This window comes from Aristolochia californica, unplaced genomic scaffold (genome assembly GCF_029961685.1).
Source record: "Aristolochia californica isolate CCGP_79_NKW_82.1479 unplaced genomic scaffold, dmAriCali1.0.hap1 SCAF_4, whole genome shotgun sequence".
In the NCBI taxonomy this organism is placed as follows: Eukaryota; Viridiplantae; Streptophyta; class Magnoliopsida; order Piperales; family Aristolochiaceae; genus Aristolochia; species Aristolochia californica.
Window position 1 is genome coordinate 2870239 of NW_027182103.1, and position 67608 is coordinate 2937846.

At 38.3% G+C, this 67608-nt stretch overlaps 7 protein-coding genes across 9 annotated transcripts in view; 1 reads left to right on the top strand and 6 right to left on the bottom strand.

The window, feature by feature from the left end:
* The window catches only part of LOC137962616 (uncharacterized membrane protein At3g27390-like), a 4580-nt gene extending 372 nt beyond the window's left edge, over positions 1 to 4208 (top strand). The window contains exons 2-10 of one of the 3 annotated variants that reach the window (XM_068809595.1): positions 808 to 916; positions 1004 to 1196; positions 1372 to 1508; positions 1927 to 2215; positions 2297 to 2403; positions 2483 to 2630; positions 2730 to 2928; positions 3010 to 3250; positions 3328 to 4208. In XM_068809595.1, coding sequence (XP_068665696.1) covers positions 808 to 916; positions 1004 to 1196; positions 1372 to 1508; positions 1927 to 2215; positions 2297 to 2403; positions 2483 to 2630; positions 2730 to 2928; positions 3010 to 3250; positions 3328 to 3538 — 1634 coding nt within the window. In that variant the 3' untranslated portion in view covers positions 3539 to 4208. Of the gene's footprint in view, positions 1 to 807; positions 917 to 1003; positions 1197 to 1371; positions 1509 to 1926; positions 2404 to 2482; positions 2631 to 2729; positions 2929 to 3009; positions 3251 to 3327 lie in introns of all 3 variants that reach the window. The other 2 variants (XM_068809596.1, XM_068809594.1) reach the window with 2 other exon arrangements.
* A 4843-nt stretch (positions 4209 to 9051) lies between these two features.
* On the bottom strand, positions 9052 to 10107 carry LOC137962173 (F-box/LRR-repeat protein At3g48880-like). Its single transcript, XM_068808902.1, has 2 exons — positions 9767 to 10107; positions 9052 to 9580 (listed from the first exon to the last, which is right to left on the bottom strand). Exons 1-2 carry the CDS (start codon positions 10105 to 10107, stop codon positions 9052 to 9054), a joined length of 870 nt encoding a protein of 289 aa, XP_068665003.1.
* Positions 10108 to 24680: 14573 nt separating this feature from the next.
* Positions 24681 to 25512, bottom strand: LOC137962178 (F-box/LRR-repeat protein At3g48880-like). Its single transcript, XM_068808909.1, has 3 exons — positions 25172 to 25512; positions 25089 to 25101; positions 24681 to 24980 (listed from the first exon to the last, which is right to left on the bottom strand). The coding sequence occupies exons 1-3, from the start codon at positions 25510 to 25512 to the stop codon at positions 24681 to 24683; spliced, it is 654 nt and encodes a 217-aa protein (XP_068665010.1).
* A 5835-nt stretch (positions 25513 to 31347) lies between these two features.
* Positions 31348 to 32705, bottom strand: LOC137962179 (F-box/LRR-repeat protein At3g48880-like). The gene is made up of 3 exons (XM_068808910.1): positions 32365 to 32705; positions 31753 to 32179; positions 31348 to 31476 (listed from the first exon to the last, which is right to left on the bottom strand). The coding sequence occupies exons 1-3, from the start codon at positions 32703 to 32705 to the stop codon at positions 31348 to 31350; spliced, it is 897 nt and encodes a 298-aa protein (XP_068665011.1).
* Positions 32706 to 41279: 8574 nt separating this feature from the next.
* LOC137962181 (F-box/LRR-repeat protein At3g48880-like) lies at positions 41280 to 42337 on the bottom strand. The gene is made up of 2 exons (XM_068808911.1): positions 41997 to 42337; positions 41280 to 41808 (listed from the first exon to the last, which is right to left on the bottom strand). The coding sequence occupies exons 1-2, from the start codon at positions 42335 to 42337 to the stop codon at positions 41280 to 41282; spliced, it is 870 nt and encodes a 289-aa protein (XP_068665012.1).
* An 8748-nt stretch (positions 42338 to 51085) lies between these two features.
* On the bottom strand, positions 51086 to 52142 carry LOC137962182 (F-box/LRR-repeat protein At3g48880-like). Its single transcript, XM_068808912.1, has 2 exons — positions 51802 to 52142; positions 51086 to 51614 (listed from the first exon to the last, which is right to left on the bottom strand). The coding sequence occupies exons 1-2, from the start codon at positions 52140 to 52142 to the stop codon at positions 51086 to 51088; spliced, it is 870 nt and encodes a 289-aa protein (XP_068665013.1).
* A 7501-nt stretch (positions 52143 to 59643) lies between these two features.
* Positions 59644 to 60394, bottom strand: LOC137962183 (F-box/LRR-repeat protein At3g48880-like). Its single transcript, XM_068808914.1, has 2 exons — positions 60054 to 60394; positions 59644 to 59866 (listed from the first exon to the last, which is right to left on the bottom strand). Exons 1-2 carry the CDS (start codon positions 60392 to 60394, stop codon positions 59644 to 59646), a joined length of 564 nt encoding a protein of 187 aa, XP_068665015.1.
* Between the last annotated feature and the right edge of the window lie 7214 nt (positions 60395 to 67608).

Genomic DNA, 67608 nt, shown 5'->3' on the forward strand with positions numbered 1-67608 from the left:
AATCTGTGTTGAATGTGAAGGTTTCTCAAGGATTTTGAGCGGGTGTTTCTTTTTCCTTGTCTAGTGAAAGTAAATGTCAGGAATAAAATATTATTTGCTTTATCGATATTGATGTTAGATGATTCGTTTTAGACATGGGCATTTCATCCTACTCGACTGTTCAATCACTATTTGTGTCCTTTATAAATAAATTATCGGAGACTGTTTTTATGCATTATATACAGCTATCAAGTGGTCAATTACGTATTAGAAATTTCATGTTAAATTCTGATCATATACAAGATTCTTTTATGCCTAACCAGAACAGATGGTTTAAAAATTGAGAAGAATTAGAGTATCAGTTACTTTTGAGTTTCTGAAATGTGTATCCTTACTGTTTCAAACAAACAAAAAAAAAAAAATCCTTTCTCCTTCAATCTCGATCCATAGCATTTAAAAGAAAAAAAATATATGAAAAAGGTGTATCCATACCATTTTCTTAATTTTCTTGCATGGTAAGTCTCACTTATTGTTGGGTATTTTGATGTATAATGGCTAGACTTAACTTGATGGACTATGTTCTATGACTGAATTCAGACAAATTCTGAGTATCATCTATGATTAATCCTTAAGACATCCGTGATAACCCAGTTAACAACAATTGGCAGACACCACACAGCACATTGATTTTTTTATTGTTTGCATGAACCATGTTCATATTAATGTGAGTGTACATAAAAGTCGAATTAACGATTGTTTTTTCTGTGTTGAGTCAGTGATCCAGAAAAAAAAGTTGTTAAACAGGTTTTGTTCTTTTTAATGAATCAGGTGCAATTATCTCTCCTTTGGTATGGCTCATTATTGTTGTTGGGAATACTTCTCTCATTTTGGGTTTTTGGCCAGCACATATCATCTGGACATACTATTGCTTATTAAGGTACTGTTGTGATTCCTTCCTTGCTCATTGTATTTATTGTTTGCTTTTACTGTCAGTTTTATCATTGAGTTGATTTCTTTGCTGCAGAACGAAACTGCTGGGGCCTCTTCTGAAGTTGGTGATGTGTATTGTAGTATCTGTTCTATTGATTATATGGCCTTTATTTGGCATTACTGCAAGTATACTGGGAGGGGCAGCCTATGGCTTCTTTGCACCTCTTGTTGCAACATTTGATGCAGTTGGAGAAGGGAAGAGCAATGAATTTATTCATTGTATAAAGGTGTGTCTTAAATTGCTTATGTGGAAACCTTGTTCTGTTTTATTTCATGGATCACTTGTTTCATGAAATGGTTCTTTTACTGTCCAAGATGGTAACTGTGTCTAAGTTGAATATTTGCAACATTTATTCTGTTTGATTTTCTGATTCCCTTAGCAGAGTTCATTTTCTCATTCAGGATGGTATTTGGAATACAGTCAAAAGGAGTTGCACAGTGGTCCGGGACTTTAAGGATGTCTGTTTCAATACTTACTTTGCAATTATGGATGATCTCCGTTTTCAAGAACCTCCAAATGGAAAACCATATGAGATCAGGTCTGCTCATGCTCTTAGTTTTAAAAATCTATATCGTTCACAGCACAATATTGATTGATTTTTGCTTATAATTATGGATGATCTCTGTCTTCAAGAACCTCCAAATGGAAAACCATATGAAATCAGGTCTGCTCATGCTCTTAGTTTTAAAAATCTATATCGTTCTCAGCACAATATTGATTGGTTTTTGCTTTCAACTATGGATGATCTTCTTTTTTAAGAACTTCCAAATGGAAGACCATATGAGATCAGGTCTGCTCATGCTCTTAGTTTTAAAAATCTACATTGTTCTCAGCACAATATTGATTGATTTTTGCTCTACTAAACCAAAGAAACAGATGAATCATTTAACTGAATTTAACAAGCATTTAAAAAAATACATTTCAAGTAATCAGAACCATTTTGCTCTTTCCTGTAGATTGTTTCAGCTCCTGGGTGCTCTTTTTGTTGGTCTATTGGGCATCATGATTGACATGCCAGTAATCACATTTATTGCAATTTACAAAAGCCCATACATGCTTTTCAAGGGCTGGCAGAGGCTTATATATGATCTTGTAGGCCGTGAAGGACCATTTCTAGAGACTGCATGTATCCCCTTAGCAGGTTTAGCTATACTTTTGTGGCCCCTTCTCGTCCTTAGTGCACTACTGGCTTCAGTTCTATCAGGCTTCTTTTTGGGTGCATACGCAGCTGTTATCGTATATCAAGTAAGTTTTGTTTATTTTAGTTCAGTTTCAATTATTTATGATTCAAATACTTCTGTGAATATGGACCGTTTCATCTTTCAGGAGTCTTCAATTCAGATGGGACTGAATTACATTGTCTCTTCCCTATCCATCTTTGATGAGTATAGCAACGATGTTCTCTACATGAAAGAAGGCTCTTGCTTCCCTAGGTCTTGCCTTTCTTAACCTTATCAGTTTTTGTGCTTTTCACTGAGATATGTAACTAAATCTCTACTTGGCTATCAACAGGTATCAATATCAAAAGAAGAACCCACCTTCACCAGCAAGCTCCTTCTCAAGGCCCATCTCTTTCCAGAAAGATAAACTAGACGGAAAAGCCCCTCCTTCACGTTCATCTTCATTTGCCAATGCTATCGTTGAATTTAAGCTTCTTGATGTACAATTCTTTGCCTTATTTTATATTTTTGTGCTTTTATTAAGACATGATATATCATAGCATTCTCCAGTGACTGATATTGTCTCATGTTCTACACAGTTACTTGACAAGCTACTTCTAGAGTTTAAACAACAGGGTGAGGCTCTGGTGCAAGAAGGGCTGATAACATACAAAGATGTAGAAGAGCATAAATCTAGTAAAAGTGGGAATCACCTCCTAAGCATCGGATTACCAGCATATTGCATCCTTCAAGCACTAGTTGGTTCAGCCAATGCTAACTCAGATGGATTACTGTTAAGTGAGTTTAAGGCACCATATCTTTTACTTCTGGAGGCTTAATTTCTTTGTTTAGTCATGTCTATTGATACCCTCTGAACAGGTGACAATACAGAGATAACTACCAGGAACAGACCTAAGGATGCCATATTTGATTGGTTTTTTAACCCATTAATGATAATTAAGGATCAGATTAAATCTGCAAATCTTTCAGAACAAGAAGAGAATTTTCTTCGGAAATTGGTTCTGTTCAATAATTACCCTGATAGGTTGAAGAACTGGAATACTGGCATTCCTCCAGAAACTGAGAGACGGCGAGCTGAAGTCGATGCATTAGCCCGAAGGTAATGACCGAGATTTATACTTGTTCTGCACATATTTACAGGCTTTTCGTTCTGTAACACTTATGATCTATGTAAAGGTTGCAGGGGATAACTAAGTCGCTCTCTAGATATCCAACAATTAGGCGTCAATTGCAGAGACTTGTTGATCATCTCTCCAATGAGATTGCAAAGAAGACAGGTTCCCGAACTACTTCGAGGTCAAGAAGTGGTCTGGCAAGGATGTTTAGCCTAGGAAGCAGAACAAGTTCTAAAGGTCCTGATAAAGAGACTGAATTGGTTATCCCATGACTGGTTCTCATCCTTCAGACAATACGTGTAATAGAGTCATCCATCAACAAAGAATCACCTTAAGATGATCATCTCATAGCTATTCAGAACGAATCAAATCAGAGGGTTCATTCATAACAATTGCTAGCACTATCATAGCCTTGCCACTTCCATTGCAGGCGAAAGATGGGTGAATACAGCTACTGTTAATAGACTCTCAAGTCAAAATTGATAGAACAAGCTTACCTGCTGTACTCCCTCCCATACAACACGAATCTTCTGACTTTCGCCTTAGAAGGCATCCTTTAGACCAGCCAAAACAGAAATCTACCAATGACTATTGGGCAGGACAAAATTGTGGAACAGCTGAAACAGCAAAAAAGACCATCTTCCCTTCACGGGTTTGACAGGGCAACTGGTGAACCATGATCAGCCTGGCTATCTGGAATAAGTTCAAGTTGTTGGCTTTCCTCTTCTTCAAGTAGGGTCTGAGATGCTGTCACCTTGGCCTTTTTATAGTGTCTTGAACTTGTCAGGATTGCGTCAAGTGATTTCTTAGTGGCTGCAGACCTGCTTGTATGAAACTATTAATACCAAAGTACAGCAGGGAAAAACAAAGAAAAAATCACATGATAATTACTAGCTAAAAAGAGCCTCAAGAACTGGTAACAATTCAAGGCAGATGGGTCATATATTGGTTCCCAAAAGTGACAATGTCACACACAAGAATCACTGGATGAACGTAATGCTTTATAAACAGAAAAGGAACAAAAACAAGAACATCTTGATTTGAGGAACACAATATGATGATGAAGGGATTTCTCCCATAAGTTCATGTAACTTTCAAGTGCAAATGCAATGCTGTATAGAACACATATACATGCCAACAGCTAGACAAGAGAAATGCTTAATATTTAGTTAGAATTCTGTGTTCCCAAACCAAATGCCGCACATCTGAACTTTTCAACAAGAAAGCATCAAAGATAGACTCAAGGTGACAGCATCTAGTGAGAAGAATAGTAGTCAATCTTCACTAAAAAACAGAGAAGAGTAGTCAATCCAATAATATACTTGTGAAAAAGCTCTGATGCTAAAAAATCTGGGCAAGAAGATCATGACTGTTTTTTCATATTAATCCCTTTCTTTAAAATCTCTCTCTGCTGCCTAAGAAACACACTAAGACCATAATTCTAAAAGAATATCAAGTACAACCTCTGAGTTGAAAACTGACATTTCTTCTTTACAATGATGCTTTTCTGTGTATTCATTCATCAATTTTTCTTGGCAAGTAATCCTGAAAAGATACGCAGATTTTATGATTCTATTGGTGCTTGATAGAAAATGACAAAGCACATAGAGAACATAAGTATAAAGACTATGAAGAAGATATCCTCAGCTGCAATTTATTTTCTGTCGCCAACAAACAGTTAAGCAAAAGCCTGCTATCATACCTTATAGACAGATTCGCATCATGCAAATGTCGCTATTCTGTTCATAATTCATAGAACATGACCAAAAGTTGGATCCGAGTCCATCAGTAAATGACTAGCTGAAGTTCACAATAGGTCTTTTCCCAATGAATATTCACAGGATTTTGTCAGACTTTAATCTAATATTAGAATCATTTCCACTAACATTCCCCCCTCACTTCCAAGCGTAGACAAACATAAACAACATAAACAGATCACCAACTTAAAAAAGGGAACAAATTAAGCCCATAAAAAAGACGCCCTGCTCTGATTAAATTAGCATAACATAATGTTCGTTTCTCAATAACAAACTGATTATTGGAGTGAAGTTGTTATTGACTGACAGCTGCAGAGGAGGAATATCAGGGAAACTTAAGTTTCCAAGATAGATCATGCTAGAATCAGCTGGTTGAAAAAGATTATCATTTATCAGCAACAGCCGGATCCAAGGAACTGCCTAAATTTCTAGGCTCAAGCTCAGCAGATTCAGGTGATTGATTTAGACAGTCTTCCAAGGATGCCTCTTGGTTTCTTGTCAAAGATGTAAAGGTAGCATCCATGTAAAGAAACCAAGTTCCAATAAAACCACTGAATGCGCTTCTCACCAACATGGAGTTTGATAGATGATAAAACATTGACTTGCGTTTCACCTGCAAGAATCAAACTCCTCATAACTGTAAGACAAAGAATGTGAAGCAACACTCAATGCTAAAGTTAAAAAATTTACTTGAAGAAATGGAAAAATAGTGACTTTTTTTCCTACAGATTATCATTTTTTTAGAGAGAGAGAGAGAGAGATTAATCAGATAATCAGACTGAAATGATTATTGATTTTCAGAAAAAGAAAGAGAAACAGAAAGAGAGATTAATCAGACTGAAATGATAATTGATTTGGAGAAAAAGTTATAATGCAAATTCTTTTGAACAGGATAGAAAAGAATGGTGTTTACAATTATAACTTTAATATTATAGTGCCATCTATGAGATGAAAATTTCCAATGATCAGTTAGAATTCAAATCTTTTTCTTGAATGTTGACCACAAAAACAGAGCACCCCAAGTCCCATGTAACTTCAATGTCAGCACCCAAACAACAAACTGCCCCATTTGGTCATCGAGCCAGAGGTCCAATGAGGTAGATCTGATTAAGCTTAACAGTTAAAGACTAGAATTGAAATAACAAAAGAGATATGCACCATTTTCTTTCATGCACACTACAGATCATAAATTGACTCCATGTATTGCGTTGCCAAATACAATATAATAGATGCTTAATTAACATGTTTTTTCAAAAAAAGTATAAAATTAACAGTCATTATTTTTTTTTTAAAATGGCGACAAGAAGATTCATTAAGAGATAACATGTACAAGAGAAGCCCCAGAAGGAAACAACAAACGGAAATTAAAGAATGAAGTTTGTACTGGTTTGCTTTTATTCAGAATAAAGGGATGAAGTTTCCATCGAAGAGAGAGAGAGAGAGAGAGCAATGTTGCAGACTACAATTCAAACCCATGTCCAGTTGAATTTAGTATATAGCGTCTCACAGGCTCGGTGACAAACTTGTACATTTACAGTTTTTACAGGATTAACTGACAGCAATCTGCAACAAAGTGGTAGAAATATATTAACAGATGCACAAAAGAATAATAAAAAGACCCAATAAAATAACCAAGGGGCAGTCTTAAGTATTACTAATCGAGAAAAAGAAAAATCACGAAGTATTTTCTACTACATAGTCTGTTAGCGAGCTGAGCTCTAAATACAATTTGGAATAAACCCAAACGATGAAAACACGAAAAAAAATTTGGGCCAGGACTACATTTTCCTTCCGCTAATGCAAAATAACATGTCATCCGGAAGAAAAGGCACAATCACAGGTTAAAAGAAAAAAAAAATCAAAAAAAAGAAGGAAAAACAAGGGAACGGACACCAACTTTTGAAATCACCAACGATGTCGGCGTCCGAGACGCTCATCGCCATATGAGTATCCATGGTCGAGTTTACAAAAACCGTCCGCAGCTCGGAATCAGCGGCAACCCCGACTTCCGGCATTGGGAACGATTGAGAGCGAGGAGTCTTGCCGGGAAATGAAGCTGTCTGCATGAGCAAGAAAAAGGTTGAAAGGGCAGGGGCAGGCTGCACGGGCGTGAAACACTGTAGACCTCTGTGGGCTCATTTGAAGAGCTTATCAGAGCCGTTTAACAGTCGGATAATCGCTAATACTGTTTAATCCATCTGATTACTGTAATATAAACAAGTCAATTTTGACTGCCTTGTTGTAACACGATCTGCGGTAACGAGATGATTGTTTAAGGGAAGATGATTATTCTATGGTCATCTCCTTCGAAGAAAAGCATTAACACGTAGAAATTCATGACCGGCAGTAAACTAACAGTCATGACCTCCGGTGACTTTCCTGATAGGTGCCGCAAATATCGATTTGGTAATCGTAGGAGTTAAAAGGACTCTCAACTGCTTCCACTCTTTTACTGTGAATTGGACGTTAAATTAGACATGCCTATTAAACCGAGTGAGGAAAAGAGCAATGGAGAAGATACCGCCTTCCTGAAGCATTATAGAGTCGGAAACTGTAGATAATCCAGGGTGATTTTAGTTTTAACTTTCAAGAGCCACCTGGAGGAGATAACCTTAGATGGTTACCTCCACACTATTGAATATGAAGAATGAACCTTCGGAGAAAGATCGCGAACACGGAAGATTCAGTTGAGTAATTTATAATGTGAACAACCCATGAACGAAAACGAGTAATTGGAGTCAGTTAACAGACTTTAATACGAGGACGATTTCTATTTTCTGAAAATTACAAATGTGACGACCATCAGTTACTTTCCTAACAGGTGCTGCGAACATCAACTTAGTAATTGGTAATCATAGTAGTTTAAGGACTCTCAACCACTCTTTTACTGTAAGTAGGTTAAATAAGACATGCCTATTTAAACCGGGGAGAGAACGAGGGAGCGAAGAACATCCTTTTGTGAAAGCAAAGTTGTTCTGCTAACAGTCAGTCATGGCGTGCGTCTGTGACTTTTTCCTGCTCTCTCAGGGTGGCCAAGATTTCATGGCTATCGAGTGCGATTACTGCTCTAGTACTCGTCAACGTGGAGAAGAAAAAATGTTTGACATTGCCACGAAATCAAAAGCTCACAGTTCCGTTCGTCTGGCGACCGAGGCAGCACAGAGAGAGAGAGAGAGAGAGGAAGAAGCTCCAACAATGCAAGAGTGGGAGAATCAAGAAAGCAGAAACAGAAGAAAGGGCGACGGAATTACAAGTTGTAAGATAAGAGGGGATTGATTCGTTGCCAGAAGCTTCAACTGCAGTAGAATGTTATCCAAAGGGCTTTAGCTCTGCCACTTTGAAGTCGAAGATTACATGTACTTGGGAGGGTTTTAGGAAGGAACTGAAAAAGTTCAGAAGCAGTACTAGGTCTATTTTCATTACTTAGGCCATGATTTGTAGTTATATAGCTTTGATGCATCGGTTGTTTTGGTTCATATTTTCTTGTAAAAAGAGGTCTATCCATTTATCTGATTTGGTTACTGTTGAGGCCGTGTAGGCTATCTTCTTCCTTCCTGATAAAGAAAACAATGTAATAAAGAGGGAACTAATAGGGTTCAAGAGTGGATTACAAGATAGCACCGATACTAACTGATACTGATTTATAAACCTTCAAAAAAACCCTAGAAGTATCGGTAGTGATGCTATTTTTTTGTTGGATTTTTAGGTGCTCGATACAATACTCACTACCGGTGCATCAAACCTTGATATATGATGATAATGAGAGGGATACATGCCCTCGTTATATCTTAGATTTATGGATATCGGCTGTTTTCAGATCTTCAGGTGCCAGATACAAGTATGTTAAACCCACCCTGATTTAGAGAACTCAAACGAAACAATTTGAAAAGTATAAGACGATTTCTCTTCTTATTGCAATCCACAAACCAAAAACATGCAAAAACCTTTACCGAGGCTGAAGAAAATTAAAGATCAAAAGGCGCCATCTTGTAATACCAAGAACAAACCTTTACCGAGGCTGAAGAAAATCAAAGATCTAAAGGCTCCACCGGGTAAAACCAAGAACAATGATGACAAATATTCCCTCCACAGTGAAGGAATGTTTCAAGAGCAGCGAGTTTGTGACGAACCTCTGGCTTCAAATTCTTGGCTCCTCTTTCTTTTAAAACTTTCGTAGCGAGCTTCTTCATGTCCCTCTCATCTGCAAAAATGACATGTATGAGATTAATCCTTGTTAGATTTTTCGCCCCGTCGAGGATGATATCCAAAGCAGACTCGGTGAAGAAACAGGATCTGAAATCCAAACTTTGGATTTCTGGGAAACATGTGACGATGGCTTCAGCTTCCGGTTTCTCTATGATCCCATACAAACCCAGATGAGTGAGCTTCTTGCAGTACTGACCAACTAATCGGATGCAACTGACGGCAGTGGCTCTCGAGGTGATTGCTTCAAAAGATGTGAGATTGTTCCAGTATGGTAGAGTCTTTGTCAAGAGTGATGGTGGGAAACGGAACACAGAAATCTGGGGCAGGAACAGACTCTTCAGAGAAGTAGACCTGTTGATAAGAAAAAGAGTTAATAGATAGCATAGTTGGAAGAATCACCAATTTGGAATAAAAAAGCGATCAAAATAAATAAAATAATACCCAGTAAGATTGCCCCAGCAGCATCTCTGCACGAGATAATAAAAAAAAAAATCTTCTTGAAACTAAACTACAAATAATGAAAAATGACAGTATTACCTCTGTGCGATGGATATAGTAACATCTTCTGGAAGAATTACATCTTCAGGGAACTGCACATGATCCAGGTTGGTCTCGGTTTTCAGCGCCATCTTGAGTAGATTTATGTAAATAGCCGTCTCCTTCAGAGAGAAACTATCAAGACACAGAAGATTCAGTTGAGTTCCTGCTATGAAAAAACGGGTTCTAGAAGCAGCCATTCTCCACTCCTTGCATACGTGAGAAACTCCCAGGAGCAAGTCCGAGATGAGGAGTTTCTCGAATATGCAGATGAGGATGTTCGAGTCCATCTGACCCCATTCTCTCGATTGTGAGCTTCTCATTCTCTTTGCTTTCTCCATCTCGCAGCACGACCTGATGGTATCTGTAGTAACGGAACGAGAAGTTTGAAGAGAAGAGTGCAGCAAAAGGGTGAGACGGGAGACGTCTATTCATCAATTGGAGGCAGCTAACACGACCTCTGGTTAGAGTCTTTTTCCCTTTTCTGGCTCTCGAAACATGATGATACCCCATGGTATTTTGAGAAAGTCATAATGTTCAAAACGAAAATGACTTGGCAGATTCATGCTGTGAATCAGCTTCATGTCTCTGCTGTGAAAATAATTGTTGGGTTTCATTACAATGTTAATTCGGAAAACGAGAGAGACGTTAATGACTGCACCGGGCATTCGTCAGACGGAGACTGGAGACGAGTTCAGATTTGTATGTGTGTAGACAAGCCCTTAATCGTTAGAAACATGATCAAATTGCTAGGGTATTTGCACATACCTGAATGATAAAAGGAAGAAATAAAATTTCCGAGACGAATGAATGCACAACAGTGCGTTCTGTTCCATTCAGTCTGTCTAAAACAAAAATCAGGTACAGCATTTTTATTGACTACTGCCTTACATACACTGATCACTTAGTTTATAAGTCTGTTCTCCTCCCATAAATTGAGCATGCCATACAAAACTTTATTTGTTCGAAGTCTTCCCCTTCATCATCGAATGTAGGTTGAATGGATGCTTCTCCCTTTTGGATTGGACACTAAGACTTGTAGTGGTCGTACTACTTGCATAGGATATGAGACTTGTCCTCTCGTCCTCCTCCTTCTACATGTCTGCTTGGACTTTGGATTGTCCAGCCTTCTTTCTTTAGTTGGACCACTTGTTTATATCACCTTGCAACATTAGTTGACTCTTCAATGCCATCTCCACTATTGACTCAGCTTTTTACAAGAGTCTTTGATCATATACTTACAGGGAACTTAGCAGTTCATCAACAAAGAGCTGAGACAAATCCATCAACTCTGTGATGGTGGCCACCATGTATTTGAATTTGGTGGTGAGTACTCATAAGGATTTCTTTACGATATGTTGGTCATTAACCATCTCCCCATTGGCCTTCAACTAATTGACAATTGAAAAAGTAGTCTGGGCTCCAATTGCTCTGGCCACAAGAGGTTGAAATGTTGACAAGATTTTGAAGGCGGGATATCTTGAACCCTTTCCAAACTGTTGTAAACTTTGAGTCAGAGTATAAGGCAGTAGCTGAGGCTGCCAAGGAGGTTTTGTGGCTTACAGAGTTGGTCAAGGAGCTGGGTGTCCAACAAGGTAGAGTCATTTGTACTGTGACAGTCAGAGTGCCATTTATTTGGCAAAGAACCAGGTGTATCATGCGAGGATCAGGGAGTTGGTTTGATTTGTTGAAGTATGGCTTCAAAATGTACATACTTCTGAGAATGAAACAAACATGTTGACTAAGACTGTTACTACAGATAAGTTCAAGCAAATCTTGGACTTGATTAATGTCTCCAGCTGCTAGATGGGAGACGGCCACAACCTATTGTTGCAGGTGGAGTCATAGGTTATGATTTCTTTCTCTTAAGGGGTGGATATTCGCCAAGATGGAGATTGTTGAAGCATATGGCTCATACACTGAGGTTGGGGGGTATTTTTGGTACAAGGGTATTTGTGTTTTTTTATACTTTGTAGTCTGGGGTTAATATAAAATACACATTATGTGACCCTATTCTAATATAGTGAAATTGTGTCGTCACTCTGGTGGATGTAGGCATACTGCCGAACCACGTTAAAACCTATGTTCTTCGTACTTGCTTGAATCTTCTTTAATCGTGTTGTATAGATCATCATAATAGCCGCTCGTTTTACAACAGATACCTTCAGAAGAAACAAGCTCCCACGTCCCATTACGAGCAAAAACACCATTTCTTTAGACATAACTAGACACCAGTTATGATCTTCGAGAGCTTTTGTCTTGGAGGTAGGTTCAAGGTCGGGTTGGTATGGTAGGTGGGTGTGAACTTTGAGTTTTTTAATGGGTTTACTGATATTGTTTTTGGCCCGAGTGGTCATGCGATGTTGGGTGGTAGATTGGGTTTTGATGGACGAATGGCTAGTATTTGGTGATGGTTAGATGGATCGTAGTTCTTGCTCAGTTTATGTGGGATGTTTTGGTGACTCAGAGGTTTGTGAATTATCATCAGAAAGGGGCATGTCTTGAGGGCACCCTTGAGGTGGAGTGTGAGAAGTCGGTTGTGGTAACAAAGTTGATGAAATAGTATGCAATAGGGGATCCATGTTTCCATGGTGGTGGAGGTGGAATGTGATAGGTGATAATTGAGGGAGGTGTATGGGAAGACCGATTCTACAAACTTGACATGAGAAGAAACAAATATTTTTAAAGTAAATGGGTCAAAATACAAGTAAGCACTTTGAGTTAAAGAGTAGCCAAGAAATACGCATGGTTTAGACTAAGGGTGGCTTCGAACCGAGCCGGCTCACGAGCCGCTCGAGTTCGGCTCGGTTTCGGCTCGGTTCAAAACGTTATATTTCGAGCTCGAGCCGAGCTCGAACTTAGGGATGGGCTCGTTTACATTAATGAGTCGAACTCGAGCAGAGCCCGGTTCGGCTTGTCGGCTCACAAGCCGACTCATTAAAATAACGAGCGATTCGGGGATCGGGAGACCTCTCTTCGATTCGGGAAGCCTCTCTTCGTTTCGCCTGCGAAACCCATACCTCACTCTGCCATTTCCATGCCGTTTCAGCATGATTTCTTGCGGAAATCACTGTCCGTCAGCAAGTATTCAGGGGAAATGGGGGATTTGGTCTTCAAATCCCTCGTTCTCCCTCTCCCTCTTCGATTCCTCGATTTCTTCCTCTGCGATTTCTTTCTCTTCTTCCTCTACAATTTCTTTCTCTTCTTCCTCTTCGATTTCTTCATCCAAAGTTTTTTCTCGCCGATGAGACGAAATTGACGGTCCGACGGAAGGAGGTAAAATTTTTATTTAATCTTTCTATTTTTTTTTCCGTCGCTGAGCTAACCTAAAAAATCTCTAACTCTCGCTTCGTTTCTCAATAGTGCTTCTTCATTCTTGGAAAGTCTTTTTGGATATCCAAACGATAAACACTCTGTTTCTGTAAGCAAATGTTCTTTTTCTCAGCTCTGTTTTTTTTTTTTTTCTGATATTTGCAGCTGACAGTTCAAAGTACACTCGGGAAGAAATCATTGGAAGAAAACTGGTATGAATTTTATTTCATGATTTTGAGTGTTGATACTGTTTGATTTTTTAAAACGGTGAGTTCTATATTTAAGGGTAGAAGGTAAGAAGATCATTTTATACAAATTGTATAAGGTTGACCTATTTTATTTTCTTAATTTTTTTTTCATTTTGTTTTATGTTTTGCTTGAGTGTGCCATCAATTGCATTCTAGCTGGCTGAGAGCCAGGAAACTTCATACTGAGCTATGACATTCAAGAAGGAAAGGAAGGGTGGGGGAGAAAAATCCCCCACCTTGTCATTTGTTATGTTTTTGTATATCTCAGAATGACTTACTAAGCTCAAGTGCTATAATGTTTGGAAAATAGTTGGTTGGTTGTCAATGATTTTTTTGCTCAAATTTCATTGTTCTTCATAAATGAAGTTATTATTCTAGACTTTCAAATATTTTTAAGTTGTGGGATCTTGTTTCTTTTTGCCTTCTTATTTTTAGGTGTCTGACCTCTTATAAAATTTTGTACGTTTATCATACATTTCAGCAATAAACAGCAATGGTATTCAAATTTTTACTTGATATATTTTAGCAATGGAATTTTATTTCATGATTTTGAGTGTTAGTAACATATTCTGTTCAATAATACTCTATTATAGTTAATGGAATCAAGAGCTTTCTTAATTGCATCCAACTTCTCTTTATTATAAAAAAGAATAAAAAAAGATAGTTTTTGTCCTTCTCTCTTAATTCTCATCGAACTTATATCTGCTGCTGTTCTAAAATGTTATATGGCTTGATGTATTAGCAAAAGTGATTTGATAGTTCCTTTTCTATCTTTTGGAAATTGAGATCTTGTGTGTGAACCTTTGATGTCTTAAATTTACTCATTGGATGATATATGATGCCTAAACCTTGTCAAATGTTCATATTTCGTTGAATTGATACGTTAGATATATATGGATGTAAATTATCTCTCTTTTTTACAATCGATTTTTATCCTTCCTCTTCAATTTCTTCATCCGAAGTTCTTCCTCGCGGACGAGATGAAAGCGACGGTCCGACGGGAGCGAAGATTTTTATTTAATGTTTTGTTTTTTTTTGTTGTCGACCTAACCCTACAAAAGTTCTAACTCTTGCTTCATTTCAGAAGTGCTCCTTCATTCTTGGAAAGACTTTTGAAGATATCCCTGAACGACGAACACACTTTCGGGTTCTGTAAGTGTTGATTTTTTTTTCATTTTTATCATTAATTTCTTGGTATTGAGGTTGAATTTCATCAGAATATTAGAAGAGAATGTTGGTGTGCTTATTTCCTTATCTTAAAAGTTTTTAAATTTATTTATAAAAAAAGGATCGGTATATTGGACTGGAAACTATTGGGTGCAGGGCTACTGGCTCAAAGAGACCCCGCTGCATTGAAAGACAAGGGTCGTTCCCAATTGTCACAATGTCACGTACCTTCCTCTAAGAATAAACAAGTATCTTAAATTATGTGTGGGATCTTTGTTGTTCGGATAACTTTCTTTTCTTTATGTTTTTAATGTGTAATTTTGTTTTTTTGTAGAAGTAAGAATGTCAACACCTCCTCAATTGACATCAATAATTAACACTAGTTCTAGTGTGACTATAAATAGTGACTCAACTCCACTAGAGTCACTACCCTCTGTCATAAAAGTGGGCCCAGATGAAATTACCATAAATGAGGATGAAGGTGATTCTACTCATACTTCAAAAAGACAAAAAACGTCTCATGTGTGGTTGGAATTCAAAGAAGTATCACTTAATGGTACAAAAAAGGCTCAGTGTGTTCATTGTAAAATCAATTTGAGTGTTATTAGTAGTGGAGTGACCACACATATGAGTCAACATTTGAAACGTTGCACTAGTAGAAAAGTGGCAATGAGAAAACAAAAAACCTTAAACTTTCAACCAGTGGGAGCGGAGTCTAATGTTGATCAGAGTCCATCTGGACTTCCTTTTATGGATTTTGGAGGAAAATATGATCAAGCTAAAATGAGAGTACTCATTGCTCATTGGATTCTTATGCATGAGCATCCATTCATGATAGTAGAAGAGGAGGGATTTAATTTTGTAATGAAGATGGCAAATATGAATTATGAGAAAATATCCCGTAAGACTATTAAGAAGGAGTGTATGGAGGTGTATGAGGCAAAGAAAAAGAAATTAAAAATTTTGTTAAAAGAGATTAACAAGATTAGTCTTACCATGGATCTTTGGAAGTCTCAAAATCAAAAAATTGAATACATGGTTATTACTGGGCATTTTAATGACAGTAATTGGAAGCTTCAAAAACGAGTCTTGAGTTTTGTGCATGTTCCTCCTCCTCGTCGTGGCGTTGATATAACAGATGCTATTTACAAGTGTTTGAAAGAGTGGGAAATCGAAAATAAAGTTTTTAGTATTTTAGTTGATAATGCTGCATATAATGATGCATATAATGATATTTGTATCAGAGTTTTGAAACAAGATTTTTCAAGGAAAATTTTTTTGGTGTGTGGTGGAAAGTTGTTTCTTGTGCGTTGTTGTGCTCATATTTTGAACTTATTAGTCCAAGATGGTCTTGTTCAGGTTAAAGATATCATTGATAATGTGCGTGAAAGTGTCAAATTCATAAATCTGTCGGAGGCTAGACTTCGCACTTTTTCTGAAATTGTACAACAATTAGAACTTGGTGAAAAGAGGTTAGTTATTGATTGTCCAACTCGTTGGAACTACACTTATGACATGTTGTCTTCTGCATTAAAATTCAAAGATGCATTCTCTAGATTTAAATTTAGAGAACCAACATATGATTGTTTGCCAATTTTTTATGAATGGGAAAAGGTTGACATGGTGTGTGAGATTTTAGAAGTTTTTAATGCAGTTACTAATATAATTTCTAGGAGTGACTACCCTACTTCTAATTTGTACCTTAGTGAGGTATATAGGGTAAAAGAAGTTCTGGATTTTCATTCTACAAATGAAAATGTTTTCATTAGGACAATGGTTAGTAGAATGAAAGAGAAATTTGAGAAGTATTGGGGTGAATGCAATTTATCGATGGCTGTTGCTTCAGTTTTGGATCCAAGGGTCAAATTAAAGTTGATCGAAATATGTTTTCTAGTGATATATTCTAAGGAGGAAGCTACAATGAATATAAATTTAGTTCGACGCACCTTATATGAGATCTACGATGAATATGTATCCTTATATAATATGGATATTAGAAATGAAGAGATTGTTTCAAGTACTAGTAGCTCTATGGGTGTTTCCACAAGTCGTAGGCCTTCATCAAGTTCAGGTTGGTCAAAGTTGATGATTTATATGAAACAAAAGGATGTAGTTAATTCACCAAGGTCAGAATTGAAAATTTATCTTGAAGAAGGTGTATATAGTTGTGAGGAAACTTCACAATATGATTTTGATGTTTTAGAATGGTGGAAAGTGAATCATATGAAATTTTGGGTATTATCTAAGATGGCAGCAGACATCCTTGTAATTCCCATATTCACAGTAGCTTCAGAGTCTACATTTAGTGCTGGTGGTAGAGTAATAGACTCATATCGTTCTTCCTTGGCACCAAGTACAGTTCAAACTTTGATTTGTGGCAATGATTGGATTCGGGTTCTTCACGGTGTAAAGAAAAATCAAAAGGTGAATTTCTTTGATCAATTATTTATTATGATATTTTTTAGTATATTTTTTAGTTTTATTTATTAAAATTTTGTTTTATGATTACAGCCTGAGAAGAAGAGTGTAGAGATAATGCTACCAGCTACATGATTTTTCATGTTTCTTTCATCATGGTAATTTTAATATTTTTAACGACATTAAGTAACTAGTAGTGGAAGAGTATTTTTTTATCTGACAATAACTAATTTTATTTTTTTTGTTTTTGTCGTAGGTGGAGATTTTGCTCATGCAGGGACGTATATTATTTTCTAGCATTAAGAGAAACAACTATAGTTTGTAATTTTATAATGGATTTATAGTTTTTATTTGGGTGATTATAAATTGATAGTGATATTTTATTTTATTTTGTTGTGTTTGATTATTATATGAAGTTTATTTATAATATTATGCAGTGTATGAAGTGTTTAGACTATTTTATGGAGTATTTATGGAATGTATAGATAATATTATGGAGTGTTTATGGAGTGTTTATGGAGTATTTATGGAGTGTTTATGGAGTATTTATGGAGTGTTATATACATAGATTATACTCAATTTTAAGTAGAGGTCATGCCGAATTTTATGCAGGTATTATATACATAGATTATACTCAATTTTAAGAAGAGGTTATGCCTCAATCTTATTCATGTATTATATATATAGGTTATGCGTAATTTTATGTAGAGGTCATGTCCAATTTTATGTAAAATGTATGTATAATTTTATATATAATTTATTTGATATATATTTTTTGAAAATTTTTAAATGTATGTTGAGGCTCGAGTTCGGCTCGAGTTCGGTTAAATTTTTTGGGCTCGAGCTCGATAACAATTTTAGGCTCGAGACGAGGCTCGGCTCGAAATATTTAAATCAAACTCGGCTCGGCTCGAAATATTTAAATCAAACTCGGCTCGAACATAGGCAGGTACGGGCTCAGCTCGGCTCGATGCCACCCCTAGTTTAGACCATTGATAGACTTTGTGAGATGTATATGGACGAAGCCAAAGATAACATAAAAAACAAAAAATATTTAGTTTAAAATAATTTGGCGTTTGGTGGAAAATTAACTCATAGGGAGATGATAGATTGAGCATAGGGGGTCGCACCCTATTTATTAAATAGACAGCAGTGGCAAAGGCATGGGACCAAAAGGCAATTGGAAGGGAGGCATGCGAAAGTAAGTTGAGACCAATTTCAATAATATGATGATGTCGTCTTTCTGAGTAGCCATTGTGTACAGGTGTATGGGGTGGAGTGGTTTGGTGAGAGATGTCATTCGAAGAAAGGTAATCTTTGAGACCCATATATTCTCCCCCATTGTCTGGATAAAGAGTGTTAATTTTTGTTTTGAAGTAACTTTCCATAATGGCTTTGCAACAGTGAAAAACTTCCTAAACTCCAGATTTTTGTTAAAACCGTATGTATTTGTTATAATGATCAACGAAAATGACATAATATTTGAATCCATCTTGGGACAAAATCGGAGAAGTCCATCAAGCAGAAAAAAATAATTTCAAATGGTAGTGTATAAATAATTCCATGTCTTGAAATCCATTTCAATGATTTCCAGAAGCTTCTGCTACCAAAAAAGTACCTTCATTTGGATCTTTCAGTGTATAAAGTACCACTAGGTCTGATTGTTTCATTCCATTTTTATCCATAATGTTACTTAGTTCATGATTTGTAGTTCAATACCTTTGATGCATCGGATGTTTTGGTTCATATTTCTTGTAAAAAGAGGTCTATCCATTTATCTGATTTGGTTACGATTGAGGCCGTGTGGGCTATCTTTTTCCTTCCTGATAAAGAAAACAATGTAATAAAGAGGAAAATAATAGGGTTCAAGAATGGATTACAAGATAGCACCGATACCAAAGGCTCCACCGGGTTCAAGAGTGGATTACAAGATAGCACCGATACACACTAGTACTGATTTATAAACCTTCAAAAAATCCAAGAAGTATCGGTAGTGATGCTATTTTTATTTTTTTTTGGATTTTTAGGTGCTCGATACAATACTAACTACTGGTGCATCAAACCTTGATATATGATGATGCCGGTATGTCTTAGATTTATGGATGTCAGCTGTTTTCAGATCTTCAGGTGCCAGATACAAGTATGTTAAACCCTGATTTAGATAACTGAAACGAAACAATTTGAAAACTATAAGACGATTTCTCTTCTTATTGCAATCCAAAACCCAAAAAAATGTAAAAACCTTTACCGAGGATGAAGAAAATTAAAGATCAAAAGGCGCCACCTTGTAATACAAAGAACAAACATTTACTGAGGCTGAAGAAAATTAAAGATCTAAAGGCTCCAACGGGTAAAACCAATAACAATGATGACAAATATTCCCTCCACAGTGAAGGAATTTTTCATGAGCAGCGAGTTTGTGACGAACCTCTGGCTTCAGATTCTTGGCTCCTCTTTCTTTGAAAATTTTGATAGAGAGCTTCTTCATGTCCCTCTCATCTGCAAAAATGACATGTATGAGATTAATCATTGTTAGATTTTTCGCCCCGTCGAGGATGATATCCAAAGCAGACTCGGTGAATGTTAGATCTAAGACTAAAATCCGAGCATAAATTCAAGATTATCAAACTACGAAATGTATAAGTAAATGAGAAAATGAAAACATGAAGTAAATCAATCACAAGAGGCACAAAGTTTACGTGGTTCGGTAACAGCCTACATCCACGGGAGGAGATGACGAGATTCGACTAAAATCAAAGAAGAGGAAGCTTTGCGTTTTCGAGCATACAAAATTGAGTTTTTGATTTCTCCATCGACGAAAAACCTTTCTCCCATAAAATCCCTAATTTTCTCAATGTCTCGAACACACTCGGTCCCGAACTGAAAGTCCCCATTAAGTCATCTGGGTCGGGGACAAACCGTCGGGTCGCAAACCGGTAATAATGAATACAAGACATTTACTTAACAATTCTCCACCTTGGCTTGAATTCAATTAATCCTCTTTGAAAAATGAAACTGTTTATCGCCATCTCCACCTTGCCCCTTAGGGCATCCACTTCAGATTCTGCAAACACCAATCAAGTCCAAGCAGTGCTTGAACTTGAGTGTAGGAACTGGTTTGGTCATCATATCTGCTACATTCTCTGCGGTACCAATCTTTTTTACCTCAATCTGTCTCTGAGAGACAATATCTCTCACAAAATGATATCTGACATCAATGTGTTTAGTTCTCTCATGATACATCTGATTTTTAGTCAAATGTATGACACTCTGACTATCACAGTGAACAACTGTAGCACCTTGTGGCAAACCAAGCTCACCAAGTAAACCTCTCAACCAGATAGCTTCTTTCACTGCATCAGTCACAGCCATGTACTCAACCTCTGTAGTGGATAAGGCAATTGTAGTCTGTAATGTTGCCTTCTAACTCACAGCACAACTCGAGAGAGGGAAAACATAACATGTCAGAGATCTCCACTTATCATGATCACCAGCATAATCAGACTCAACATAGCCAACAACACCATTATCTCTGCAACCCCCAAATACCAAACCAGTACTAATAGTACCCTTCAAATATAGAAATATCCATTCCACAACCTGCCAGTGTCCCTTGCCAGGATGTGCCATATATCTACTCACAACACTAACCGCATGTGAAATATCTGGGAGTGTAAACCATGACATACCTAAGGCTCCCAACTGCACTAGCATATGGAACATGAGACATGTGTTCCTCCCCCTCCTCGGTCTGTAGTGATAACTCTGCTAAAAGTCTGAAATGAGCAGTAAGAGGAGTGCTTACAAGTTTAGAATCCTGCATCCCAAAACGCTCAAGTACCTTCTCAATATAACTCTTTTGTAACAGGTACAACTTGTTTGCCTTTCTATCCCTACAGATCTCCATGCCCAATATTTTCTTTGTTGCGCCCAAATCTTTCATCTCAAAATCACTACGGAGTTGAGCCTTCAACTTGTTGACCACAAACATATCTTTGGCTGCAATAAGCATGTCATCAATATATAATAACAGATACACAAATGAACCATCTGAGATCTTCCTGAAATAAACACAACTGTCATGTTCACTTCTAGAATAACTATGGTCCATCATAAACATGTCGAACCTCTTATACCACTATCTAGTTGATTGTTTCAGCCCATACAAAGAATTTTGAAGCAAACAAACATAGTCCTCCTTTCCCGAAACAAAAAACCCCTTAGGCTGATGGATATAAATCTGCTCTTCAAGCTCACCATGTAGAAAAGTTGTCTTGACGTCAAACTGCTCTAGCTCTAAGTCAAACATAGCAACAATAGCAAGCAACACACGAATAGAGCTATGTTTCACAACAGGTGAGAAGACCTCAGTGAAGTCTACACCCTCTCTCTGACTATAGCCCTTTGCTACTAAACGTGCCTTGTACCTAGCATCTTCATCACCTGGAGTTCCTTCCTTTCTCTTGAAGACCCATTTGCATCCAACAATCTTCTTGCCCTTTGGTGGTTTCACAAGCTCCCAAGTTTGGTTCTTTTGGAGAGATTCCATCTCCTCATTCATAGCAATAGTCCTCTTTGCAGAATCACTACCCGTGACAACTTCACAGTAGTTAGAAGGCTCTTAAAACTGAACGGTCTCTGCCACAGTCAATGCATAAACAACCATGTCTGCATAGTGGTACTTTTGAGGTGGCCTAATCTGCCTCCTCACTCGATCTCGAGCCAAACTGTACTGTTGCTCTTGTGATGCATCTTCTACCTCACTAGAATCTTATACCTTTTCCTCAATAGACAGAACTGGAGTGATTTATATGTCTCTCCTAGAAGTGTCACACTCTGGCTCCACCTGTTCACTTATACCACGATTTCTAACTGCATCATCAAACTCCTTTCTTGGGTGAAGCATATAATTTTCATCAAAAGTAATATCTCTACTAATAAGAAACTTAAGTGACTTGGGATCAGTACACCATAATCTATACCCTTTCACCCCAAATGCATAACCCAGAAATATACATTTCTTAGCACGAGGTTCTAATTTTCCCTCATTAACATGAGCATAAGCTGGACAACCAAAAAATTTTAAACTGGAATAATTAGCAGGAGTTCTAGACCATACCTCAACAGAAGTCTTATACTCAATAGCAGTCGATGGAGACCAATTCACCAAGTAGCATGCTGTGAAAACTGCCTCAGCCCAAAATTCTTTACCCAAACTCGCATTAGAGAGCATACACCTAGCCCTCTCCAAGAGTGTCCTATTCATGTGTTCTGCCATTTTGCAGAGGAGTCTTTCTAACTGTGCGATGCTGAGCAATTCCCACATTCTTGCAGAAATCGTTAAACTCCCCTGAACAGAACTCCAAACCATTATCAGTCCTCAGACGCTTGATCTTCTTTACAGTTTGGTTCTCAATCATGGCCTTAAACTGCTTGAAAGTAAGAAACGCTTCATCCTTTGTCTTCAACAGATAAATCCAAACCTTCCTAGAGTAGTCATCAATGAAACTAATGAAGTACCTAGCACCACCCTTTGAAGGAACATGAGAGGGACCCCACAAGTCAGAATGAATATAATCCACTGTACCCTTGGTTATGTGGATTACCGTACTGAATTTAAGACGCTTACGTTTCCAAAAAATACAATGTTCATAGAAGTCTAAATTCCCTGTTTTCTAACTACCAAGCAGACCCTGCTTACTCAAAACTGTCATACCCCTCTCACTCATATGCCCTAAGCGCATATGCCACAGACGAGTAGTGTCTTACTCTGAATATGCAGATGAGGAAACTGCAGCAACATCTATAACTGTACCGCCCTGAAACACATAAAGGTTAGCAACCTTTTTCCCTTTCATCACAACCAAAGCACCTTTACGAAAACCTTCATAACTCGACCTTCAGTAGTATATCTGCAACCAAGAGAATCAAGAGAACCCAGTGAAATAAGATTTTTCTTCAAATCTGGTACATGCCGAACGTCTGACAAAGTCCTCATTATACCGTCATGCATCTTGATTTGAACCGTTCCAATCCCTATAGTTTTACAGGGCATGTTATTCCCCATCAAAACTGTACCTTTGCCGACTTATATGTCGCAAAGTAATCCTTGGTAGAACACATGTGGTAATAGTAGCCCGACTCAAGTATCCACTAATCTTATGTGTGTAACACAAGCATCAATTGAGAGAACATATTCGAACCATCTGAATGATCTTTAGCAACCCCAACAACATCTTTATTTCCTTCACTTTTCTCATTCTCTTTGAGTTTTGGACAAACTCATACAAAGTGACCCGGTTGACAACAATAATTGCACTTGCCCTTTTTGCCTTTTGACTGCAACCTAGAACGGCCACTGCCTTTAGAATTTGAGAAATTATTTCCCTTCGTTCTCCCTCAAACAAACAAACCATCTACTTGTTCCTCGCTCCCAGTGGTAGACACGTTCTTCCTCAACTCCTTAGAGTATAAGGATGCCTTAACATCCTCCATAGATATGGTATCGTTCCCATGGAGCATAGTCGTAGCGAAGTGCACATACGAAAAGGGTAAAGAGCACAGTACAATCAATGTTTGATCCTCATCTTCAATAGTAACATCTATATTCTTCAAATCTATAACAATCTTATTGAATTCATTAAGATGTTCTTTAATAGATGTATCTTCTTTGATCCGAAGAGTGTAGAGGTATTGTTTCAATTACAACCTGTTTGTGAGAGATTTAGTCATATAAATACTCTCCAACTTGAGCCACAAACCAGTCGCGGTAATCTCATCCGCAACCTCCCGCAAAACCTCATCTGTCAAGCACAATTGAATTGAACTTAGTGCTTTGATGTCAATTTCCTCCTTGTCTTCCTTTGACATCGTAGCTGGAAGCTTCTCCTTCCCATTCAATGCTTTGTAGAAGCCCTGTTAAACCAACAGGGTACGCATTTTCACGCGCCGTTGACTGAAACTCATCTGTCCATCGAACTTCTCTACTGTATACTTCGCATCCATTATACCAAAATAATCTCAATCTCAAAAGGGAAAAAAATTAAGTTTCCCTTGCTCAGTTGATTAAGCCCTCTCTCTCTAGGGACTCTCAGAAAACGGAGCTATCTCTCGGGACGCTCAGAAAACAGAGCTCTCTCTCGGGACAAAGAAATCTCTTCCCATGCGGAGCAGTCCGGCGTTGTTGCCGAAAAAAAGAGGTAGCTCGGAATAGAGAGATCTCTTCCCTTTCAGAGCAGTCCGGCACTATTGCCAGAAAAAGAGGTAGCTCGGGACAGAGAGATCTCTTCCCATTCAGAGTAGTGGAAACAAAGAGAGAAGAGCTGAAATCCGGTGTCGTTGCCGGAAACACAGCTCTGATACCAGTTTGTTAGATGTAAGACTAAAATTAGAGCATAGATTCAAGATTATCAAACTACGAAATGTATAAGTAAATGAGAAAATGAAAACATGAAGTAAATCAATCACAAGAGGCACATAGTTTACGTGGTTCGGCAACAGCCTACATCCACGGGAGGAGACGACGAGATTCCACTAAAATCAAAGAAGAGGAAGTTTTGCGGCTCCAAGTATACAAAATCGAGTTTTCGATATCTCCCTTGACGAAAAACCTTTCTCCCCTAGAATCCCTAATATTCTCAATGTCTCGAACTCACTCAGTCCCAAACTGAAAGTCCCGATTAAGTCATCTGGATCGGGGACAAACCGTCGGGTCGAGTCGACCGGTTGGGTTGACGGGTCGCGAACCGGTAATAATGAATACAAGACATTTACTTAACAGTGAAGAAACAGGTTCTGAAATCCAAGCTTTGGATTTCTGGGAAACATGTGACGATGGCTTCAGTTTCCGGTTTCTCTTTGATTCCATACAGACCCAGATGGGTGAGCTTCTTGCAGTACTGACCAACTAATCGGATGCAATTGACGGCAGTGGCTCTCGAGGTGATTGCTTCAAAAGATGTGTGAGATTGTTCCAGTATGGTAGAGTCTTTGCCAAGAGTGATGGGGGGGGTGTGGGCAAACGGGACACAGAAATCTGGGGCAGGAACAGACTCTTCAGAGAAGTAGACCTGTTGATAAGAAAAAGAGTTAATAGATACCATAGTTGGAAGACTCACCAACTTGGATCGATAAAAAATCGATCAAAATAAAACTGAAATAATACCCAGTAAGATTGCCCCAGCAGCATCTCTGCAAGAGATAATAAAAAAAAAAATCTTCTTGAAAATAAACTAAAAATAATGAAAAATGACAGTATTACCTCTGTGCGATGGATATAGTAACATCTTCTGGAAGCATTACGTCTTCAGGGAACTGCAAATGATCCAGGTTGGTGTCGGTTTTCAGCGCCATCTTGAGTAGATTTATGTAAATAGCCGTCTCCTTCAGAGAGAAACTATCAAGACACAGAAGATTCAGTTGAGTTCCTGCTATGAAAAAACGGGTTTCAGAAGCAGCCATTCTCCACTCCCTGCAAACGTGAGAAACTCCGAGGAGCAGGTCCGAGACGAGGAGTTTCTCGAATATGCAGATGAGGATGTTCGAGTCCATCTGACCCCATTCTCTCGATTGTGAGCTTCTCATTCTGTTTGCTTGTTCCATCTCGCAGCACGACCTGATGGTATCTGTAGTATCTGTCAGACGGAGACAGGAGTCGAGTTCAGATTTGTATGACTCTAGTCAAGCCCTTAATCGTTAGAAACATGATCAAATTGCTAGAGTATTTGAACAAACCTGAATGATAAAAGGAAGAAATAAAATTTCTGAGATGAAGGAATGCACAACAGTGCGTTCTGTTCCATTCAGTCTTTCTAAAACAAAAATCAGGTACAGCATTTTTATTGAGTTCCTGATCACCCTTGACCTTTATGAATCCCACCTTTGGCACTGTTTGGTTTAACTAAGATTCTAACAGCCTCACTTAAACTAAGTTCATCATAAAAAAATTGACTTAAACTGAGAAACTTACATACCTCATGGCTTCTATTAACCTCCTTGAGCTAAGTCTCCAAATTAGACTGAAACAAACATCTCTTAATTAGAATGAGACTCAACTGAGTCTCGTAATTAGGCTGAGATACACATCTCCTAACTAGGCCAGGGCATAGTTCTTCTAAATTAAGATAAGCCGGCTTAGTTTATAAATCCGTTCACTTCCGGTAGACTGAACATGCCATACAAAACTTTATTTGTTCGAAGTCTTCCCCTTCATCATCCAATGTAGGTTGAATGAATGCTTCTCCCTTTTGGGTTGGACATTAAGACATGTAGTGGTCGTACTACTTGCACAAGATATGATACTTGTCCTTTTCTTGTCCTTCTCCTACATGTCTGCTTGGACTTTGGATTGTCCACCCTTCTCTCTTTAGTTGGACCACTTGTTTATATCACCTTGCAACATTAGCTGACTCTTCAATGCCATCTCCACTATTGACTCAGCTTTTTACAAGAGTCTTTGATCACATACTTATAGGGAACTTAGAGATCATCAACAAAGAGCTGAAACATATCCATCAACTCTGTGATGGCGGCCACAATGTATTTGAATTTTGTGGTGAGTACTCATAAGGATTTCTTTACGATATATTGGTCATTAACCATCTCCCCATTGGCCTTCAACTAATTGACAGTTGAGCAAGTAGCCTGGGGTCCAATTGCTTTGGCCACAAGAGGTTGAAATGTTGACAAGATTTTGAAGGCGGACATTTAGAACCCTTTCCAAACTGTTATAGACTTTGAGGAGGGACATGCTTCTTTTATTGTTTTGGAGAAGACAATCTTTAAAAAATTGAGGAATCTACTGCATGCATAATGAAGTAGAGTGCTTAGTTGTCCTTCTTTAGACTCTCCTACTTTTTCTTTTGCTCATTTTGAGGTAGAGAGGATAGAGGTTGAACAGAACCACATCTTTCCATTGATTAAGAGTGATATTTATATACAATTTACAACAGAAAGGATAAATACAATCATCTGACTGCTTATCTCCTAAATTGAAGGGAAGATAATTCCTTATCATGCCCTCTCAAGATAAGCCATGATTAGGGAGGCCAATCTTATTTCTTAGCAACTGAAATTGTGAATGTGGCAATGGCTTTGTAAGAAGATCAACAAGTTGGTCAATAGAAGTAATATGAGCAACACGAAGTAGATCTAGTTAAACCTGATCACGGATGAAGTGATAATCAACTGCTACATGTTTCTTTCTGGAGTGAAACACAAAATTGGAGTTTAACTGAGTGGCACCAATATTATCACAATAGACTATAGGAGAAGATGACGTAGTCACACCAAGTTCAATAAGTAGAGAGCACTACTACCAAGTTCAACAATGGTAGTAGAAACTAATCGATACTCAACCTTTGTAGAAGAACGAGCAACAATGGTGCTGCTTCTTTGAACTCCAAGGATTGAGATTTCTCCCAAAATAAATTAGGTAGGTACTAGTGGAAGATTAATCAACTTTTTTTTTCAACCCATTCCGCATCCAAGAACCCATGTATTATCCATTATACCACATAAATATTTAAAATTCATTTGAAAATTACCCAATGCTCGTCAGTCATTTGATGCATAACCTAGGACATCTTATTGATAGCAAAGAAAATATAAGGCTGAGGGAAAGATGGATATTACATGCTGCCAACTACTTCAAGAAATTGTAATGGATTAGAGAGAGGAGGCCTGAGGTCAAGGTGAGTGATGAAGAGTTTGTCAGCAAAGTGGTGAGAATAGGTTTTCATCTTCCATATGAGTCCTTTTTTTAGCAGGTCTTGGATATATCTACATTGATAGAGTAATATGCCATTATGAAGCAAAGCAACCGCAACTGCAAGGAAGTAAGAAGAGAGCCAAGATCTTTCGGAGAGAAATAATGAGCGAAGAAATCAACAAATTGAGAAATATGCACATCAATATTACCAATAATAATAATAACATCGACATACACTAGTAGAAATAGAACATGTATGCCAATATTTAGAGTAAATAGGGATGTATCAGAGTGAAAAATCTTGAAACCTGAACTCATAAGAAATTGACACAGTTCATGATACCATGCGTGTGGAGCATGTTTGAGACCATAGATAATTTTATGATGTTTTCAGACATAGGTTGGATGTTTTGAATCAACATAGTCTAGAGATTGTGCCATATAAACATTTTCTGAGAGCCAAACTTTGAAGAAAGGCATTGTTGATATTGAGTAGTCGAATGGACCAACCATTGCTAATTGTAATACTAAGTATAAGTTTCACGATGGTGGACTTAAAAACCGGGCTAAAAGTCTCTTGGTAATCCACACTTGGCCAATGATGAAATCCTTTGACCACAAGATGAGTAATAAATTTATCAAAGGACCCATCAAAATGCCTTTTGATTCAAAAAATCCATTTATGACCAACTTGATTACCATCATGAGAAACTAGCTCCCCAGTCCCATTACAAGCAAAATCATCATTTCTTTAGACATATCTCGATGCTAGTTATGATCTTTGAGGGCTTGAGTCATGGAGGTAGGTTCAAGGTTGGGTTGGCATGGTAGGTGGGTGTGAAGTTTGAGTTTTTTAATGGGTTTACTGATATTGTTTTTGGCCTGAGTGGTCATGTGATGTTGGGTGGTAGATTGGGTTTTGATGGAAGAATGGCTAGTATTTGGTGATGGTTGGATGGATCGTGGTTTTTGCTCAGTTTCTATGGGATGTGTTGATGACTCAGAGGTTTGTGAATTATCATCAGAAGGAGGCATGTCTTGTGGGCACCCTTGAGGTAGAGTGTGAGAAGTCAATTGTGGTAACACAGTTGATGAAATAGTAAGCAATGGGGGATCCATGTATCTATGGTCGTGGAGGTGAAATGCAATAGGTGATAATTGTGGGAGGTGTATAGGAAGACTTATTTTACAAACTTGACATGACGAGAAACAATTTTTTTTGAAGTAGATGGATCAAAACACTAGTAAGCTCTTTGAATTAAAGAGTAACCAAGAAATACACATATTTTAGACTTTTGATCAACTTTGTGATATGTATATCGACTAAACCAAAGATAACATAAACAACAAAATATAATTAGTTTAGAATAATTTGGCGTTTAGTGGAAATTAACTCATAGGGAGCTGATAGATTGAGCGTAGGGGTTCACATCTTGTTTATTAAATGGGCTTTTTACCAAAATACCCAATTTCAAAAACATATTTCGAGAATTGACGACGCTATGAACTCATTTTGAAAAATACCCAACTTTGACCGGTCCACTGTATATGTGTATAGTCAAAGGTGATACATAAGTTTTGATTGATTACGTGTCACCACACCATCAGTACAGAGTGAGTAGATGAACACATCACTATTCTGCAAGGTAAGATGCCACGTCATTATCTATTAACCCTCTTTTTTCCCTATCATTTCGCACCATGTAAGCCCTCACTTCTTATTTTTTTGGTTCTATCTTTCTTCCTCGATCTTTCTCCTCTCCTCTCCTCTCGCCCTCTCACAGTGCCAGCTGCCGCTCGGCCTAAACGCCCCCCTCTCAACCACTCTCTCTTCGTCAAAATTAAAAAATGGTTAAATGAAAATAATGTGATTTGATGTTGAGATGGAAACATCAAAACCAACCACCATTAGCATCAATGTCACCATGTTTCAGCTCTTTTGGATGTTACTTCCTTACCTTCTTTCCCTAATATACAAACCCAGAAATGAATTCTTTTCATTTCTCTTGGTATAGTTCTACGACTTGAACTCGGGAAGATGGGAATGTCTTTTTTAAGCAGAAAAGTAATTGAATTTAAAATTCTGTTCATGTCATTTAAAGAACAAAAAAAAAAAGTGGTTTCAAGTATATTTCATTCGTCTTGAAATGTGAATCAAATTCTATTTGGTTCATGGTTTGCAGTCATAAAGAGGGGTGACACCTTCTTTGCTCGAGAATAAATGGAAGCCTTCCCTTGGAGGCCACTCCTTTGGCCCACAGGAGTTGCAGAAACCTTTGATCAAATGGCGATTCGTCTTCTCTCTTCCTTTTCTGTCATTTACCAAATTTATTGGCAAGGTCAAGCTTCTGAGTCAAGAGTTGCCAATGGAAAATTATTGAATAAGAGAGCGTCGAATATGGGTCAGGTAGTGTGGAGATAACTCAATAAGTGCGCAATCCTTTCTCCCTGGTTGAGTTCAGTAAAGACTGTCAAGAGAAGCCTCCATTATTGGATAAAAATGAAAAAAGCCTCCAGTCAACGTTATAAGTGCTGGATGCTTAGAGTTAGGGTTAATTTTTTAATAATTTATTATTTTAGATATAAGGTAGTAAAAAGTGTATTCATAAATATGATTTAAAAAAATTATTCAAATTTTTATCATTTAATGACGTGGCATCTTACTTGGTAGATGATGTGGCAGAATAGTGACATGGCAGTCGACTTGTCCATCTACTCATGCAGTGCAGATGACGTGTGACACGTAATTAGTCAATGCTTATGTGTCACCTTTGGCTATACACATGTACAGTGGACCGTTCAAAGTTAAGTATTTTTCAAAAAAAGTTCATAGCATCGTCATTTCTCGAAATATGTTTTTGAAATTGGGTATTTTGGTAAAAACCCTTATTAAATAGACAATAGTGGCAAACACATGGGACCAAAAGGCGATTGGAAGGGAGGCATAAGAAAGTAAGTTGAGTCCAATTTCAACAATATGACGATGTCTTTCTGAGTAACCATTGTGTACAAGTGTATAGGGTGGAGTGGTTAGGTTAGAGATGCCATTTAAAGAAAGGTAATCTTTGAGGCTTGTATATTCTCCCCCATTGTCTGAATAGGGTGTGATAATTTTTCTTTTGAAGTAATTTTCTACTATGGCTTTGTAATAGTGAAAAACTTTCTAAACTTCAGATTTTTGTTTGAGTAGGTAAAACGATATGTATTTGGTATAATGATCAACGAAAATGACATAGTATTTGAAACTATCTTGCCACAAAATCTGAGAAGTCCATCAATCAAAAAAATAATTTCAAGTGGTAGTATAGAAATAATTTTCATGTCTTGAAATCCATTCCAATGATTTCCAGAAGCTCCTGCTACCAAAAACGTACCTTCATTTAGATTTTTCAGTGTTTAGAGTACCACTAGGCCTAATTGTCATGATTTGTATCTGTAATGTTACTTAGGTCATGATTTGTAGTTCAAAAGCTTTGATGCATTGCTTTATTTGGTTCATATTTTCTTGTAAAAAGCGGTCTATCCATTTATCAAATTTGGTTACTGTTGAGGCCATGTATGCTATCTTCTTCCTTCCTGATAAAGAAAACAATGTAATAAAGAGGAAACTAATAGCGTTCAAGAGTGGATTACAAGATAGCACCGATACACACTGGTACTGATTTATAAACCTTCAAAAAACCCTAGAAGTATCGGTAGTGATGCTATTTTTATTTTTTTTTGGATTTTTAGGTGCTCGATACAATACTAACTACTGGTGCATCAAACCTTGATATATGATGATGTCGGTATGTCTTAGATTTATGGATGTCAGCTGTTTTCAGATCTTCAGGTGCCAGATACAAGTATGTTAAACCCTGATTTAGATAACTGAAACGAAACAATTTGAAAACTATAAGACGATTTCTCTTCTTATTGCAATCCAAAAACCAAAAAAATGTAAAAACCTTTACCGAGGATGAAGAAAATTAAAGATCAAAAGGCGCCACCTTGTAATACAAAGAACAAACATTTACTGAGGCTGAAGAAAATTAAAGATCTAAAGGCTCCAACGGGTAAAACCAATAACAATGATGACAAATATTCCCTCCACAGTGAAGGAATTTTTCTAGAGCAGCGAGTTTGTGACGAACCTCTGGCTTCAGATTCTTGGCTCTTCTTTCTTTCAAAACTTTCGTAGTGAGCTTCTTCATGTCCCTCTCATCTACAAAAATGACATGTATGAGATTAATCCTTGTTAGATTTTTCGCCCCGTCGAGGATGATATCCAAAGCAGACTCGGTGAAGAAACTGGTTCTGAAATCCAAGCTTTGGATTTCTGGGAAACATGTGACGATGGCTTCAGCTTCCGGTTTCTCTATGATTCCATACAGACCCAGATGGGTGAGCTTCTTGCAGTACTGACCGACTAATCGGATGATATTGACGGCAGTGGCTCTCGAGGTGATTGCTTCAAAAGATGTGAGATTGTTCCAGTATGGTAGAGTCTTTGTCAAGAGTGATGGTGGGAAACGGAACACTGAAATCTGGGGCAGGAACAGACTCTTCAGAGAAGTAGACCTGTTGAAAAGAAAAAGAGTTAACAGATAGCATAGTTGGAAGAATCACCAACTTGGATCGAATAAAAAACCGATCAAAATAAATAAAATAATACCCAGTAAGATTGCCCCAGCAGCATCTCTGCACGAGATAAAAAAAAAATCTTCTTGAAAAAAAACAAAAATAATAAAAAATAACAGTATTACCTCTGTGCGATGGATATAGTAACATCTTCTGGAAGCATTACGCCTTCAGGGAACTGCACATGATCCAGGTTGGTCTCGGTTTTCAGCGCCATCTTGAGTAGATTTATGTAAATAGCCCTCTCCTTCAGAGAGAAACTATCAAGACACAGAAGATTCAGTTGAGTTCCTGCTATGAAAAAACGGGTTCCAGAAGCAGCCATTCTCCACTCCTTGCATACGTGAGAAACTCCCAGGAGCAGGTCCGAGATGAGGAGTTTCTCGAATATGCAGATGAGGATGTTCGAGTCCATCTGACCCCATTCTCTCGATTGTGAGCTTCTCATTCTCTTTGCTTTCTCCATCTCGCAGCACGACCTGATGGTATCTGTAGTAACGGAACGAGAAGTTTGAAGAGAAGAGTGCAGCAAAATGAAGACGTCTATTCATCAATCGGAGGCAGCTAACACGACCTCTGGTGAGAGTCTATTTCCCTTTTCTGGCTCTCGAAACATGATGATACCCCATGGTATTTTGAGAAAGTCATAATGTTCAAAACGAAAATGACTTGGCAGATTCATGCTGTGAATCAGCTTCATGTCTCTGCTGTGAAAATAATTGTTGGGTTTCATTACAATGTTAATTCGGAAAACGAGAGAGACATTAATGACTGCACCGGGCATCCGTCAGACGGAGACAGGAGACGAGTTTAGATTTGTATGTGTCTGGTCAAGCCCTTAATCGTTAGAAACATGATCAAATTGCTAGGGTATTTGCACATACCTGAATGATAAAAGGAAGAAATAAAATTTCTGAGATGAAGGAATGCACAACAGTGCGTTCTGTCCCATTCAGTGTGTCTAAACCAAAACTCAGGTACAGAATTTTTATCGACTACTACCTTACTTACACTGATCACCCAGGCATCTCCTGATCACCCTTGACCTTTATGAATCCCACCTTTGGCACTGTTTGGTTTAACTAAGACTCCAACAGCCTCACTTAAACTTAGTTCATCATAAAAACTTTACTTAAACTGAGAAACAAACATACCTCAGGGCTTCTGTTAGCCTCCTTGAGCTAAGTCTCCAAATTAGACTGAAACAAACATCTCTTAATTAGAATGAGACTCAACTGAGTCTCGTAATTAGGCTGAGATAGACATCTCCTAACTAGGCCAGGCCATAGTTCTTCTAAATTAAGACAAGCCGACTTAGCATTTTAGAACTGTTGCTGTATGAATCCATGTTCCGAAGAAAAAACGAAAATGGGCATACGATTAAGTCTTCCAAAACCACTTTTCTTAAGCTAAGTTTATCATAAAAAACTTTACTTAAACTGAGAAACTTGCATACCTCATGGCTTCTAATAGCCTCCTTGAGCTAAATCTCCAAATTAGACTGAAACAAACATCTCTTAATTAGAATGAGACTCAACTGAGTCTCGTAATTAGGCTGAGATACACATTTCCTAACTAGGCAAAGACATAGTCCTAAATTTAGACATGTCTACTAAGTTTATAAGTCTGTTCTCCTCCCATAAATTGAGCATGCCATACAAAACTTTATTTGTTCGAAGTCTTCCCCTTCATCATCGAATGTAATTTGAATGGATGCTTCTCCCTTTTGGCTTGGACACTAAGACTTGTAGTGGTCGTACTACTTGCATAGGATATGAGACTTGTCCTCCTCTCGTCCTCCTCCTTCTACATGTCTGCTTGGACTTTGGATTGTCCAGCCTTCTTTCTTTAGTTGGACCACTTGTTTATATCACCTTTCAACGTTAGTTGACTCTTCAATGCCATCTTCACTATTGACTCGGCTTTTTAAAATTGTCTTTAAACATATACTTACAGGGAACTTAGCAGTTCATCAACAAAGAGCTGAGACAAATCCATCAACTCTATGATGGTGGCCACCATGTATTTGAATTTGGTGGTGAGTACTCATAAGGATTTCTTTACGATATGTATGTCATTAACCATCTCCCCATTGGCCTTCAACTAATTGACAATTGAAAAAGTAGTGTGGGCTCCAATTGCTCTGGCCACAAGAAGTTGAAATGTTGACAAGATTTTGAAGGCGGATATCTTGAACCCTTTCCAAACTGTTGTAAACTTTGAGGAGGGTATTCCATGCTTCTTTTATTGTTTGGGAGAAGACACACTTTTAAAAAATTGAGGATTCTACTGCATGCATAATGAAGTAGAGTGCTTAGTTGTCCTCTTTAGATTCTCCTACTTTTTCTTTTGCTCATTTTGAGGTAGAGAGGATATGTCTATTAGAGGTTGAACTGAACCACATGTTTTCATTGATTAAGAGTGATATTTATATACAATTTACAACAGAAAGGATAAATAAAATCATTCAAGATCATATCTACTAAACCGAAGGGAACATAAAATTTTTTATCTCCTAAACCAAAGGGAAGATAATTCCTTATCATGCCCTCTCAAGATAAGCCATGATTAGATAGTCCAATTTGGTCTCTTAGCAACTGAAATTGTGAACGTGACAATGACTTTGTACGAATATCAACAAGTTGGTGAGTAGATGTAATATGAGCAACACGAAGTAGACAAGATTGAACTTGATCACATATGAAGTGATAACCAACTTTACATGTTTCATTGTGGAGTGAAACACATGATTTGAGCTTAAGTGAGTGGCACCAATATTATCACACTAGACTTTAGGAGAGGATGACATAGTCACACCAAGTTCAATAAGTAGAGAGCACAACTACCGAAGTTCAACAATGATAGTAGCAACTGATTGATACTCAACCACAGTAGAAGAACATGCAACAGTGTGCTGCTTCTTTGAACTCCAGGAAATAAGATTACTCCCAAGATAGATAAGGTAGGCACTAGCAGAAGACCAATCATCTTTTTTTTTCTTTCTGCCCAATCTGCATCCAAGAACCCATGTAAAGATGTAGGACACTTACGATGTAAAAGAAACCCTTTTATCCATTATGCCACATAAATACCTTAAAATTCATTTGACAATTACCCAATGCTCATCAGCCATTTGATGCAGAACCTGGGACATCTTATTGATAGCAAAGAAAATATAAGGCCGAGTGAAAGATAGATATTACAGGCTGCCAACTATTTCAAGAAACCGTAATGGACCACAAAGAGGAGAGCCTGAGGTGATGGTGAGTGATGAAGAGTTTGTCAGTAAAAGGGTGAGAATAGGTTTAACATCTTCCATATGAGTCTTTTTTTAACATGTCTTGGATATATCTACATTGATATAGTAATATGCCATTATGAAGCGGAGCAACTTCAACTCCAAGGAAGTAAGAAAGAGAACCAAGATCTTTCAGAGAGATATAATGAGTGAAGAAATCAACAAATTGAGAAATATGGCCATCACTATTACCAGTAATAATAATAACATCGACATACACTAGTAGAAATAGAACATGCCTGCCAATATTTAGAGTAAATAGGAATGTATCAGAGTGAGAATTCCTGAAACCTAAATCCATAAGAAATTGACGTATTTCATGATACCAACCCTGTGGAGCCTGTTTGAGACCATAAATAACTTTATGAAGTTTAAAAACGTAGGTATCAACAAAGCTCGAAGGTTATGCCATATAAATATTTTCTGAGAGCCAGCCTTGAAGAAAGACATTGTTTATATCGACTTGTCGAATGGACCAACCATTGCTAATTGCAATACTAAGTAAAAGTTTCACGATGGTGGACTTAACAACCGGGCTAAAAGTCTTTTGATAATACACACCTGGCAGATGATGAAATCCTTTGACCACAAGACGAGCATTTAATTTATTAATGGACCCATCAAAGTGCCATTTGATTAAAAAAATCCATATTTGACCAACTAGATTTCAAAAATCCATTTTTGACATGGAAACTCTGTTTCATCCAGTTCAGATCATCTAAGAGATTCTTTGATTCTGGATTCAACATGCTCTTATCACATGACTCCCAATAAAGATTGGTTTCACACCTACAGGTTTGTAAACTCTGGTTCTGTTCTGATGGGTAATGATGCTTCATGCAAAGTTGTTGGAATATGGAGTATAAAATTTAAAATGTTTGACGGTGTAGTTAGAACGTTGTGTGATGTTAGACATATACCGGATCTAAAGCAGAATATGATTTCATTGGGCCCTTTAGATTGTAATGGGTATAATTACAAGTTTTCAAGTGGAGTAATGAAAGTGAGTAAAAGTGTCTTAACAATGATGAAGGGGCATAAACTATTTGGAAATATCTATACACTACAAGGTACCACAGGTGTAGGTGGAGTTGTAGTTGTAGAGTCTGAGTCTGATTGTACAGTCTTGTCGCATATGCAGTTAGGTAATATGGGTGTGCGTGGGATGATGAAGCTTCATAAGAGAAATCTATTGAAGGGTGTCAAAACATACAAGCATGGTTTTTGCAAGTTTTGAGTTCTTGGGAAACAGAATGAGGTGCAGTTCCAGGCAGCCACACACAAGACAAAGGGGATTCTTGACTATGTTCATTCAGATGTTTGAGAGTCAGTAAGGGTAGCATCACGAGGAGGACACATGTATTTCGTGACCTTTATTGATGACTGATCATGAAATATTTGGGTGTACATCATGCAACATAAGTCAGAAACGTTTGCTAAGTTTCAAGTTGGGGAAAGCTAAAGTAGAAAACCAGACATGGAGGGAGATTAAATGCCTCAGGTCAGACAATGGTACTGAGTACACAGATTCAAAGTTCAAGTAGTTGTGTGAGCAACATTGGATTAAGAGACACTTCACAGTACGCATGACACCCCAACAGAATGGTGTGACAGAAAGGATGAACATAACAATAGCTAAAAGAGTTCGATGTCTCAGGTTGAATGCAGGACTTGCAAAGAACTTTTGGGCAGAAACAGTGAGTATGACATGTTTCTTGATTAACAAATCACCAAGAGGAGCATTAGATGGGAAAGTATCAGAGGAGGTGTGGATAAGCAGGGAGGTAGACTACTCTGGTTTGAGAGTGTTTGAATGTCAAGCCTACTTATATGTTTCTAGTGAGGAGAGGTCGAAGCTTGATGTGAAGTCTAGACAATGTATCTTTCTGAGGTATCAGAAAGGGGTGAAAAGCTTCAAGCTCTGGGATCCGAAGGCAAACAAGATGGTGATCAATAGATATGTGGTTTTTTATGAAAAAGCCATGTTACAGTGTACTCAGGAAGAAGAGAAATAGGTGCCAGAAAATTGCAGCACCAATGATCATGTGGTGCAAGTGGAGCTAGAGAACCATGATAGAGAAGAGTATGCTCAGCATGCAGAAAGTTCTAGCTCATGTGATCAGTAACATCACAGTATAGCCATAGATAGACTCACTATCAAGCCACCTACCAGGTATGGTTTTAAAGATTTGGTTTCCTATGCACTTATTACTAGTAGCGGGGATCCTATTACTTTTCAGTAGGTAGCACTAAGCTAAGATAAAAGTAGATGGATGGGTGATGTGGTGGAGGAGATGGAGTCTCTACATAAAACCTAAACATGGGAGTTGGTGGAGCTTCCCGATGGGAAGACAGCGATAGGGTGCGAATGAGTGTATAAGAAGAAAGAAGCAGTATAAGAAAAAGAGGGGGGAAAATTCAAGACTCGTTTAGTAGCAAAGGGTTACTCATAGAGGAAAGGGGTTGACTATGATGAGGTCTTCTCTCCTGTGGTCAAACACACCTCCATCAGGGCAGTGTTGGCGTTAGTAGCACATTCAGACACGAAGTTGGAGCAGATGGATGTAAAGACAACTTTCCTTCATGGTGACTTGGTGGAACAAATTTACATGGGGCAGCCAGAAGGGTTCAGTCACTCAAAATAGGAATATTTGGTTTGTCATTTGAAGAAATTACTTTCTGGGTTGAAGCAGTCTCCGAAGTAGTGGTACAAACTATTTGACTCTTACATGATCCGGATTGGCTACAAAAGGTGTGAGTATGATTGTTGTATTTATGTGAAAAGCCTTGAAGACGATTCCTTTATTTTTATATTACTTTATGTGGATGATATGATGATTGCTGCCAAGAGTATGAGTGAGGTCAACAAGTTGAAGACTTTGTTGAGCAGAGAATTTGACATGAAGGATTTGGGTGCGGCCAAGAAGATTATTGGGATGGAGATTCGCAGGGACAGAGCTTACAAGGGATTATGGCTATCTCAGCATAGCTATGTTGGGAAGGTGTTGGATAGGTTCAACATGGGTAATGCAAAACTAGTAAGTACACCTTTGACTAATCATTTAAGATTGTCTACCGTTCAGTGCTCAAAGCCAGATGATGAAGTTCATGACATGTCAAAAGTCTCATATGCCAAAGCAGTGGGTGTTCGATGTATGCTATGGTTTGTACAAGACCAGATTTGGTACAAGCTGTCAACGTGGTTAGCAAGTTTCTTTCAAATCTGGGTTGACAACTTTGGGATGTGGTCAAGTGGATTTCCAGATACTTGAGGGGTACTACAGACTATGACATAATATTTAGTAGACAACAGAGAGACCCTTTAGTTGTGGGATATGTGGATGCAGACTATGCAAGAGACTTGGATGACAGGAGGTCTACCACAGGTTATGTTATTACTCTTGTGGGATGACCTATTTGTTGGAGGTCCATGGTACAACCTATAATTGCACTATCTAGTACTGAGTCAAAGTATATGGCAGTAGCTGAGACTGCCAAGGAGGTTTTGTGGCTTACAGGGTTGGTCAAGGAGTTGGGTGTCTAGCAAGGTGGAGTTCATTTGCACTGTGACAGTTAGAGTGCCATTTATTTGGCAAAGAACCAGGTGTATCATGAGAGGACGAAACACATAAATGTGAGGTTTTACAAGATCAGGGAATTGGTTAGATCTGGTGAAGTACGGCTTGAAAAAGTGCATACTTCTGATAATGCATCAGACAAGTTGACTAAGACTGTTACAACATATAAGTTCAGGCATTGCTTGGACTTGATTAATGTCTCCAGTTGCTAGATGGGAGATGGCCACAACCTATTGTTCGATGTGGAGTCCTAGGTTATGCTTTCTTTTTCTTAAGGGGTGGATATTTGCCAAGGTGGAGATTGTTGAAGCATATGGCTCATACACTGAGGTTGGGGGGTATTTTTGGTGCAGGGGTATTTGTATATTTTTATACTTTGTAGTCTGGGGTTAATATAAAATACATATTATGTGACCCTATTCTAATATAGTGAAATTGAGTCGTCGCTCCAGTGGATGTAGGCATACAGTTGAACCACGTTAAACCCTGTGTTCTTCGTACTTCCTTGAATAATCTTTAATCTTGTTGTATAGATCATCATAATAGCCGCTCGTTTCTCAATAGATACCTTCAGAAGAAACAAGCTCCCACGTCCCATTACGAGCAAAAACATCATTTCTTTAGACATAACTCGACTCCAGTTATGAACTTTGATAGCTTTTGTCATGGAGGTAGGTTCAAGGTCGGGTTGGCATGGTAGGTGGGTGTGAACTTTGAGTTTTTTAATGGGTTTACTGATATTGTTTTTGGCCCGAGTGGTCATGCGATGTTGGGTGGTAGATTGGGTTTTGATGGATGAATGGCTAGTATTTGGTGATGGTTGGATGGATCGTAGTTCTTTCTCAGTTTCTTTGGGATGTGTTGGTGACTCAGAGGTTTGTGAATTATCATCAGAAGGTGGCATGTCTTGAGGGCACCCTTGAGGTGGAGTGTGAGAAGTCGGTTGTGGTAACAAAGTTGATGAAACAGTAAGCAATGGGGGATCCATGTTTCTATGGTGGTGGAGGTGGAATGTGATAGGTGATAATTGAGTGAGATGTATATAGACGAAGCCAAAGATAACATAAAAAAACAATAAATATTTAGTTTAGAATAATTTGGCGTTTGGTGAAAAATTAACTCATTGGGAGATGATAGATTGAGCATTGGTGTTCACATCCTGTTTATTAAATAGACAGCAGTGGCAAAGGCATGGGACCAAAAGGCAATTGGAAGGGAGGCATGAGAAAGTTAGTTGAGACCAGTTTCAATAATATGATGATGTCGTCTTTCTAAGTAGCCATTGTGTACAGGTGTATGGGGTGGAGTGGTTTGGAGAGAGATGTCATTTAAAGAAAAGTAATCTTTGAGGCCTATATATTCTCCCCCATTGTTTGGATAAAGAGTGTTAATTTTTCTTTTGAAGTAATTTTCCATAATGGCTTTGCAATAGTGAAAAACTGCCTAAACTTTAGATTTTTGTTTGAGTAGTTAAAACCGTATGCATTTGGTATAATGATCAACGAAAATGACATAGTATTTGAATCCATCTTGGGACAAAATCGAAGAAGTCCATCAAACAGAAAAAAATAATTTCAAGTGGTAGTGTATAAATAATTTCCATGTCTTGAAATCCATTTCAATGATTTCCAGAAGTTCCTGCTACCAAAAAAGTACCTTCATTTGGATCTTTCAGTGTATAAAGTACCACTAGGTCTAATTGTTTCATTCCATTTTTATCCATAATGTTACTTAGGTCATGATTTTTAGTTCAATAGCTTTGATGCATCGGATGTTTTGTTCATATTTTCTTGTAAAAAGAGGTCTATCCATTTATCTGATTTGGTTACGGTTGAGGCCGTGTAGGCTATCTTTTTCCTTCCTGATAAAGAAAACAATGTAATAAAGAGGAAAATGATAGGGTTCAAGAGTGGATTACAAGATAGCACCGATACATACTGATACTGATTTATAAACCTTCAAAAAAGCCTAGAAATATCGGTAATGATGCTATTTTTTTTGGATTTTTAGGTGCTCGATACAATACTCACTACCGGTGCATCAAACCTTGATATATGATGATAATGAGAGGGATACATTGGTACCCCGAGGCTGAAGAAAATTAAAGATCAGAAGGCGCCATCTTGAAATACCAAGAACAAACCTTTACTGACGCTGAAGAAAATTAAAGATCTAAAGGCTCCACCGGGTAAAACCAAGAACAATGATGACAAATATTCCCTCCACAGTGAAGGAATTTTTCAAGAGCTGCGAGTTTGTGACGAACCTCTGGCTTCAAATTCTTGGCTCCTCTTTCTTTTAAAACTTTCGTAGCAAGCTTCTTCATGTCCCTCTCATCTGCAAAAATGACATGTATGAGATTAATCCTTGTTAGATTTTTCGCCCCGTCGAGGATGATATCCAAAGCAGACTCGGTGAAGAAACAGGATCTGAAATCCAAACTTTGGATTTCTGGGAAACATGTGACGATGGCTTCAGCTTCCGCTTTCTCTATGATTCCAAACAAACCCAGATGGGTGAGCTTCTTGCAGTACTGACCAACTAATCGGATGCAATTGACGGCAGTGGCTCTCGAGGTGATTGCCTCAAAAGATGTGAGATTGTTCCAGTATGGTAGAATCTTTGTCAAGAGTGATGGTGGGAAACGGAACCCAGAAATCTGGGGCAGGAAAAGACTCTTCAGAGAAGTAGACCTGTTGATAAGAAAAAGAGTTAATAGATAACAAAGTTGGAAGAATCACCAACTTGGATCGATAAAAAACAGATCAAAATAAATAAAATAATACCCAGTAAGATTGCCCCAGCAGCATCTCTGCACGAGATAATAAAAAAAAAATCTTCTTGAAAATAAACTAAAAATAATGAAAAATGACAGTATTACCTCTGTGCGATGGATATAGTAACATCTTCTGGAAGTATTACGTCTTCAGGGAACTGCACATGATCCAGGTTGGTGTCGGTTTTCAGCGCCATCTTGAGCAGATTTATGTAAATTGCCGTCTCCTTCAGGGAGAAACTATCAAGACACAGAAGATTCAGTTGTGTTCCTGCAATGAAAAATCGGGTTCCAGAAGCAGCCATTCTCCACTCCTTGCATACGTGAGAAACTCCCAGGAGCAGGTCCGAGATGAGGAGTTTCTCGAATATGCAGATGAGGATGTTCGAGTCCATCTGACCCCATTCTCTCGATTGTGAGCTTCTCATTCTATTTGCTTTCTCCATCCCGCAGCACGACCTGATGGTATCTGTAGTAACGGAACGAAAAGTTTGAAGAGAAGAATGCAGCAAAAGGGTGAGACGGGAGACGTCTATTCATCAATTGGAGGCAGCTAACACGACCTCTGGTGAGAGTCTATTTCCCTTTTCTGGCTCTCGAAACATGATGATACCCCATGGTATTTTGAGAAAGTCATAATGTTCAAAACGAAAATGACTTGGCAGATTCATGCTGTGAATCAGCTTCATGTCTCTGCTGTGAAAATAATTGTTGGGTTTCATTACAATGTTAATTCGGAAAACGAGAGAGACATTAATGACTGCACCGGGCATTCGTCAGACGGAGACAGGAGACGAGTTCAGATTTGTATGTGTGTAGTCAAGCCCCTAATCGTTAGAAACATGATCAAATTGCTAGGGTATTTGCACAAACCTGAATGATAAAAGGAAGAAATAAAATTTCTGAGATGAAAGAATGCACAACAGTGCGTTCTGTTCCATTCAGTCTGTCTAAACCAAAACTCAGGTACAGAATTTTTATTGACTACTGCCTTACATTCACTGATCACCCAGGCATCTCCTGATCACCCTTGACCTTTATGAATCCCACCTTTGGCACTGTTTGGTTTAACTAAGATTCCAACAGCCTCACTTAAACTTAGTTCATCATAAAAACTTTACTAAAACTGAGAAACTTACATACCTCAGGGCTTCTGTTAGCCTCCTTGAGCTAAGTCTCCAAATTAGACTGAAACAAACATCTCTTAATTAGAATGAGACTCAACTGAGTCTCGTAATTAGGCTGAGATAGACATCTCCTAACTAGGCCAGGCCATAGTTCTTCTAAATTAAGACAAGCCGACTTAGCATTTTAGAACTGTTGCTGTATGAATCCATGTTCCGAAGAAAAAACGAAAATGGGCATACGATTAAGTCTTCCAAAACCACTTTTCTTAAGCTAAGTTTATCATAAAAAACTTTACTTAAACTGAGAAACTTGCATACCTCATGGCTTCTAATAGCCTCCTTGAGCTAAATCTCCAAATTAGACTGAAACAAACATCTCTTAATTAGAATGAGACTCAACTGAGTCTCGTAATTAGGCTGAGATACACATCTCCTAACTAGGCAAAGACAGTCCTAAATTTAGACATGTCTACTTAGTTTATAAGTCTGTTCTCCTCCCATAAATTGAGCATGCCATACAAAACTTTATTTGTTCGAACTCTTCCCCTTCATCATCCAATGTAGGTTGAATGGATGCTTCTCCCTTTTGGCTTGGACACTAAGACTTGTAGTGGTCGTACTACTTGAATAGGATATGAGACTTGTCCTCCTCTCGTCCTCCTCCTCCTACATGTCTGGTTGGACTTTGGATTGTCCAGCCTTCTTTCTTTAGTTGGACCACTTGTTTATATCACCTTGCAACGTTAGTTGACTCTTCAATGCCATCTTCACTATTGACTCGACTTTGTAAAAGTGTCTTTGATCATATATTTACAGGGAACTTAGCAGTTCATCAACAAAGAGCTGAGACAAATCCATCAACTCTATGATGGTGGCCACCATGTATTTGAATTTGGTGGTGAGTACTCATAAGGATTTCTTTAAGATTTGTTGGTCATTAACCATCTCCCCATTGGCCTTCAAATAATTGGCAATTGAAAAAGTAGTGTGGGCTCCAATTGCTCTGGCCACAAGAGGTTGAAATGTTGACCAGATTTTGAAGGTGGATATCTTGAACCCTTTCCAAACTGTTGTAAACTGTGAGGAGGGTATTCCATGCTTCTTTTATTGTTTGGGAGAAGACACACTTTTAAAAAATTGAGGATTCTACTGCATCCATAATGAAGTAGAGTGCTTAGTTGTCCTCTTTAGATTCTCCTACTTTTTCTTTTGCTCATTTTGAGGTAGAGAGGATATGTCTATTAGAGGTTGAACTGAACCACATGTTTCCATTGATTAAGAGTGATATTTATATACAATTTACAACAGAAAGGATAAATAAAATCATTCAAGATCATATCTCCTAAATCGAAGGGAACATAAAAATTTTTATCTCCTAAACCAAAGGGAAGATAATTCCTTATCATGCCCTCTCAAGATAAGCCATGATTAGATAGGCCAATCTTGTCTCTTAGCAACTGAAATTGTGAACGTGACAATGACTTTGTAAGAATATCAGCAAGTTGGTCAATAGATGTAATATGAGCAACACGAAGTAGACAAGATTGAACCTGATCACATATGAAGTGATAACCAACTTTACATGTTTCATTCTGGAGTGAAACACATGATTTGAGCTTAAGTGAGTGGCACCAATATTATCACACTAGACTTTAGGAGAGGATGACATAGTCACACCAAGTTCAATAAGTAGAGAGCACAACTACCGAAGTTCAACAACGATAGTAGCAACTGAATGATACTCAACCACAGTAGAAGAACATGCAACAGTGTGCTGCTTCTTTGAACTCCAGGAAATAAGATTACTCCCAAGATAGATAAGGTAGGCACTAGCAGAAGACTAATCATCTTTTTTTTTCCTGCCCAATCTGCATCCAAGAACCCATGTAAAGATGTAGGAGACTTACGATGTAAAAGAAGCCCTTTTATCCATTATGCCATATAAAAACCTTAAAATTCATTTGACAATTACCCAATGCTCATCAGCCATTTGATGCATAACCTGGGACATCTTATTGATAGCAAAGAAAATATAAGGCCGAGTGAAAGATAGATATTACAGGCTGCCAACTATTTCAAGAAACTGTAATGGACCACAAAGAGGAGAGCCTGAGGTGATGGTGAGTGATGAAGAGTTTGTCAGTAAAAGGGTGAGAATAGGTTTAACATCTTCCATATGAGTCTTTTTTTAACATGTCTTGGATATATCTACATTGATATAGAAATATGCCATTATGAAGCATAGCAACCTCAACTCCAAGGAAGTAAGAAAGAGAGCCAAGATCTTTCAGAGAGATATAATGAGTGAAGAAATCAACAAATTGAGAAATATGGCCATCACTATTACCAGTAATAATAATAACATCGACATACACTAGTAGAAATAGAACATGCCTGCCAATATTTAGAGTAAATAGGAATGTATTAGAGTGAGAATTCCTTAAACCTAAATCCATAAGAAATTGACGTATTTCATGATACCAACCCTGTGGAGCCTGTTTGAGACCATAAATAACTTTATGAAGTTTACAAACATAGGTATCAACAAAGCTCGAAGGTTATGCCATATAAATATTTTCTGTGAGCCAGCCTTGAAGAAAGACATTGTTTATATCGACTTGTCGAATGGACCAACCATTGCTATTTGCAATACTAAGTAAAAGTTTCACGATGGTGGACTTAACAACCGGGCTAAAAGTCTTTTGATAATACACACCTGGTAGATGATGAAATCCTTTGACCACAAGACGAGCATTGAATTTATCAATGGACCCATCAAAGTGCCATTTGATTAAAAAAATCCATATTTGACCAACTAGATTTCAAAAATCCATTTTTGACGTGGAAACTCTATTTCATCCAGTTCAGATCATCTAAGAGATTCTTGAATTCTGGATTCAACATGCTCTTATCACATGACTCCCAATAAAGATTGGTTTCACACCTACAGGTTTGTAAACTCTGGTTCTGTTCTGATGGGTAATGATGCTTCATGCAAAGTTGTTGGAATATGGAGTATAAAAATTAAATTGTTTGATGGTGTAGTTAGAACGTTGTGTGATGTTAGACATATACCGGATCTAAAGCAGAATATGATTTGATTGGGCCCTTTAGATTGTAATGGGTATAATTACAAGTTTGCAAGTGGAGTAATGAAAGTGAGTAAAAGTGTCTTAACAATGATGAAGGGGCATAAACTATTTGGAAATATCTATACACTACAAGGTACCACAGTTGTAGGTGGAGTTGTAGTTGTAGAGTCTGAGTCTGATTGTACAGTTTTATCGCATATGCAGTTAGGTAATATGGGTGTGCGTGGGATGATGAAGCTTCATAAGAGAAATCTATTGAAGGGTGTCAAAACATACAAGCTTGGTTTTTGCAAGTTTTGAGTTCTTGGGAAACAGAATGAGGTGCAGTTCTAGGCAGCCACACACAAGACAAAGGGGATTCTTGACTACGTTCATTCAGATGTTTGAGGGTCAGTAAGGGTAGCATCACGAGGAGGACACATGTATTTCGTGACCTTTATTGATGACTGCTCATGAAAGATTTGGGTGTACATCATGCAACATATGTCAGAAACGTTTGCTAAGTTTCAAGTTGGGGAAAGCTAAAGTAGAAAACCAGACATGGAGGGAGATTAAATGCCTCAGGTCAGACAATGGTACTGAGTATACAGATTCAAATTTCAAGTAGTTGTGTGAGCGACATTGGATTAAGAGACACTTCACAGTACGCATGACACCCCAACAGAATGGTGTGACAGAAAGGATGAACATAACAATAGCTAAAAGAGTTCGATGTCTCAGGTTGAATGCAGGACTTGCAAAGAACTTTTGGGCAGAAGCAGTGAGTATGACATGTTTCTAGATTAACAAATCACCAAGAGGAGCATTAGATGGGAAAGTATCAGAGGAGGTGTGGACAAGTAGGGTGGTAGACTACTCTGGTTTGAGAGTGTTTGAATGTCAAGCCTACTTATATGTTTCTAGTGAGGAGAGGTCGAAGCTTGATGTGAAGTCTAGACAATGTATCTTTCTGAGGTATCAGAAAGGGGTGAAAAGCTTCAAGCTCTGGGATCCGAAGGCAAACAAGATGGTGATCAATATATATGTGGTTTTTTTATGAAAAAGCCATGTTACAGTGTACTCAGGAAGAAGAGAAATAGGTGCCAGAAAATTGCAGCACCAATGATCATGTGGTGCAGGTGGAGCTAGAGAACCATGATAGAGAAGAGTATGCTCAGCATACAGAAAGTTCTAGCTCATGTGATCAGCAACATCACAGTATAGCCATAGATAGACTCACTATCAAGCCACCTACCAGGTATGGTTTTGAAGATTTGGTTTCCTATGCACTTATTACTAGTAGCGAGGATCCTACTACTTTTCAGTAGGTAGCACTAAGCTAAGATAAAAGTAGATGGATGGGTGATGTGGTGGAGGAGATGCAGTCTCTACATAAAACCTAAACATGGGAGTTGGTGGAGCTTCCCGATGGGAAGACAGCGATAGGGTGCGAATGAGTGTATAAGAAGAAAGAAGCCGTATAAGAAAAAGAGGGGGGAAAATTCAAGACTCATTTAGTAGCAAAGGGTTACTCACAGAGGAAAGGGGTTGACTATGATGAGGTCTTCTCTCCTGTGGTCAAACACACCTCCATCAGGGCAGTGTTGCCATTAGTAGCACATTCAGACACGAAGTTGGAGCAGATGGATGTAAAGACAACTTTCCTTCATGGTGACTTGGATGAACAAATTTACATGGGGCAGCCAGAAGGGTTCAGTCACTCATAATAGGAACATTTGGTTTGTCATTTTAAGAAATTACTTTCTGGGTTGAAGCAGTCTCCGAAGTAGTGGTACAAACTATTTGACTCTTACATGATTCGGATTGGCTACAAAAGGTGTGAGTATGATTGTTGTATTTATGTGAAAAGCCTTGAAGATTATTCCTTTATTTTTATATTACTTTATGTGGGTGATATGATGATTGCTGTCAAGAGTATGAGTGAGGTCAACAAGTTGAAGACTTTGTTGAGCAGAGAATTTGACATGAAGGATTTGGGTGCGGCCAAGAAGATTATTGGGATGGAGATTCGCAGGGACAAAGCTTACAAGGGATTATGGCTATCTCAGCATAGCTATGTTGGGAAGGTGTTGGATAGGTTCAACATGGGTAATGCAAAACTAGTAAGTACACCTTTGACTAATCATTTAAGATTGTCTACCGTTCAGTGCTCAAAGCCAGATGATGAAGTTCATGACATGTCAAAAGTCTCATATGCCAAAGCAGTGGGTGTTCGATGTATGCTATGGTTTGTACAAGACCAGATTTGGTACAAGCTGTCAACGTGGTTAGCAAGTTTCTTTCAAATCTGGGTTGACAACTTTGGGATGTAGTCAAGTGGATTTCCATATACTTGAGGAGTACTACAGACTATGACATAATGTTTAGCAGACAACAGAGTGACCCTTTAGTTGTGGGATATGTGGATACAGACTATGCAGGAGACTTGGATGACAGGAGGTCTACCACAGGTTATGTTATTACTCTTGTGGGATGACCTATTTGTTGGAGGTCCATGGTACAACCTATAATTGCACTATCTAGTACTGAGTAATAGTATATGGCAGTAGCTAAGGCTGCCAAGGAGGTTTTGTGGCTTACAGGGTTGGTCAAGGAGTTGGGTGTCTAGCAAGGTGGAGTTCATTTGCACTGTGACAATCAGAGTGTCATTTATTTGGCAAAGAACCAGGTGTATCATTAGAGGACCAAACACATAAATGTGAGGTTTTACAAGATCAGGGAATTGGTTAGATCTGGTGAAGTACGGCTTGAAAAAGTGCATACTTCTGATAACGCAACAGACAAGTTGACTAAGACTGTTACAACATATAAGTTCAGGCATTGCTTGGACTTGATTAATGTCTCCAGTTGCTAGATGGGAGATGGCCACAACCTATTGTTCCATGTGGAGTTCTAGGTTATGCTTTCTTTTTCTTAAGGGGTGGATATTTGCCAAGGTAGAAATTGTTGAAGCATATGGCTCATACACTGAGGTTGGGGGGTATTTTTGGTGCAGGGGTATTTGTATATTTTTATACTTTGTAGTCTGGGGTTAATATAAAATACATATTATGTGACCCTATTCTAATATAGTGAAATTGAGTCGTCGCTCCAGTGGATGTAGGCATACAGTTGAACCACGTTAAACCCTGTGTTCTTCGTACTTCCTTGAATAATCTTTAATCTTGTTGTATAGATCATCATAATAGCCGCTCGTTTCTCAATAGATACCTTCAGAAGAAACAAGCTCCCACGTCCCATTACGAGCAAAAACATCATTTCTTTAGACATAACTCGACTCCAGTTATGAACTTTGAGAGCTTTTGTCATGGAGGTAGGTTCAAGGTCGGGTTGGCATGGTAGGTGGGTGTGAACTTTGAGTTTTTTAATGGGTTTACTGATATTGTTTTTGGCCCGAGTGGTCATGCGATGTTGGGTGGTAGATTGGGTTTTGATGGATGAATGGCTAGTATTTGGTGATGGTTGGATGGATCGTAGTTCTTTCTCAGTTTCTTTGGGATGTGTTGGTGACTCAGAGGTTTGTGAATTATCATCAGAAGGTGGCATGTCTTGAGGGCACCCTTGAGGTGGAGTGTGAGAAGTCGGTTGTGGTAACAAAGTTGATGAAACAGTAAGCAATGGGGGATCCATGTTTCTATGGTGGTGGAGGTGGAATGTGATAGGTGATAATTGAGTGAGATGTATATGGACGAAACCAAAGATAACATAAAAAACAAAAAATATTTAGTTTAGAATAATTTGGCTTTTTGTGAAAAATTAACTCATAGGGAGATGATAGATTGAGCATTGGGGTTCACATCCTGTTTATTAAATAGACAGCAATGGCAAAGGCATGGGACCAAAAGGCAATTGGAAGGGAGGCATGAGAAATTAAGTTGAGACCAGTTTCAATATATGATGATGTCGTCTTTCTGAGTAGCCATTGTGTACAGGTATATGGGGTGGAGTGGTTTGGAGAGAGATGTTATTTAAAGAAAGGTAATCTTTAAGGCCCATATATTCTCCCCCATTATCTGGATAAAGAGTGTTAATTTTTCTTTTGAAGTAATTTTCCATAATGGCTTTGCAACAGTGAAAAACTTCCTAAACTTCAGATTTTTGTTTGAGTAGTTAAAACCGTATGCATTTGGTATAATGATCAACGAAAATGACATAGTATTTGAATCCATCTTGGCACAAAATCGAAGTCCATCAAACAGAAAAAAATAATTTCAAGTGGTAGTGTATAAATAATTTCCATGTCTTGAAATCCATTTCAATGATTTCCAGAAGTTCCTGCTACCAAAAAAGTACCTTCATTTGGATCTTTCAGTGTATAAAGTACCACTAGGTCTAATTGTTTCATTCCATTTTTATCCATAATGTTACTTAGGTCATGATTTTTAGTTCAATAGCTTTGATGCATCGGATGTTTTGTTCATATTTTCTTGTAAAAAGAGGTCTATCCATTTATCTGATTTGGTTACGGTTGAGGCCGTGTAGGCTATCTTTTTCCTTCCTGACAAAGAAAACAATGTAATAAAGAGGGAACTAATAGGGTTCAAGAGTGGATTACAAGATAGCACCGATACTTACTGATACTGATTTATAAACCTTCAAAAAACCCTAGAAGTATCGGTAGTGATGCTATTGTTTTTTTGGATTTTTAGGTGCTCGATACAATACTCACTACCGGTGCATCAAGCCTTGATATATGATGATAATGAGAGGGATACATTGCAACCCCTCGTTATATCTTAGATTTGTGGATGTCGGCAGTTTTCAGATCTTCAGGTGCCAGATACAAGTATGTTAAACCCACCCTTATTTAGAGAACTGAAACGAAACAATTTGAAAACTATAAGACATTTCTCTTCTTATTGCAATCCAAAAACCAAAAACATGCAAAAACCTTTACCGAGGCTGAAGAAAATTAAAGATCAAAAGGCGCCATCTTGTAATACCAAGAACAAACCTTTACCGAGGCTGAAGAAAACTAAAGATCTAAAGGCTCCACCGGGTAAAACCAAGAACAATGATGACAAATATTCCCTCCACAGTGAAGGAATTTTTCAAGAGCAGCGAGTTTCTGACGAACCTCTGGCTTCAAATTCTTGGCTCCTCTTTCTCTTAAAACTTTCGTAGCTAGCTTCTTCATGTCCCTCTCATCTGCAAAAATGACATGTATGAGATTAATCCTTGTTAGATTTTTCGCCCCGTCGAGGATGATATCCAAAGCAGACTCGGTGAAGAAACAGGATCTGAAATCCAAACTTTGGATTTCTGGGAAACATGTGACGATGGCTTCAGCTTCCGGTTTCTCTATGATTCCAAACAAACCCAGATGGCTGAGCTTCTTGCAGAACTGACCAACTAATCGGATGCAATTGACGGCAGTGGCTCTCGAGGTGATTGCTTCAAAAGATGAAAGATTGTTCCAGTATGGTAGAGTCTTTGTCAAGAGTGATGGTGGGAAACGGAACACAGAAATCTGGGGCAGGAACAGACTCTTCAGAGAAGTAGACCTGTTGATAAGAAAAAGAGTTAATAGATAGCAAAGTTGGAAGAATCACCAACATGGATCGATAAAAAACAGATCAAAATAAATAAAATAATACCCAGTAAGATCGCCCCAGCAGCATCTCTGCCCGAGATAATAAAAAAAAATCTTCTTGAAAATAAACTAAAAATAATGAAAAATGACAGTATTACCTCTGTGCGATGGATATAGTAACATCTTCTGGAAGTATTACGTCTTCAGGGAACTGCACATGATCCAGGTTGGTGTCGGTTTTCAGCGCCATCTTGAGTAGATTTATGTAAATAGCCGTCTCCTTCAGGGAGAAACTATCAAGACACAGAAGATTCAGTTGAGTTCCTGCAATGAAAAAACGGGTTCCAGAAGCAGCCATTCTCCACTCCTTGCATACGTGAGAAACTCCCAGGAGCAAGTCCGAGATGAGGAGTTTCTCGAATATGCAGATGAGGATGTTCGAGTCCATCTGACCCCATTCTCTCGATTGTGAGCTTCTCATTCTATTTGCTTTCTCCATCTCGCAGCACGACCTGATGGTATCTGTAGTAACGGAACGAAAAGTTTGAAGAGAAGAATGCAGCAAAAGGGTGAGACGGGAGACGTCTATTCATCAATTGGAGGCAGCTAACACGACCTCTGGTGAGAGTCTATTTCCCTTTTCTGGCTCTCGAAACATGATGATACCCCATGGTATTTTGAGAAAGTCATAATGTTCAAAACGAAAATGACTTGGCAGATTCATGCTGTGAATCAGCTTCATGTCTCTGCTGTGAAAATAATTGTTGGGTTTCATTACAATGTTAATTCGGAAAACGAGAGAGACATTAATGACAGGAGACGGAGACGATTTCAGATTTGTATGTGTCTGGTCAAGCCCTTAATCGTTAGAAACATGATCAAATTGCTAGGGTATTTGCACATACCTGAATGATAAAAGGAAGAAATAAAATTTCTGAGATGAAGGAATGCACAACAGTGCGTTCTGTTCCATTCAGTCTGTCTAAACCAAAACACAGGTACAGCATTTTTATCGACTACTGCCTTACTTACACTGTTCACCCAGGCATCTCCTGATCACCCTTGACCTTTATGAATCCCACCTTTGGCACTGTTTGGTTTAACTAAGATTCCAACAGCCTCACTTAAACTTAGTTCATTATAAAAACTTTACTTAAACTGAGAAACTTTCATACCTCAGGGCTTCTGTTAGCCTCCTTGAGCTAAGTCTCCAAATTAGACTGAAACAAACATCTCTTAATTAGAATGAGACTCAACTGAGTCTCGTAATTAGGCTGAGATACACATCTCCTAACTAGGCGAGGCCATAGTTCTTCTAAATTAAGACAAACCGACTTAGCATTTTAGAACTGTTGCTGTATGAATCCATGTTCCGAAGAAAAAACGAAAAATGAACATACGATTAAGTCATCAACGATAATCACATATGAAGTGATAACCAACTGTTACATGTTTCATTCTGGAGTGAAACACATGATTGGAGCTTAAGTGAGTTGCACCAATATTATCACACTAGACTTTAGGAGAGGATGACATAGTCACACCAAGTTCAATAAGTAGAGAGCACAACTACCGAAGTTCAGCAACAATAGTAGCAACTGATCGATACTCAACCTCAGTAGAAGAACAAGCAATTGTGTGCTGCTTCTTTGAACTCCAGGAAATGAGATTACTCCCAAGATAGATAAGGTAGACACTAGCAGAACACTAATCATCTTTTTTTTTTCTGCCCAATCCGCATCCGAGAACCCATGTAAAGATGTAGGAGACTTACGATGTAAAAGAAGCCCTTTTATCCATTATGCCACATAAATACCTTAAAATTCATTTGACAATTACCCAATGCTCATCAGCCATTTGATGCATAACCTGGGACATCTTATTGATAGCAAAGAAAATATAAGGCCGAGTGAAAGATAGATATTACAGGCTGCCAACTATTTCAAGAAACTGTAATGGACCACAAAGAGGAGAGCCTGAGGTGATGGTGAGTGATGAAGAGTTTGTCAGTAAAAGGGTGAGAATAGGTTTAACATCTTCCATATGAGTCTTTTTTTAACATATCTTGGATATATCTACATTGATATAGTAATATGCCATTATGAAGCGGAGCAACCTCAACTCCAAGGAAGTAAGAAAGAGAGCCAAGATCTTTCAGAGAGATATAATGAGTAAAGAAATCAACAAATTGAGAAATATGGCCATCACTATTACCAGTAATAATAATAACATCGACATACACTAGTAGAAATAGAACATGCCTGCCAATATTTAGAATAAATAGGAATGTATCAGAGTGAGAATTCCTGAAATCTAAATCCATAAGAAATTGACGTATTTCATGATACCAACCCTGTGGAGCCTGTTTGAGACCATAAATAACTTTATGAAGTTTACAAACATAGGTATCAACAAAGCCCGAAGGTTATGCCATATAAATATTTTCTGAGAGCCAGCCTTGAAGAAAGACATTGTTTATATCGACTTATCGAATGGACCAACCATTGCTAATTGAAATACTAAGTAAAAGTTTCATGATGGTGGACTTAACAACCGGGCTAAAAGTCTCTTGATAATACACACCTGGCATATGATAAAATCCTTTGACCACAAGACGAACATTGAATTTATCAATGGACCCATCAAAGTGCCATTTGATTAAAAGAATCCATATATGACCAACTAGATTTCAAAAATCATCAAAGTGCCATTTGATTAAAAAAATCCATATATGACCAACTAGATTTCAAAAATCCATTTTTGACGTGGAAACTCTATTTCATCCAGTTCAGATCATCTAAGAGATTCTTGGATTCTGGATTCAACATGCCCTTATCACATGACTCCCAATAAAGATTAGTTTCACACCTATAGGTTTGTAAACTCTGGTTCTGTTCTGATGGGTAATGATGCTTCATGCAAAGTTGTTGGAATATGTAGTATAAAAATTAAAATGTTTGATGGTGTAGTTAAAACGTTGTGTGATGTTAGACATATACCGGATCTAAAGCAGAATATGATTTCATTGGGCCCTTTAGATTGTAATGGGTATAATTACAAGTTTGCAAGTGGAGTAATGAAAGTGAGTAAAAGTGTCTTAACAATGATGAAGGGGCATAAACTATTTGGAAATATTTATACACTACAAGGTACCACAGTTGTAGGTGGAGTTGTAGTTGTAGAGTTTGAGTCTGATTGTACAGTCTTGTCGCATATGCGGTTAGGTAATATGAAAGCGTGTGGGATGATGAAGCTTCATAAGAGAAATCTATTGAAGGGTGTCAAAACATGCAAGCTTGGTTTTTGCCAGATTTGAGTTCTTGGGAAACAGAATGAGGTGCAGTTCCAGGCAGCCACACACAAGACAAAGGGGATTCTTGACTATGTTCATTCAGATGTTTGAGGGTCAGTAAGGGTAGCATCACGAGGAGGACACATGTATTTCGTGACCTTTATTGATGACTTCTCATGAAAGATTTGGGTGTACATAAAGCAACATAAGTCAGAAACGTTTGCCAAGTTCCAAGTTGGGGAAAGCTAAAGTAGAAGACCAGACATGGAGGGAGATTAAATGCCTCAGGTCAGACAATGGTACTGAGTACACAGATTCAAAGTTCAAGTAGTTGTGTGAGCAACATTGGATTAAGAGACACTTCACAGTACGCATGACACCCCAACAGAATGGTGTGACAGAGAGGATGAACATAACAATAGCTAAAAGAGTTCGATGTCTCAGGTTGAATGCAGGACTTGCAAAGAACTTTTGGGCAGAAGCAGTGAGTATGACATGTTTCTTGATTAACAAATCACCAAGATCAGCACTAGATGGGAATGTATCAGAGGAGGTGTGGACAGCCAGGGAGGTAGACTACTCTGGTTTGAGAGTGTTTGAATGTCAAGCCTACTTATATGTTTCTAGTGAGGAGAGGTTGAAGCTGGATGTGAAATCTAGACAATGTATCTTTCTGAGGTATCAGAAAGGGGTGAAAAGCATCAAGCTCGGGGATCCGAAGGCAAACAAGATGGTGATCAATAGATATGTGGTTTTTTTTTATGAAAAAGCCATGTTACAGTATACTTAGAAGGAAGAGAAATAGGTGCCAGAAAATTGCAGCACCAATGATCATGTGGTGCAGGTGGAGCTAGAGAACCATGATAGAGAAGAGTATGCTCAGCATGCAGAAAGTTTTAGCTCATGTGATCAGCAGCAACACAGTATAGCCATAGATAGGCCCAAACGCACTATCAAGCCACCTACCAGGTATGGTTTTGAATATTTGGTTTCCTATGCACTTATTACTAGTAGCGGGGATCCTACTACTTTTCAGGAGGTAGCACTAAGCTAAGATAAAAGTAGATGGATGGGTGATGTGGTGGAGGAGATGGAGTCTCTGCATAAAACCCAAACATGGGAGTTGGTGGAGCTTCCCGATGGGAAGAGAACAATAGGGTGTGAATGAATGTATAAGAAGAAAGAAGCAATATAAGAAAAAGAGGGGGGAAAATTCAAGGCTCGTTTAGTAGCAAAGGGTTACTCACAAAGGAAAGGGGTTGACTATGATGAGGTCTTCTCACCTGTGGTCAAACACACCTCCATCAGGGCAGTGTTGGCGTTAGTAGCACATTCAGACACGAAGTTGGAGCAGATGGATGTAAAGACAACTTTCCTTCATGGTGACTTGGTGGAACAAATTTACATGGGGCAGCCAGAAGGGTTCAGTCACTCAGAATAGGAACATTTGGTTTGTCATTTGAAGAAATTACTTTATGGGTTGAAGCAGTCTCCGAAGTAATGGTACAAACTATTTGACTCTTACATGATCCGGATTGGATACAAAAGGTGTGAGTATGATTGTTGTATTTATGTGAAAAGCCTTGAAGACGATTCCTTTATTTTTATATTACTTTATGTGGATGATATGATGATTGCTGCCAAGAGTATGAGTGAGGTCAACAAGTTGAAGACTTTGTTGAGCAGAGAATTTGACATGAAGGATTTGGGTGCGGCCAAGAAGATTATTGGGATAGAGATTCGCAGGGACAGAGCTTACAGGGGATTATGGCTATCTCAGCATAGCTATGTTGAGAAGGTGTTGGATAGGTTAAACATGGGTAATGCAAAACCAGTAAGTACACCTTTGACGAATCATTAAGATTGTCTACCGTTCAGTGCTCAAAGCCAGATGATGAAGTTCATGACATGTCAAAAGTCTCATATGCCAAAGCAGTGGGGTGTTCGATGTATGCTATGGTTTGTACAAGACCAGATTTGGTACAATCTGTCAACGTGGTTAGCAAGTTTCTTTCAAATCTGGGTTGACAACTTTGAGATGTAGTCAAGTGGATTTCCAGATACTTGAGGGGTACTACAGACTATGACATAATGTTTAGCAAACAAACAGAGTGACCCTTTAGTTGTGGGATATGTGGATGCAGACTATGCAGGAGACTTGGATGACAGGAGGTCTACCACAAGTTATGTTATTACTCTTGTGGGATGACCTATTTGTTGGAGGTCCAAGGTACAACCTATAATTGCACTATCTAGTATTGAGTCAAAGTATATGGCAGTAGCTGAGGCTGCCAAGAAGGTTTTGTGGCTTACAGGGTTGGTCAAGGAATTGGGTGTCTAGCAAGGTGGAGTTCATTTGCACTGTGACAGTCAGAGTGCCATTTATTTGGCAAAGAACCAGGTGTATCAGGAGTGGACCAAACACATAAATGTGAGGTTTTACAAGATCATGGAATTTGTTAGATCTGGTGAAGTACGGCTTGAAAAAATGCATACTTCTGATAATGCAACAGACAAGATGACTAAGACTGTTACAACATATAAGTTCAAGCATTGCTTGGACTTGATTAATGTCTCCAGTTGCTAGATGGGAAATGGCCACAACCTATTGTTCCATGTGGAGTCCCAGGTTATGCTTTCTTTTTCTTAAGGGGTGGATATTCGCCAAGGTGGAGATTGTTGAAGCATATGGCTCATACACTGAGGTTGGGGGGTATTTTTGGTGCAGGGGTATTTGTATATTTTTATTCTTTGTAGTCTGGGGTTAATATAAAATACACATTATGTGACCCTATTCTAATATAGTGAAATTGTGTCGTCGCTCTGGTGGATGTAGGCATACAGTTGAACCACGTTAAACCCTGTGTTCTTCGTTCTTCCTTAAATATTCTTTAATCTTGCTATATAGATGATCATAATAGCCGCTCGTTTCACAATAGATACCTTCAGAAGAAACAAGCTCCCACGTCCCATTACGAGCAAAAACATCATTTCTTTAGACATAACTTGACTCCAGTTATGAACTTTGAGAGCTTTTGTCATGGAGGTAGGTTCAAGGTCGGGTTGGCATGGTAGGTGGGTGTGAACTTTGAGTTTTTTAATGGGTTTACTGATATTGTTTTTGGCCCGAGTGGTCATGCGATGTTGGGTGGTAGATTGGGTTTTGATGGATGAATGGCTAGTATTTGGTGGTGGTTGGATGGATCGTAGTTCTTGCTCAGTTTCTTTGGGATGTGTTGGTGACTCAGAGGTTTGTGAATAATCATCAGAAGGAGGCATGTCTTGAGGGCACCCTTGAGGTGGAGTGTGAGAAGTCGTTTGTGGTAACAAAGTTGATGAAACAGTACGCAATGGGGGATCCATGTTTCTATGGTGGTGGAGGTGGAATGTGATAGGTGATAATTGAGTGAGATGTATATGGACGAAACCAAAGATAACATAAAAAACAAAAAATATTTAGTTTAGAATAATTTGGCTTTTTGTGAAAAATTAACTCATAGGGAGATGATAGATTGAGCATTGGGGTTCACATCCTGTTTATTAAATAGACAGCAATGGCAAAGGCATGGGACCAAAAGGCAATTGGAAGGGAGGCATGAGAAATTAAGTTGAGACCAGTTTCAATATATGATGATGTCGTCTTTCTGAGTAGCCATTGTGTACAGGTATATGGGGTGGAGTGGTTTGGAGAGAGATGTTATTTAAAGAAAGGTAATCTTTGAGGCCCATATATTCTCCCCCATTATCTGGATAAAGAGTGTTAATTTTTCTTTTGAAGTAATTTTCCATAATGGCTTTGCAACAGTGAAAAACTTCCTAAACTTCAGATTTTTGTTTGAGTAGTTAAAACCGTATGCATTTGGTATAATGATCAACGAAAATGACATAGTATTTGAATCCATCTTGGCACAAAATCGAAGTCCATCAAACAGAAAAAAATAATTTCAAGTGGTAGTGTATAAATAATTTCCATGTCTTGAAATCCATTTCAATGATTTCCAGAAGTTCCTGCTACCCAAAAAGTACCTTCATTTGGATCTTTCAGTGTATAAAGTACCACTAGGTCTAATTGTTTCATTCCATTGTTATCCATAATGTTACTTAGGTCATGATTTTTAGTTCAATAGCTTTGATGCATCGGATGTTTTGTTCATATTTTCTTGTAAAAAGAGGTCTATCCATTTATCTTATTTGGTTACGGTTCAGGCCGTGTAGGCTATCTTCTTCCTTCCTGATAAAGAAAACAATGTAATAAGGAGGAAAATAATAGGGTTCAAGAGTGGATTACAAGATAGCACCGATACATATTGATACTGATTTATAAACCTTCAAAAAAGCCTAGAAATATCGGTAATGATGCTATTTTTTTTTGGATTTTTAGGTGCTCGATACAATACTCACTACCGGTGCATCAAACCTTGATATATGATGATAATGAGAGGGATACATTGCTACCCCTCGTTATATCTTAGATTTATGGATGTCGGCTGTTTTCAGATCTTCAGGTGCCAGATACAAGTATGTTAAACCCACCCAGATTTAGAGAACTGAAACGAAACAATTTGAAAACTATAAGACGATTTCTCTTCTTATTGCAATTCAAAAACCAAAAACAAGCAAAAACCTTTACCGAGGCTGAAGAAAATTAAAGATCAAAAGGCGCCATCTTGTAATACCAAGAACAAACCTTTACCGAGGCTGAAGAAAACTAAAGATCTAAAGGCTCCACCGGGTAAAACCAAGAACAATGATGAGTGAGCTTCTTGCAGTACTGACCAACTAATCGGATGCAATTGACGGCAGTGGCTCTCGAGGTGATTGCTTCAAAAGAAGTGAGATTGTTCCAGTATGGTAGAGTCATTGTCAAGAGTGATGGTGGGAAACGGAACACAGAAATCTGGGGAAGGTACAGACTCTTCAGAGAAGTAGACCTGTTGATAAGAAAAAGAGTTAACAGATAGCATAGTCGGAAGAATCACCAACTTGGATCGATAAAAAACAGATCAAAATAAATAAAATAATACCCAGTAAGATTGCCCCAGCAGCATCTCTGCACGAGATAATAAAAAAAATTCTTCTTGAAAATAAACTAAAAATAATGAAAAATGACAGTATTACCTCTGTGCGATGGATATAGTAACATCTTCTGGAAGTATTACGTCTTCAGGGAACTGCACATGATCCAGGTTGGTCTCGGTTTTCAGCGACATCTTGAGTAGATTTATGTAAATAGCCGACTCCTTCAGAGAGAAACTATCAAGACACAGAAGATTCAGTTGAGTTCCTGCAATGAAAAAACGGGTTCCAGAAGCAGCCATTCTCCACTCCTTGCATACGTGAGAAACTCCCAGGAGCAGGTCCGAGATGAGGAGTTTCTCGAATATGCAAATGAGGATGTTCGAGTCCATCTGACCCCATTCTCTCGATTGTGAACTTCTCATTCTATTTGCTTTCTCCATCCCGCAGCACGACCTGATGGATCTGTAGTAACGGAACGAAAAGTTTGAAGAGAAGAATGCAGCAAAAGGGTGAGACGGGAGACGTCTATTCATCAATTGGAGGCAGCTAACACGACCTCTGGTGAGAGTCTATTTCCCTTTTCTGGCTCTCGAAACATGATGATACCCCATGGTATTTTGAGAAAGTCATAATGTTCAAAACGAAAATGACTTGGCAGATTCATGCTGTGAATCAGCTTCATGTCTCTGCTGTGAAAATAATTGTTGGGTTTCATTACAATGTTAATTCGGAAAACGAGAGAGACAATAATGACTGCACCGGGCATTCGTCAGATGGAGACAGGAGACGAGTTCAGATTTGTATGTGTGTAGTCAAGCCCTTAATCGTTAGAAACATGATCAAATTAGTAGGGTATTTGCACATACCTGAATGATAAAAGGAAGAAATAAAATTTCTGAGACGAAGGACTGCACAACAGTGCGTTCTGTTCCATTCAGTCTGTCTAAAACAAAAATCAGGTACAACATTTTTATTGACTACTGCCTTACATACACTGATCACCCAGGCATCTCCTGATCACCCTTGACCTTTATGAATCCCACCTTTGGCACTGTTTGGTTTAACTAAGATTCCAACAGCCTCACTTAAACTTAGTTCATCATAAAAACTTTACTAAAACTGAGAAACTTACATACCTCAGGGCTTCTGTTAGCCTCCTTGAGCTAAGTCACCAAATTAGACTGAAACAAACATCTCTTAATTAGAATGAGACTCAACTGAGTCTCGTAATTAGGCTGAGATAGACATCTCCTAACTAGGCCAGGCCATAGTTCTTCTAAATTAAGACAAACCGACTTAGCATTTTAGAACTGTTGCTGTATAAATCCATGTTCCGAAGAAAAAACGAAAATGGGCATACGATTAAGTCTTCCAAAACCACTTTTCTTAAACTAAGTTTATCACAAAAAAACTTTACTTAAACTGAGAAACTTGCATACCTCATGGCTTCTATTAGCCTCCTTGAGCTAAATCTCCAAATTAGACTGAAACAAACATCTCTTAATTAGAATGAGACTCAACTGAGTCTCGTAATTAGGCTGAGATACACATCTCCTTACTAGGCAAAGACAGTCCTAAATTTAGACATGTCTACTTAGTTTATAAGTCTGTTCTCCTCCCATAAATTGAGCATGCCATACAAAACTTTATTTGTTCGAACTCTTCCCCTTCATCATCCAATGTAGGTTGAATGGATGTTTCTCCCTTTTGTCTTGGACACTAAGACTTGTAGTGGTCGTACTCTCGTCCTCCTCCTTCTACTTGTCCTCCTCTCGTCCTCCTCCTTCTACATGTCTGCTTGGACTTTGGATTGTCCAGCCTTCTTTCTTTAGTTGGACCACTTGTTTATATCACCTTGCAACATTAGTTGACTCTTCAATGCCATCTCCACTATTGACTCAGCTTTTTACAAGAGTCTTTGATCATATACTTACAGGGAACTTAGCAATTCATCAACAAAGAGCTGAGACAAATCCATCAACTCTGTGATGGTGGCCACCATGTATTTGAATTTGGTGGTGAGTACTCAGAAGGATTTCTTTACAATATGTTGGTCATTAACCATCTCCCCATTGGCCTTCAACTAATTGACAATTGAAAAAGTAGTGTCGGATCCAATTGCTCTGGCCACAAGAGGTTGAAATATTGACAAGATTTTGGAGGCGGATATCTTGAACCCTTTCCAAACTGTTGTAAACTGTGAGGAGGGTATTCCATGCTTCTTTTATTGTTTGGGAGAAGACACTCTTTTAAAAAATTGAGGATTCTACTGCATGCATAATGAAGTAGAGTGCTTAGTTGTCCTCTTTAGATTCTCCTACTTTTTCTTTTGCTCATTTTGAGGTAGAGAGGATATGTCTATTAGAGGTTGAACTAAACCACATGTTTTCATTGATTAAGAGTGATATTTATATACAATTTACAATAGAAAGGATAAATACAATCATTCAAGATCTTATCTGCTAAACCGAATGGAACATAAAAAATCTTATCTCCTACACCAAAGGGAAGATAATTCCTTATCATGCCATCTCAAGATAAGCCATGATTAGATAGGCCAATCTTGTCTCATAGCAACTGAAACTGTGAATGTGACAATGACTTTGTAAGAATATCAACAAGTTGGTCAGTAGATGTAATATGAGCAACAAGAAATAGACCAAGTTGAACCTGATCACATATGAAGTGATAACCAACTGCTATATGTTTCATTCTGAAGTGAAACACATGATTGGAGCTTAAGTGAGTGGCACAAATATTATCACACTAGACTTTAGGAGAGGATGACATAGTCACACCAAGTTCAATAAGTAGAGAGCACAACTACCGAAGTTCAGCAACGATAGTAGCAACTGATCGATACTCAAACTCAGTAGAAGAACAAGCAACAGTGTGTTGCTTGTTTAAACTCCAGGAAATGAGATTACTCCCTAGATAGATAAGGTAGGCATTAGTGGAAGACTAATCATCTTTTTTTTTCGCCCAATCCGCATCCAAGAACCCATGTAAAGATGTAGGAAACTTACAATGTAAAAGAAGCCCTTTTATCCATTATGCCACATAAATACCTTAAAATTCATTTGACAATTACCCAATGTGCGTCAACCATTTGATGCAAAACCTGGGACATCTTATTGATAGCAAAGAAAATATTAGGCCGAGTTAAAGATAGATATTACAGGCCGCCAACTACTTCAAGAAATTGTAACGGACCACAGAGAGGAGAGCCTGAGGTCATGGTGAGTGAACAAGAGTTTGTCAGTAAAAGGTGGAGAATAGGTTTAATATCTTCCATATGAGTCTTTTTTTAACAGGTCTTGGATGTATCTACATTGATATAGTAATATGCCATTATAAAGCGGAGCAACCTCAACTCCAAGGAAGTAAGAAAGAGAGTCAAGATCTTTCAGAGAGATATAATGAGTGAAGAAATCAACAAATTGAGAAATATGGCCATCACTATTACCAGTAATAATAATAACATCGACATACACTAGTAGAAATAGAACATTCCTGCCAATATTTAGAGTAAATAGGAATGTACCAGAGTGGGAATTCTTGAAACTTGAACCCATAAGAAATTGACGTATTTCATGATACCAAGCCTGTGGAACCTGTTTTAGACCATAAATAACTTTATGTAGTTTGCAGACATCGGTGTGATGTTCTGAATCAATAAAACCCGAAGGTTGTGCCATATAAATATCTTCTGAGAGCCAGCCTTGAAGAAAGGCATTGTTTATATCAACTTGTCGAATGACCAACCATTGCTAATTGCAATACTAAGTATAAGTTTCACGATGGACTTAACAACCGGGCTAAAAGTCTCTTGGTAAAACACACCTGGCCGATGATGAAATCCTTTGACCACAAGACGAGCATTTTTCAATGGACCCATCAAAGAGCCATTTGATTAAAAAAATCCAATTATGACCAACTAGATTTCAAAAATCCATTTTTGATGTGGAAACTCTGTTTCATCCAGTTCAGATCATCTCAGAGATTCTTGGATTCTGGATTCAGCATGCTCTTATCACATGAAACACAATAAAGTTTGGTTTCACATCTTCAGGTTTGTAAACTCTGGTTCTGTTCTGTTGGGTAATGATGCTTCTTGCAAAGTTGTTGGAATAAGGAGTATAAAAATTAAAATGTTTGACTGTGTAGTTAGAACGTTGTGTGATGTTAGACATATACCGGATCTAAAGCAGAATATGATTTCATTGGGCCCTTTAGATTGTAATGGGTATAGTTACAAGTCTGCAAGTGGAGTAATGAAAGTGAGTAAAAGTGTCTTAACAATGATGAAGGGGCATAAACTATTTGGAAATATCTATACGCTACCAGGTACTACAGTTGTAGGTGGAGTTGTAATTTTAGAGTGTGAGTTTGATTGTACAGTCTTGTGGCATATGTGGTTAGGTAATATGGGTGTGGGGGGGATGATGAAGCTTCATAAGAAAAATCTATTGAAGGGTGTCAAAACATGCAAGCTTGGTTTTTGCAAGTTTTGTGTTCTTGGGAAACAGAATGAGGTGTAGTTCAAGGCAGCCACACACAAGACAAAGGGGATTCTTGACTATGTTCATTCAGATGTTTGAGGGTCAGTAAGAGTAGCATCACGAGGAGGACACATGTATTTCGTGACCTTTATTGATGACTGCTCATGAAAGGTTTGGGTGTACATCATGCAACATAAGTCAGAAACGTTTGCCAAGTTCCGAGTTTTGGAAAGCTAGAGTAGAAAACCAAACAAGGAGGGAGATTAAATGCCTCAAGTCAGACAATGGTACTGAGTACACATATTTGAAGTTCAAGGAGTTGTGTGAGCAACATGGGATTAAGAGACACTTCACAGTACGCAAGACACCCCAACAGAATGGTGTGGCAGAAAGGATGAACATAACAATAGCTGAATGAGCTCGATGTCTCAGCACTAGATGGGAAAGTATCAGAGGAGGTATGGACAAGCAGTGAGGTAGACTACTCTGGTTTGAGAACGTTTGGATGTCAAGCCTACTTATATGTTTCTAGTGAGGAGAGGTCGAAGCTTGATGTGAAGTCTAGACAATGTATCTTTTCGGGTTATCAGAAAGGGGTGAAAGGCTTAAAGCTCTGGGATCCGAAGGCAAACAAGATGGTGATCAATAGAGATGTGGTTTTTTTATGAAAAAACCATGTTACAGCATACTCAGGAAGAAGAGAAATAAGTGCTAGAAAATTGCAGCACAAATGATCATGTGGTGCAGGTGGAGATAGAGAATGATGGTAGAGAAGAATATGCTCAACATGCAGAAAGTTCTTGCTCAGGTGATCAGCAGCATCATAGTATAGTCATAGATAGACCCAAACGCACTATCAAGCCACCTACCAGATATGGTTTTGAATATTTGGTTTCCTATGCACTTATTACTAGTAGCAGGGATCCTACTACTTTTAAGGAGGTAGCATAAACCTAAGATAAAAGTAGATGGATGGGTATTGCGGTGGAGGAGATGGAGTCTCTGCATAAAACCCAGACATGGGAGTTGGTGGAGCTTCCCAATGGGAAGAGAGCGATAGGGTACGAATGGGTGTATAAGAAGAAAGAAGCAGTATCAGAAAAAGAGGGGAAAAATTCAAGGCTTGTTTAGTAGCAAAGGGTTATTCACAGAGGAAAGGGGTTGAATATGATGAGGTCTTCTCTCATGTGGTCAAACACACCTCCATCAGGGTAGTGTTGGCGTTAGTAGCACATTCAGACACACAGTTGGAGTAGATGGATGTAAAGACAACTTTTATTTATGGTGACATAGATTTACATGGTGCAACCATAAGGATTTAGTCACTCTGAACAGGAACTTTGGGTTTGTCATTTGGAGAAATCACTTTACGGGTTGAAGCAGTGATACAAGCGATTTGACTCTTACATGATCCTTATTGCCTACAAAAGGTGTGAGTATGATTGTTGTATTTATGTGAAAAGCCTTGAAGCCGATTCCTTTATTTTTCGTTTACTTTATGTCGATGATATGTTGATTGCTGCCAAGAGTATGAGTGAGGTCAACAAGTTGAAGACTTTGTTGAGTAGAGAATTTGACATGAAGGATTTGGATGCTATCAAGAAGATTATTGGGATGGAGATTCGCAGGGACAGGGCTTCCAGGGGATTATGGCTATCTCATCATAGCTATGTTGAGAAAGTTGGATAGGTTTAGCATGGGTAATGCAAAACCAGTAAGTACACCTTGGACGAATCATTTTATATTGTCTACCTTTCAGTGCTCGAAGACTGATGATGAAGTTCATGACATGTCAAAAGTCTCATATGCCAAAGCAGTGGGGTGTTTGATGTATGATATGGTTTGTACAAGAGCAGATTTGGTACAAGCTGTCTGCGTGGTTAGCAAATTTCTTTTAAATCTGGGTTGACAGCATTGGGATGTAGTCAAGTGGATTTCCAGATACTTGAGGGGTACTACAGACTATGGCATAATATTTAGCAGACAACAGAGTGACCCTTTAGTTGTGGGATATGTAGATGCAGACTATGTAGGAGACTTGGATGACAGGAGGTCTACCACAGGTTATGTATTTACTCTTGTGGGATGACCTATTTGTTGGAGGTCCACGGTACAGCCTATAATTGCATTATCTACTACTAAGTCAGAGTATATGGCAGTAGCTGAGGCTGCCAAAGAGGTTTTGTGGCTTACAGGGTTGATCAAGGAGTTGGGTGTCTAGCAAGGTAGAGTTATTTGCATTGTGACAGTCAGAGTGCCATTTATTTGGCAAAGAACTAGGTGTATCATGCGAGGACCAAACACATAAATGTGAGGTTTCACAAGATCAAGGAGTTGGTTTGATCTGGTGAAGTACGGCTTGAAAAAAGTACAAACTTCTGAGAATGAAACAGACATGTTGACTAAGACTACTACTACAGATAAGTTCAAGCAAATCTTGGACTTGATTAATGTCTCCAGTTGAAGATGGGAGACGGCCACAACCTATTGTTGTAGGTGGAGTCCTAGGTTACGATTTCTTTTTCTTAAGGGGTGGATATTCACCAACGTGGAGATTGTTGAAGCATATGGCTCATACACTGAGGTTGGGGGGTATTTTTGGTACAGGGGTATTTGTGTATTTTTATACTTTGTAGTCTGGGTTTAATATAAAATACACATTATGTGACCCTATTCTAATATAGTGAAATTGTGTCGTCGCTCAGGCGGATGTAGGCATACTGACGATCCACGTTAAACCATGTGTTCTTCGTACTTCCTTGAATCTTCTTTAATTGTGTTGTATAGATCATCATAATAGCCGCTCGTTTCACAACAGATACCTTCAAAAGAAACAAGCTCCAACGTCCCATTACGAGCAAAAACATCATTTCTTTAGATATAACTCGACACCAGTTATGATCTTCGAGAGCTTTTGTCTTGGAGGTAGGTTCAAGGTCGGGTTGGCATGGTAGGTGGGTGTAAACTTTGAGTTTTTTAATGGGTTTACTGATATTGTTTTTCTCCCGAGTTGTCATGCGATGCTGGGTGGTAGATTGGGTTTTGATGGATGAATGGCTAGTATTTGGTGATGGTTGGATGGATTTTAGTTCTTGCTCAGTTTTTGTGGGATGTGTTGGTGACTCATAGGTTTGTGAATTATCATCAGAAGG

Excerpts from the sequence above, each read along its gene's own strand:
- LOC137962173 (XM_068808902.1), bottom strand. The coding sequence starts at position 10,107 with ATGGAGAAAGCAAAGAGAATGAGAAGCTCACAATCGAGAGAATGGGGT. Across the intron at positions 9,581-9,766 it reads ACTATATCCATCGCACAGAG|GTCTACTTCTCTGAAGAGTC; the intron begins GTAATACTGTCA and ends TCTTATCAACAG.
- LOC137962178 (XM_068808909.1), bottom strand. The coding sequence starts at position 25,512 with ATGGAACAAGCAAACAGAATGAGAAGCTCACAATCGAGAGAATGGGGT.
- LOC137962179 (XM_068808910.1), bottom strand. The coding sequence starts at position 32,705 with ATGGAGAAAGCAAAGAGAATGAGAAGCTCACAATCGAGAGAATGGGGT. Across the intron at positions 32,180-32,364 it reads ACTATATCCATCGCACAGAG|GTCTACTTCTCTGAAGAGTC; the intron begins GTAATACTGTTA and ends TCTTTTCAACAG. Across the intron at positions 31,477-31,752 it reads CCAAGAATCTGAAGCCAGAG|GGTTTAACATACTTGTATCT; the intron begins GTTCGTCACAAA and ends TATCTAAATCAG.
- LOC137962181 (XM_068808911.1), bottom strand. The coding sequence starts at position 42,337 with ATGGAGAAAGCAAATAGAATGAGAAGCTCACAATCGAGAGAATGGGGT. Across the intron at positions 41,809-41,996 it reads ACTATATCCATCGCACAGAG|GTCTACTTCTCTGAAGAGTC; the intron begins GTAATACTGTCA and ends TCTTATCAACAG.
- LOC137962182 (XM_068808912.1), bottom strand. The coding sequence starts at position 52,142 with ATGGAGAAAGCAAATAGAATGAGAAGCTCACAATCGAGAGAATGGGGT. Across the intron at positions 51,615-51,801 it reads ACTATATCCATCGCACAGAG|GTCTACTTCTCTGAAGAGTC; the intron begins GTAATACTGTCA and ends TCTTATCAACAG.
- LOC137962183 (XM_068808914.1), bottom strand. The coding sequence starts at position 60,394 with ATGGAGAAAGCAAATAGAATGAGAAGTTCACAATCGAGAGAATGGGGT. Across the intron at positions 59,867-60,053 it reads ACTATATCCATCGCACAGAG|GTCTACTTCTCTGAAGAGTC; the intron begins GTAATACTGTCA and ends TCTTATCAACAG.